Source organism: Cherax quadricarinatus, unplaced genomic scaffold (assembly GCF_038502225.1).
Source record: "Cherax quadricarinatus isolate ZL_2023a unplaced genomic scaffold, ASM3850222v1 Contig2368, whole genome shotgun sequence".
Classification (NCBI taxonomy): domain Eukaryota; kingdom Metazoa; phylum Arthropoda; class Malacostraca; order Decapoda; family Parastacidae; genus Cherax; species Cherax quadricarinatus.
Window position 1 is genome coordinate 191 of NW_027197394.1, and position 62,194 is coordinate 62,384.

General features: G+C 40.8%; 1 protein-coding gene across 1 annotated transcript; it reads left to right on the forward strand.

The window, feature by feature from the left end:
* Nucleotides 1-29,261: 29,261 nt before the first annotated feature.
* LOC138851838 (glucose dehydrogenase [FAD, quinone]-like) lies at nucleotides 29,262-60,654 on the forward strand (the record flags this gene model as incomplete). Its single annotated transcript, XM_070081335.1, has 12 exons — nucleotides 29,262-29,562; nucleotides 38,002-38,207; nucleotides 38,971-39,160; nucleotides 39,441-39,575; nucleotides 41,161-41,282; nucleotides 51,652-51,705; nucleotides 52,008-52,121; nucleotides 54,105-54,252; nucleotides 55,189-55,361; nucleotides 56,649-56,826; nucleotides 58,741-58,814; nucleotides 60,503-60,654. Coding segments are annotated over exons 1-12 (1,556 nt in total), but the record flags the coding sequence as incomplete, so codon positions are not given.
* Between the last annotated feature and the right edge of the window lie 1,540 nt (nucleotides 60,655-62,194).

Here is a 62,194-nt window from a genome sequence, read left to right on the forward strand (position 1 = left end):
CCTAACGAAAAAATATATTTCATTGTGTTTGTTTATTATTAAATCAATGTAAACCTATTTAAAATATATTTAGTTGGATTAGGCTAAATCAAATTGCGATAATAAGTTAAGGTAAATTTTCTATGGTTCTTTTGGTACAAAATTATAAATTTTTACATTAACATAAAAGCAAAAATATACATTTAAACGTACAAGAGAAAATTTTAGACGGGACCTAATGTTAAATGAGTTCTTCCTACTTGACCAGTTTTACCTATAGGGCAGCATACATACATATACATATTTTTTTATTTTTATTATCACACTGGCCGATTCCCACCAAGGCAGGGTGGCCCGAAAAAGAAAAACTTTCACCATCATTCACTCCATCACTGTCTTGCCAGAAGGGTGCTTTACACTACAGTTTTTAAACTGCAACATTAACACCCCTCCTTCATGTGTGTGTGTGTGTATATATATATATATGTCGTGCCGAATAGGCAGAACTTGCGATCTTGGCTTAAATAGCAACGCTCATCTTGCCATATAGGACAAGTGAAAATTTGTGTATGCAATAATTTCGCCAAAATCATTCCGAACCTAACGAAAAAAGTATATTTCACTGGGTTTGTTTAGTATTAAATTATTGTAAACAAATAAAAAATATATTTAGTTGGGTTAGGCTAAAATAAATTGTTCTTGTTATAATAAGGTTAGGTAAGTTTTCTAAGATTCTTTTGGTGCAAAATTAAAAATTTTTACATCAACATTAATGAAAAAAATATATCTTTAAACGTGTAAGAGAAAATTTTAGAAAGGACTTAATTTTAAATGAGTTCTTGCTAATTGACCAGTTTTACATATTCGGCACGACATATATATATATATATATATATATATATATATATATATATATATATATATATATATATATATATATATATATATATATGCAATAAGATCACAGTAAACAGGTGATTTCAAAATATGCAAAACAACCACTCTGAAAGAATAGAGAAATTCCAAGCGCTTTCGTGACTAATCACATTATCAATATATATATATATATATATATATATACATGCATGCATACTACAAAATACGTCCGTGCAACTGGTATATCCTAATATCACCCACAAAAGAAAAGTTTAGCGTGATCACGGAATATGATTGTAAACACAGATCATATTATATGAGCTAGCTGTGGACCAGCAATCATGAACGACACTTGCTGTGCACCACACTTGCTGTGCACTACACTTGCTGTGCACTACACTTGCTGTGCACCACACTTGTTGTGCGCAACGTGTAAAGTGGCGTGCCGTGGACTATATACAGAAAAATTCATCAATAGCCTGATCGTGATCCCATATTATAAGAGCTCGGCCGCTACCTTAAGCTGTTTTTTACCCAGAAGTTAGTAGCTACTGAAATATTGCACTTCAAAAAAATACCCAGTTCTCGTTTTAATATGTAAAACCAACATTTAGCATATTTTGTGCTGATTCGGGTAATATAAAACTACATAGTTTTTCTGTTTTAAAGACAATTATTTCTCAGATTTTATCTTTTTTTTTTCAATTTATTAAAACCACTTGTGTAATTTAGCATCTCGGGTATATACTAAGCCAAAAAAAAAGACCTAAAAGAATACGAACTTATGGGAAGAGAATATCCGAGACACGAAAGACAGCCAGAAATCTGACAAATATCAAATGGCAAACTGTATCAAGCTATTATAAAGCAATCAATCCTCGTATACAAATGTAACGTGACTCTGGATTGTAAAAACCTTGTGAAAGCATTATATGAACGTTGGTATTTTACTGTCGTCATTTCTGAACCGTCTAAGTGGTTCCATTATTTTTTTCTCCATGATTAAAAGTATTGTGTTTATATATTATTCACTATTTCTGTAAAGGTGTATTACAATTGCTTCAATTTTTAACAGGTAAATTCGAACTAATATTTATGGAATCTATATGGAGTTTATACGTAGAGGAGTGTAGGCTTTGATGGGGAAAAAAAGCAACATTTTAGTATGCTTCCCAGTAATCTAGAGTGATTCTCAGTATTCTTCAGTGATCCTCAATATTCTTCAGTGATTCTCAGTATTTTTCAGCGATTCTCAGTATTCTTCAGTGATCCTCAGTATTCTTCAGTGATTCTCAGTATTCTTCAGTGATCCTCAGTATTCTTCAGTGATTCTCAGTATTCTTCAGTGATCCTCAGTATTCTTCAGTGATTCTCAGTATTCTTCAGTGATCCTCAGTATTCTTCAGTGATTCTCAGTATTCTTCAGTGATCCTCAGTATTCTTCAGTGATTCTCAGTATTCTTCAGCGATTCTCAGTATTCTTCAGTGATTCTCAGTATTCTTCAGCGATTCTCAGTATTCTTCAGTGATTCTCAGTATTCTTCAGCGATTCTCAGTATTCTTCAGTGATTCTCAGTATTCTTCAGCGATTCTCAGTATTCTTCAGTGATTCTCAGTATTCTTCAGTGATTCTCAGTATTCTTCAGTGATTCTCAGTATTCTTCAGTGATTCTCAGTATTCTTCAGTGATTCTTAGTATTCTTGAGTGATCCTCAGTATTCTTGATTGATCCTCAGTATTCCTGAGTGATTCTTAGTGTTCTTGAGTGATCCTCAGTATTCCTGAGTGATTCTTAGTATTCTTGAGTGATTGTTAGCATTCTTGAGTGATTCTCGGTATTCTTGAGTGATTCTCAATATTGAGTGATTCTCAATATTGAGTGATTCTCAGTATTCTTGAGTGATTCTCAGTATTCTTGAGTGATTCTCAGTATTCTTGAGTGATTCTCAGTATTCTTGAGTCATTCTCAGTATTCTTGAGTCATTCTCAGTATTCTTGAGTCATTCTCAGTATTCTTGAGTCATTCTCAGTATTCTTGAGTCATTCTCAGTATTCTTGAGTCATTCTCAGTATTCTTGAGTCATTCTCAGTATTCTTGAGTCATTCTCAGTATTCTTGAGTCATTCTCAGTATTCTTGAGTCATTCTCAGTATTCTTGAGTGATTCTCAGTATTGAGTGATTCTCAGTATTGAGTGATTCTCAGTATTCTTGAGTGATTCTCAGTATTCTTGAGTGATTCTCAGTATTCTTTAGTGATTCTCAGAATTGTGTGATTCTCAGTATTGAGTGATTCTCAGTATTGAGTGATTCTCAGTATTGAGTGATTCTCAGTATTCTTGAGTGATTCTCAGTATTCTTGAGTGATTCTCAGTATTGAGTGATTCTCAGTATTCTTGAGTGATTCTCAGTATTCTTGAGTGATTCTCAGTATTCTTGAGTGATTCTCAGTATTCTTGAGTGATTCTCAGTATTCTTGAGTGATTCTCAGTATTCTTGAGTGATTCTCAGTATTCTTGAGAGATTCTAAGTATTCTTGAGTAATCCTTAGTATTTTAGATTATAATCAATGGGAGCACTAAACCCGTAGAATTATAGAGCGCCTGTGTGGGGGGGAGGGGGGGAAGGTATTCAGGCTTAATTCAGGAAACTGGAGGAGAGATGCAAATTCCCTTGATCAAGAGCCCCTCACCAATGTCAAGGGGTTAGAGTGATCCTCAGTATTCTGCAGTGATCCTCAGTATTTTGAAGTGATTCTCAGTGTTATAGAGTGATCCTCAGTATAATATAAACTCAGTATTCTTGAGTAATAATCAGCATTAATAATAATACAGTGGAACCTCAAATTTCGAACATATCGCTTATCGAACTCTTCGAAAATAGAACACTTTTTGAACCAACTTTGTCCCTATTATCGAACTCGCGCCTATTTTTGAACCACCGGGTACCGGACCTGCCCGTCAGCCTGCTCTGTTTGCGTCCCCACGCAGGCGCCTTGAGCCAGTCTCGTTTTGTTGATGCTTGAGTGAACACTAACCTGCGCTCTATTTCAAACATTTTACGATTATTTCATTGTGTTTAGTGCTTGTGGGACTGTGAAATAAGCTACAATGGGCCCAAGAAACTTGCTAGTGGTACCCCTGTGGTAAAGAAAGTAAGAAACGCCATAGATGTGAAGAAGGAAATAATACAGAAGTGGAATGATGTCCAAATGTTTGTGGAGAAGTACCACCCTGAGCAAGCTGAAACAAGCCATCTTTGCAACAAGTTCAGTGACAGAACCATGTCCCATTTTAGGGAAATCTTAGAGGCACCAGAAGCAGAGGACTGTGAACAGTTATTTTGTGAGACAGAGGTCCAGTGACTCTCAAGCTGGTCCTAATTGCATTAAAAGACAGAAGGGAAGTAACCCCAGAGAGGGCTTTGATACCTGAAGTCCTCATGGAGGGGGATTCTCCTTCCAAACACTAACCCCAACTCCCTATCTTCCAGATGCCATCACCAATCTTCAATAAAGGTAAGTAAAATGTTATTTTATATGTTTATTTAAATTTATTAATACATAATTGAACACTATATTTGTTGCGTGTATGTAAAACTATAATTAATCTCTATAAAATGTATTTTGTTTTTGTGAATATTTTTGGGTTTTTGGAACGGATTAATTTTATTTCCATTATTTTTATTGGGAAATATTGCTTCGCTTTTCAGACTTTTCGAATTTAGAACTCCTTGAACGGACTGAGTTCGATATTTGAGGTTCCACTGTATCTTTATTTAGTACAAGTACATGTACAAGGTATACAGTCCTAGTTGACATCAATGACATACTACTATATTGAAAGTCGCTTGCAGCAGATGGTCAAAAACTATTTTTTTTTTTTGGTTGGGGGGGGGTAAAGTTAAAGTGTTTGTCTTAAAAGAATAAACAAGAGCCGCTAATTGTATAAAATTACATATCCCCCCAGAATTTTTTTTTTTTTAAAAGAACATTAAATTAAAAAAAAATGAACGCAAAGCAACAATATATAAAAACGTCCTAATCTGAAATTTACCCTTAAAAATCTCAAAAAATGATGGTCCATCGTCCATGTTCTTCTCTATTTTGGAAAGTCGCTCGCTGTAACTTATTGAACAAGTTATAACAGAAATGTTTCCAGTTTAAAATTCTTAGAAATTTATTAAAAATTACAATACAGGCTGTAGGTTAAGCCGTGGGCAAACTTCAAATGCGTAAGAAAGCTTCAGTCCCACTGCTATGCGTCATGCGTGCATTCAGGTGAATGTAACGTCATTATCGGAAGCCTTGAACCTCAACCTTGCATTAACTCCAGTCCCTACAGTTGTCTGTTGCATATTCGTAACTCGTTCGTGCGTGCGTGCGTGTGCGTGTGTGTGTGTGTTAGCAAGGTAACATGTATGAAGGGATACAGAGAAACCGGTTAGGCGGACTTGGGTCCCGCAGGTGGGCAGAACAGTGGCTGCACTCTGTAGGAAAGGTGGGGATATTTGCGGTTTTCAACCGTAATATCGGCGACCTCTAGCAAGACGGTGATTTAATGAATGATGGTGAAAGTGTTTGCTTCTTTTTATGCATTACATCACCTCGGTTGGAGATGGCCGGTTTGTTGACCAAAAAAAAAAAAATCGTACCTATAAGTTGATGCACTGGTACGTGCCTGGCAATTAATATACTCATGACTATGCACTAAACCCACAAGGGTCATACAGCGCTGGCGTGCCTGGTCAGCTTTTTCAAACTGTCAATGGTATCCGAGACATTCTATTCAGCTGAGGAAATGGAGGCAGTGTAGATCATTCTGCTACTGCAAATTTTAGTGAATGTAAAAAAAAAAATTGCGCTAGAAATGCAGGCATTAATTAAACTGAAATATTTTTTATATAATGGAAAAAATATGCGCACAATTCCTTATCTCCAGAATATATCTTAAAAACTACAATTGATTTTTTTTAATGAAACAGGAAACATATCATTTAGTAAAACTGTGTACATCCGCAATGTGCTGCTGCCCTATTATGATAGATACGTTAGAGGGAACAAAAGTCAACTAAGTATCCCAGATACGTTAGAGGGAACAAAAGTCAACAAAGTATCCCAGATACGTTGGAGGGAGCAAAAGCCAACTATCTCAGATACGTTGGAGGGAACAAAAGCCAACTATCTCAGATACGTTGGAGGGAACAAAAGAAAACTAAGTATCCCAGATGCGTTGGAGGGAACAAAAGCCAACTAAGTATCCCAGATACGTTGGAGGGAACAAAAGCCAACTAAGTATCTCAGATACGTTAGAGGGAACAAAAGAAAACTAAGTATCCCAGATACGTTGGAGGGAACAAAAGCCCACTATCTCAGATACGTTGGATGGAACAAAAGAAAACTAAGTATCCCAGATGCGTTGGAGGGAACAAAAGCCAACTAAGTATCCCAGATACGTTGGAGGGAACAAAAGCCAACTAAGTATCCCAGATACGTTGGAGGGAACAAAAGCCAACTAAGTATCCCAGATACGTTGGAGGGAACAAAAGCCAACTAAGTATCCCAGATACGTTGGAGGGAACAAAAGCCAGCTAAGTATCCCAGTCACATTCCAGCACACAGGATGTGTTACTTAGTGCCAAAAATCATTCATCCTGAGCCTGGAAGACTTCAGAAAGGCAATGAGGATAACGTCCAATGGGTTACATAGTGGCAAAATCAGTTGTCTTATTATAGTTCTCTTTTTGTTTGTGAGTGTTGTCACATTTGTGAAGCTGTTCAGTGTTTTTGCCTAAAACTGTGGGTTCAGGGTTTCTTAAAGTTGTGGGTTCAATGTTTCTTACAAGAAAGTGTGGGTTCAATATTGTTTCCATAAATCTGTGGGTTCAATGTTTCTTGCTTGAAGCTGATTGTTCAGTGTTACTTGATGATGTTTGTTGAACATGATTCACGAAATCGTAATGACACGGTTGCAAATAAACGATACCACGGGTGGGGTTTGAACCCGCGGTCAGAGAATCTCAAAACTCCAGACCGTCGCGACGGTTTGTTGAATGTTGTGTACCTGGTGCTATTTGTTCAATGTTGCGTGCCTGATACTGTTTGTTCACAGTTTCCTGCCTGCTGTTTGTTTAGTGTGGCTTACTTGAGAAAACACAGTCAGTGCTGGTGTCATTCAGGCCTTGAGGATCATGACATACGAGTTTGTGGTCAGAAGTGACTGGAGAACTGTCTTGCATACAAACCTGCAGTATTTGGGTTAGGCTACAGTCGTCGCTGTGGACTGTTCTGTGGTCTTTGGTTTGGACTTGGCTGTGGTCTTTGCTTTGGGTTGTGCTGTGGTCTTGACTGTAGACTTGGCTGTGGTTTTGGATGTGTTATTAGTCGTGATCTTGGTTGTGATCTTGGCTGTGGGCTTGGCTGTTGTCTTCTCTGTGGTCTTGGCTGTGAGGCTTAAAAATATTTTGAATATATTATATAGCTGTAATATATTAGTACTGTTAACAGCCCGATGTTAAGAAGACTACAAATGGTAATGATAGTAAAGATTGCAACTACATGATTTAATGATTTGTGACTCATATTGCCTTTTATACAGCAAAATTAGATACACGAACAATATGCTGCTACCAAATACTGTGTGACAGTGACTCTGTAATAATGGTATACTATCGAAACGTGTCACTTGTTTGTCGTCTTCATTCGAGCATGGAGGTGACAAATACTGTAGACGACAGAAGCAGTGGAGAGGTAAAAATGAAGCGATGAGACTGCCAGCCTTAAAGAAGTATCTTTGAGATGGTCAGTCCCTAAGTTCTGAGAAGTGTTCAGCTCTACAATCCATGGTGGTTACAGGAATGAAAGCGACCGCATGCACATTTTAATTCCGGAAAGCACTGAATGCTTGCAAATTAATACGGAACATCTGACGTGATGCATCAGTCATTATCTGGAGAAAATCCAGAGACCTAACTGCATTATGCACTTCAGTTTTGAAGTTCTAACTAAACCTAATAAGCCTTCCCTCCAAGCCTCGTAGAAAGAATGCAAATTAAATGACTTTTCCAATTTCTCCCTTGTGAAGGCTTACTCAGCCCTGTAATAACTTCAGACAGTATTACCAAGGCTGGCTCCTCCTCAGGAAAATTAATGAATAGAAAAAGAAATAATAACAGAAACACTATTATATAGAAAATATAAAATATAAAACACTTAAATATGAAATATTGATCCTACATTAAAGAAAATGAAAAATGAAAAATATAAATAACTGAATTCAACGCTAATATAAGACTTGGGTGTCTGATGTTGGTGACACTGCTTGTTGAAATCGTAGCCGTTGCTGATGATTGGGGGGGGGGGGTCGCAGGTGTTGGTTACGACCCACTGGCTAGTTCTTCACAGAATAGCCGTGAGTATTCTATCCCGATGACAGGAAAGCAGGTTCTTTACCGCTGCAATGATGAGGGGTTACGTCCTGCAATTTCATACAGGTTCACAGGTAATTAAATCCATAAAGGGGAAGTCTCAGGACGTTAGTCCATCTCCATCAGTTCTACTCGTTGATTGGCAGGTGACCCTCTCTGTCATCCAAGCTGGAAAGATAGACAGGTTACCCACTGCTTAAGAAATCACTCTCCATGGTAAGTACAATACCTAAAAGATGTGGTGATTATTACAACAGTCAACTTAGAGCAAGACTGAAAGGACGAAGTTTATTATTGGTCAAAAGTGAAGCTTTCAACCAATAAATCCACTAGTAATACAAGGCAGGCATGTACTTACAGTAGTGCTGGGAGCTGTGAGTCTAGTGATTACTGTTTGGACCGGAGCCCCACACGTCACCTTTGGGGGAAGGGGGGGAGAAGGAGGGGAAGGGATAGCGGGAGCTAGACTGACCCTACCTTAACAAGCAGCCGGCAGTCAAACTATCACTTTCGGGGTGGGGGAAAAAAGGCTGGAATAGCGGGAGCTTGACTTACCCTACCTTAACAAGTAGCCGGCAATGAAACTATTGTTACTATATACTCCCTCGCTACTCCTATCTATTGAACTTTTCCCTCACACCCTCCCAAGATAGAGATTACCTCACTGATAACCAGTGGGAACAAAAGGTAGCCGAGTTCCTCAGTCATATTCCATCACACAAGTGAGCCCGGGGCCAGGTTGGTGGCGTTGCTGTCGCAAGACTATGACTGCCTTAAAAATATCAGAGCATGTTCCCTCTGACATCAGTTCGCTCTAGTTCTTGAAGAGTACAAATTACTGCGGTTATAATTATAACCTGAATTTTTAAAGAGATGGAGTTGTAAGCCAGTGAAAGGCTTCAAACAGATGACCAAAAGCTCCAGTGTAGGGTCATCACATGACTAAGACCCGCATAGGAAAACACTTGACCTGTTTCCTGACGAATCTTACCTAACCTAACCTGAAGTGTTTTTGCAAAGTAACCTTGAGATACCGTAACAGTAACTGTGACTACGCTACCGTCACAGCCATGTTGATCCTTTCATTCGTCACAGTAAGTTCGTCCTTTCTACCACTACACTAGTTTTGACCTTTCTACCCCTTACATTTGACCATTCTACCGTCACATTGTTTCACCTGTCTACCGTCACAACGTTTAACCTTTCTAACGTTACAATGTTTGACCTTTCTACCGTCAAAATGACCTTTCTAATGTTACATTAAGTTTGATCCAAAGATTTACAGTAATTCTGACATGTCTAACGTCAGAGTAACTGTGATGTGTACCGTTACAGTTACAAATGCATGTACCATCACAATCGTCATGGTAACTAAAATACGTCTACCGTAACAATTGTCACAGTAACAAATACGTTTACCGTCATGGTAACTAAAATACACATACCGTCACGGTAACTAAAATACGTATACCGTCACGGTAACTATAATACGTATGCCGTCGCGGTAACTAAAATATTTCTACCGTCACGGTAACTAAAATACGTATACCGTCATAATCATCACAGTAACTGTAAAGTGTCTTCATTAATTTTAACCTTCACAGTAACTTTCACAAGGTGACCGCAATATTAGCTTTAATACAGTCATCTCAGTAAATATTAACAATCTATTGTTAGAATAAGTCTTATCTATCTAGTGTCACAGCTACGATAACTTTAATCGTTGTGGGAACTCTGATCAATCTATTATGACAGTCACGATGACTCTTATCGTTAGAACAACTCTGATCTATCGTCAAAGCTATGATGACTCGTATCGCTGGGGCAGTTCTGATCAATCATAACAGCTAAAACGATCTATCTATCATCACCACAACTTTCAGCGAGTGAATTTACACCTCTATTACACCTACGAACGACAACATGTAACATTACACTTGCACAAGTTCTTACTGGATTCCAAAAAAGTAATGACCATATGGCTAGTGCCTATTGTGGCTTCAGAATGATAGTACTGCCTCCCGCACAAGACACAGGAATAGTGTTTTTGCCAGACCAGCAACTATCACAGAGTTAGCCAACGGTAAACCACCCTAGCGAAGGGATCGCAATGTGTATTAAGCGAGAGGTGAATGTTTTGACCGGAGGGTAGATGGCTCTGCTTGTTGCTGTCGTCATGGGAAGTGTGCCTGATACGTGTCTATTGTATGATGACCCGTTCAATGGAGCCGTTGGCATTTTGGCGGAGGCGCGGCCAGATGGCAACTGCATTACGGACGGCACGAAGCAAGAAGGCAACTGCAGTATGGAAGGCATCCAGCAAGAAGGCAACTGCAGTATGGAAGGCATCCAGCAAGAAGGCAACTGCAGTATGGAAGGCATCCAGCAAGAAGGCAACTGCAGTATGGAAGGCATCCAGCAAGAAGGCAACTGCAATATGTAAGGTATCCAGCAAGAAGGCAATTGCAGTATGGAAGGCATCCAGCAAAAGGCAACTGCAGTATGGAAGGCATCCAGCAAGAAGGCAACTGCACTATGGAAGGCATCCAGCAAGAAGGTAACTGCAGTATGGAAGGCATCCAGCAAGAAGGCAACTGCAGTATGTAAGGTATCCAGCAAGAAGGCAATTGCAGTATAGAAGGCATCCAGCAAAAGGCAACTGCAGTATAGAAGGCATCCAGCAAGAAGGCAACTGCAGTATGGAAGGCATCCAGCAAGAAGGCATCTGCAGCATGGAAAACACGAAGCCAAAAAAAAAAAAAAAAGTTGAACGGAAAGCGTGAGACACAAAAAAACAACGGCAATATGAAACACTTCATAATTACTACGTTTCTCTCATGGGAAAAATGTGATACTAAAGTACGAGTTACTGCTTGAATGTTACTCTGCGACATTTTGCTCTCACCTCATCCACCGATTGTCCGTGGAAATGCTATGCAAGTTTCATTACACCTGCTGTCTCTGTTCACCTAGTAGTAAGTAGGAATCATCGCTTATCTCTATAACCAACAATTTCAACCAGAACAATGGCTTCTATAACATAGCTGAACCACTCGCCAAGAAACTTCTTCATCGCTATCCCACATAAGAACATAGAACACTGCAGAAGGTCTACAACTTGTCCAATACCCCTGCCAAGCTACCCAAGACTCTATAACCCCACCCGGTAGATCAGATGCAGCATTCTCCACCTGACCTCAACATTCTGAACATGACTATAAATACTCTCGTACCTTCCAACCCCAGGTAGATCCGTGTGTGACTTGAAAAAGCCCACTGTGTGGGTGAAACGTTGTCAATAAAGGATCACATTATACTGCATTTGTGTTTATATTTCCAGTAAGTAGGTACCTGAAAGTTAGTCGACTGGTGTGGGTCGCATCCTGGGGGACAAGATTGGAGGAACCAGAATGGAAATAAGATACAGTCCTCGATGACGTACTGAATTCCTTAGGTCATCCTGGGCGGTTAACCATCCAGGTTAAAAACTCCAACGAATCTTATCTTAATCGGTGAAGATAAGATGCAATAAAAGACGATTTCTTTTTCCTCAGCTGCTAGTACTGTAGTCGGCTGCCCTGTCATCCGAGCCCAGTGGAGGCATCACAAAGATAAACGATAAATCAAACACCGCAGTAGGCCTACCGCGGTATTAGGATATATTTTAAGTAAACGTTTTCACACGAATGGATTCTTCGGGCCTGAAAAAAACCATTCGTGGCGAAAAGTTCCGTAAATAAAATATCCTAACACCGAACAAGTGCTCGATTTCACAATTGTCTGTATTTTATATCATCTCTTACCAACTAGGCTTACTGCAATGTACATACAAAACCCGGAGAAATCACACAGATATGGTGCACAATGAACTAGCAGCCGAAGCAGCTAGTTTGTGCAAGATCATATGGATACACAAAAGGCCTAGGTACTAGGCCCTAAAAGGGGTTTACAGGAGTATATTTGGATTTATATCTACAGTTCACTTATCTGTTACATTACAGTGGTTCCCAAACTGGGGGTAAATTACCCCCTGGGGATAATTTAACCATTTTTGGTGGGTAATGGAGGGGTGACAGAAAAAAAGTTATGAATTCTGAAAATCAAGAAAACAATGCGGTACCCGGTATGAGGATTATTGTTAACTTTGTCTTAGTATATAAAGTTGTAAAGTAAACCTATTATAAGTAATAAAGTTAAACCAAATAAGAATAAACATCAAAAACTAATATACAGTATTAGAAAAGAAGAAATATATAGCTAAGTGTGTGTAAACCCAAAAGTATTTTGACAAGTATGCTTCAGGACAAAAGTCACTCAGTAACCCAGATCGACCTGTCCAGTATGCGTCACTCACTTCCTGAGGCTGCCTCTATTTCACACTGTCAGTTTATCTGTGAGCATCAGCCGAGGTAGACATGAGCTGGTATGTATGTGTACTGCCCTGTGCAGTATATAGTTAGTATTTACCCACTGTTACTGTAAATTTGTAGCTATTATTAATTTTATATATAATGTATGTGTGGTTCTTACGTTTTCAATGGTTTTGCTAGGATTAGCAGAGTATGCGAGGCTGTATACGTTCACGTTTAGCCATATATCCCCTCAAGGAAGGTTCCTTGATGTTGGTGAGGGGCTCTTGATTTAGGGAATTGGATCTGTGCTCCAGTTCCCCGAATTAAGCCTAAATGCCTTCCACAACCCCCCCCCCCAGGCGCTGTATAATCCTCCGGGTTTAGCGCTTCCCCCTTGATTATAATAATAATAATTAGCCATATATATCAATAATAACATTTTGTGAAAGGGGTAACATGCTTTATGTGGCATGTTAAATTGGGTAACAAACTGAAAAAGTTTGGGAACCACTGTGTTACAAACAAATTTAGGAAATTTACTTAATATGTCTGGTATTTTATTTTCATTAATTAATAAGATATCTTGTACATGTGTGGTAGGTAGTAACGACAAGATAAAGAATTAAACACACGAGCAACATCTGGTCATCTTTACTGCAGACGTTCCGCCATCCAGTGGCTTTATCAATATAAACTCAGGGACATAATTGGAACACAATAGAACTATATACAAAGATATCTTGACATATCACATAGGTTATCATACTATCTCTATATTCAAGAAAAGGTTCATTGGGAACTAAAAGCAGCAATAACTCTAGCCAACCCATCCTTCATCAGGAATAACAAGCTGCCGGACGTGACTCTTCAGTCTATCTTCACCGACTTCCTCACTAGAGAAACATTCTCACCACACAGACCGACCGGTAAGCTAGCGGTCGTCCTGCTTTAGGTCGTCCTAGGGTCAAAGGTTCCTGATGGACGCATCAACAAATATTAAGAAGTCATAGTACGAGATTTCTCCACGACGAATCAGCTAAACAGTTAAAAACAGCAGCAGCAACATCTGCTTGAGTCACAGCTGCAACAACCACACACGACAATCAAAAAATCTCACAAAGAATCGCGCGTTTACGTAAGAAAACAAATGCAGATTTTATGCCAATAATTGCAGCCCCGTTGGCTTACTGTTTGCTGTAGAATACTGAAGTGGAAAATGTATCTTTAAGAAGAGAGGTACTCAGATGAGGGAGAGAGAATGAATGTACAACGTCAGTAGGGTAGGCCAAGGTGAACTACTCTTGTGCCACCTGGCGGCCTGTGATAAATATTAAGGGTGAGAAAGAAGCCGACAGTGAAGGACGGGATGAGGAAAAAGAGGAAAAGGGCGATTAAAATGGGTAAAATAAGTAAGATTACATGAAATAAGACAAATAATAGAGGTAATTTAATAAGGATGATTAAACTCATCTCTACCTTCCACACCCCTCAAGGAAGGTTCCTTGATGTTGGTGAGGGGCTCTTGATTTAGGGAATTGGATCTGTGCTCCAGTTCCCCGAATTAAGCCTGAATGCCTTCCACATCCCCCCCCCAGGCGCTGTATAATCCTCCGGGTTTAGCGCTTCCCCCTTGATTATAATAATAATAATCTACCTTCCACTTGTCTACGTAAATGAAGCTAAATATTATCAATAATTATTATATATTTATATTATCATTGTTTATATTATTAATATTGTTAATTATTATTATAATGACATCACATCAGTATAGTATAAAAATGATGATAGAGAAATTAAACAGCATTTGAAACAAGTAAAATTAATTCAGTATAAAATATAATCTAATTATTTTTTTTAAATTAGGATTTACTATTTTATAATAAATAATATATGTTTTTTTTAAATTAAAAACGTACCTATTAAAAGTGCTGTGTGAATAATACAATATAATATATATATATATATATATATATATATATATATATATATATATATATATATATATATATATAATATATATATATATAATATATATATATATATATATATATATATATAATATATATATATATATAATATATATATATATATATATATATATATATATATATATATATATATATATATATATATATATAATATATATATATATATGTATATATATATATATATATATGTATATATGTATATGTATATATATATATATATATATATGTATATGTATATATATATATATATATATGTATATATATATATATATATATATAAGAAGAAGAAGAAGAAGAAGAACATAAGAACATAAGAACGAAGGAACACTGCAGAAGGCCTACTGGCCCACGCGAGGCAGGTCCAAGTCTCCTACCGGCTTAAGCCAATGCACCCAACCTAGTCAGGTCAGGTCACATTGACTTAAGGGAGGAACACGGCAACCGACCTGTTAGCACAAGCTATCAGGTCTAACTCACACCCACCCACATCTACTCATGTATTTATCCAACCTATTTTTAAAGCTACACAACGTTCTGGCCTCTATAACGGTACTTGGGAGTTTGTTCCACTCATCCACAACTCTATTACCAAACCAGTACTTTCCTATATCCTTCCTGAATCTGAATTTTTCCAACTTAAAACCATTGCTGCGAGTCCTGTCTAGGCTAGATATTTTCAGCACACTATTTACATCCCCTTTATTTATTCCTGTCTTCCATTTATACACCTCAATCATATCCCCCCTAATTCTACGTCTTTCTAGAGAGTGCAGTTTCAGGGCCCTTAGTCTATCCTCATAGGGAAGGTTTCTGATACATGGGATCATCTTTGTCATCCTCCTTTGTACATTTTCCAGAGAATTTATATCCATTCTGTAATACGGTGACCAAAACTGTGCAGCATAATCTAAATGAGGCCTAACCAAGGATGTATAGAGTTGAAGAACAACCTGAGGACTCCTATTATTTATGCTTCTTGATATGAAGCCAAGGATTCTATTAGCTTTATTGCGAACACTTATGCACTGTTGTCTTGGTTTCAGATTACTGCTAACCAGAACTCCTAAATCTTTTTCGCAATCCGTAATATTAAGATCTACATTATTTAGTTTATATGTGGCATGGTTATTGTCCTGTCCAACATTTAGAACTTTGCATTTGTCTATATTAAACTGCATCTGCCACTTCTCCGACCACTGCATCAGTCTATTCAAATCTTCCTGGAGTGCTCGAATGTCCTCGTCAGAATGAATTCGACGGCCTATTTTGGTGTCATCGGCAAACTTGCCGATGTCGCTCTTTATGCCCTCATCTATGTCGTTTATGTAGATTGTGAACAGCAGGGGGCCCAACACTGACCCCTGTGGAACACCGCTCGTGACGCTTCCCCACTCTGATTTCTCCCCATTTATGCAAACTCTCTGCTGCCTATTTGTCAACCATGCCTCTATCCAGGAAAAAATTTCTCCTCCTATTCCATGTGCTTTAATTTTCCTCAATAGTCTCTGATGTGGGACCCTGTCAAAAGCCTTACTGAAGTCCATATACACAATATCATATTCATTACCATGATCTACCTCCTCAAATACCTTAGTGAAAAAAGTTAATAAATTCGTAAGGCAGGAACGCCCCTTTGTAAAACCATGCTGAGATTCGTTGATTAATTTATGCTTTTCAAGGTGGCTACGAACTGCCTCGGCAATTATTGATTCCATAAATTTTCCCACTATGGAGGTTAGGCTTATTGGTCTATAGTTCGAAGCTAAGGACCTGTCACCTGTTTTGAAAATAGGTATCACATTTGCCATTTTCCACTTATCTGGCACCATGCCAGTTTGTAGTGATATGTTGAAAAGATTAGCCAAAGGTGTGCTAAGCTCCTCTTTACATTCCTTTAGAACCCTTGCATACAGTTCATCAGGGCCTGGGGATTTGTTAGGTTTCAATTTATCTATTTGCCTAAGGACCATGTCACTTGTGACCCTAATAGTGCACAGTTTATTATCGTCCTGTTCTACATAATTTATCATTACTGGTATATCGCTGGTATCCTCCTGTGTAAAAACTGAGAGGAAGTATGTGTTAAAAATTCTACACATTTCCTTATCACTGTCAGTGAGCTGACCCGAGGAACTTTTGAGTGGGCCTATCTTGTCCCTGATCTTACTTCTGTATACCTGAAAGAATCCTTTTGGGTTAGTCTTCGATTCTCTTGCAACTTTAACCTCATAATCTCTTTTCGCTTTTCTAATTCCCTTTTTTATTTCTCTCTTTAACTGAATATATCGATTTCTTAATTGGCCCTCTCCTCTTTTGATTTGCCTATATATGCCTCTCTTTTGACCAATCAGATATTTTAATCTATTGTTCATCCATTTAGGATCATTTTTGTTTGATCTGATTTCCCTATTTGGAACATAATTTGACTGAGCAGCTAGAACTATGCCCTGGAAAGCATCATATCGGCAACCATCACCACCTACCTGACCCTTAGTCAGGTCATTCCAGTTCAGCCCACCTAAGTAATTTTTCAGTCCTATGAAATCAGCCAAGCGAAAGTCAGGGACGGAGACTTGATTGCCATTATTAGGGGAATTCCATAATATATTAAAACTGAGTGATTTGTGATCACTCTCCCCAAGCTCATCATTAACCTCAAGATTATTAATTAGTGTTTCCCTACTGGCAAGAACCAAGTCAAGGAGGTTATTTCCCCTAGTTGGCTCTGTCACAAACTGTTTTAAAAAACAATCCTGGATCGTATCAAGAAAGTCACCCGACTCTAAATTTCCTGTCAAATTGCTCCAGTCAATCTGTCTATAGTTGAAATCTCCCATTAGCACAACATTTTCGTATGTAGATGCCTTACGAATTTCGTCCCATAGAAGTTTACTGCACTCCCTATCAAGATTTGGGGCCCTGTAAATCACACCCAAAATTAGTTTTTCTCGGCCCTCGAGAAGCTGTAACCAAACAGATTCAGTGGCTGACGCTTCTAATTTAATATCTTGTCTTACACAACAATTTAAATTGTCTCTGACATACATCGCTACTCCACCACCTTTCCTGTTGACCCTGTCAGTGTGGAATAATTTATAGCCTTGTATGTGACATTCAGAGGGCATCTCTCTATCTTTCAGATTGAGCCAGGTCTCTGTTATAGCAATAATATCTATGTTTCCTGCACTTGCAATTAATCTTAGCTCATCTATCTTATTTCTAACACTCCTGCTATTAGTATAGTAAACCTTAAGGGAGCTAGTCCCTTGCTGCCCTCTGCTGCCCCCCTTTGTTAGCTGACCTGTTCTATTGTCTTTATTTATAACTTCATGCTGAATGCCTTTTATACATTTACTGTTTCCAACCCTAGTGTTGCAACCTGCTTGTTTCCCACACACACCCATACCTCTATCTTCCATCAGTTTAAAATCATAGGCATTTCACCAATGGCCTTCTCAATCGAGTCTGCAAGTGCTACCACCCCTGCCCCAGAGAGATGTACCCCATCCCTTGCATACATATCATGTTTGCCATAAAAGTTGTTCCAGTTGTCAATGAATGGGATTGCAAGTTCCTTGCAGTATCTGTCTAGCCAGCAATTTACACCAATTGCCCTAGACAACCATTCATTTCCTACTCCCCTTCTAGGCAAGATGCTACATATGATTGGGATCCCTCCCTTAGACTTAATGAAATCTATAGCTGACCTGTACTTATCTAGCAGCTCTTCTCTCCTACCCTTCCCAATATCATTTCCACCAGCACTGAGACAGATAATGGGCTTGTTCCCATTACCTGACATGATATTATCCAGCCTGTTGACAATGTCCCCAACACCAGCTCCAGGGAAGCACACTCTATCTCTCATCTTCTTATTCCTATTACAAAAAGCACGGTCAATATATCTTACCTGAGAGTCCCCAACCACAAGAATGCGCTTACCTTCATTAGCAGGGGCAGTAGTACCCTTACCTTCACTGGCCACTGAAGTACATTCATCCTGGAGAACAGAGAAGCGATTTCCTACCTTCAGATCTTCACTCTTAACTTTCCTTACTCTGATGCGCCTCCCATTACTGTGAACAACTCGCCACTTGCAGCAGGTGCTGGGCTGCACCTCACTGCTGGTAGCTGTTGCTACCTCCCCAACTACAGCCTCCTCACAGCGAGAGACAGACTGCACCTCACTGCTAGAAGTCTCATTCCCCACAACTCCAGCCACCTCACACTCTCTCCCAGACCCATTGAGGTGGACCTTCAGTCTCCTAATCTCCTCCTGGAGAAGCAAGACCTCCTCCTTCAACTCTCCAACCTCAGTTTTTAAAACACTGCAGAAGCAAGCCATGCTTTGTAACCGTCCACGCTAATCCCCAAAGCAGCTCAGGGTCTGTGACCTCACGTGACGACTGACCACATATATATATATATATATATATATATATATATAATATATATAATATATATATATATATAATATATATAATATATATATATAATATATATATAATATATATAATATATATATATATATATATATATATATATATATATATATAATTTGTGTGTGGTGACTGAGGAATGCCTCTCCCGATCTTCTTCAAACCTATAACGCTCTTGTACATTATTTAGAGGAAGTCTCTCCGGGATAGACTTCTTGAGTGTTGAGCTAAAACTCCTGGTCCTTTTTCAGCTGTTATTATTGATACATGGATGGGAAGCGCTAAACCTGTAGGTGTCAGAGCACTTAGAAGAATAGAAAGCATTTAGGTTTGATCCAGAGAAAGATAAGGTAGATCCAGTTCATAGTGTTATACTCCAGCCCCTGGACCTCTTTAGAGGGTTGAGCTATGGTTCCTAGACCTCGCAAGAGAGTTTAACTCCTCTGCCCCTGGAAGACTTGGAAGTTCAACCCCAATTTATATTGCATGGGTTGAGGAGGAAGAGGCTGGGGTTATGGGGTGCGGGGATACCTTATGGGGCGAGGGGATACGTTACGGGGTGCGGGGATACCTGGATACCTTATGGGGTGAGGGGATACCTTATGGGGTGAGGGGATACCTTATGGGGTGCAGGGATACCTTACGGGGTGCAGGGATACCTTACGGGGTGCGGGGATACCTTACGGGGTGCGGGGATACCTTACGGGGTGCAGGGATACCTTACGGGGTGCAGGGATACCTTACGGGGTGCAGGGATACCTTACGGGGTGCAGGGATACCTTACGGGGTGCAGGGATACCTTACGGGGTGCGGGGATACCTTACGGGGTGCGGGGATACCTTACGGGGTGCAGGGATACCTTACGGGGTGCAGGGATACCTTACGGGGTGCAGGGATACCTTACGGGGTGCAGGGATACCTTACGGGGTGCAGGGATACCTTACGGGGTGCAGGGATACCTTACGGGGTGCAGGGATACCTTACGGGGTGCAGGGATACCTTACGGGGTGCGGGGATACCTTACTTGAATCAGGCAACGACCGACATGTTTCTAGTTGTCAGTTCATTCACAAGGGGAGGGATGAACTTAATTTGAGTCAGTACATCCCCTGATGACTGAGGGGCACTCGCATTAGTTTCAAGGGACGGTAGCTTCACTACCTTAGATAAAGAGCCTTTCACTGTCATCAAGGTAAATCCCCTTGATGGTTAACCTTGCAAAAACAACTTATCAGGCGTTAGCTGGAACATTTATTAACAGAACTTGGCATTCTGTCAACGTTCGTACTCATGACTTGGCACAATGTGTACCTGAGTACGAAATGACAGTTAATGAGCCAGTCTTTGTTTTTTCATCTGGCAGGTTTCCACTCATTCTAAATTCAAGGGCCCTTGAGAGCGGGACCTTGATGTTGAAGACTTGAAGATTGAGACACTTATGCAGCATATGGAAATCTTTATTCAGGAAACGTTTCGCCACACAGTGGCTTCATCAGTCCAATACAAAGAGGAAGGCGTAAGGAGAGGAGGAGAATGAGGTAATCAGTCCCTCAACCTGGAGTCGATGTGTTCAGTCCATCAATCTTGTAGAACATTCTACAAGATTGATGGACTGAACACATCGACTCCAGGTTGAGGGACTGATTACCTCATTCTCCTCCTCTCCTTACGCCTTCCTCTTTGTATTGGACTGTTGAAGCCACTGTGTGGCGAAACGTTTCCTGAATAAAGATTTCCATATGCTGCATAAGTGTCTCAATCTTCAACTTGTCGGTTTTTCAAACCATTCATCACATGTTGAAGACTTGTTTATTCGAAGGACTGACGCGGCCCTTTTCTACCTTGGAAGGGAAGCATAATAAATAACTATTGTTACTATTACTGTTATCACTATTATTATTATTATTATTATTATTATTATTGTAAGAAGAAGAAAAAGAAGAATTGTTAATGATAAAATAGTAAAATTTGAATAGGGGTAATTGTTACGAGATAGTTATAGATGTTATTGTTATAAGAGATTGTTATAGATTATTATAGATTGTTATAGAAGATTGTTAAGGTTGATTTCGAGGTGATTGTTGTATTTAGCTAATACAGGTAATCACTACTGTTAACAGCTGTAACTCTTACAAATAATTGTAACTAATTGTTAATGTGGGATACACCTTTTATCCTATTTAAAAAAAAATTGGAAAATCAATTTACTTTATAACATCTGTGAGTGTAAACAAAATGTACCTGTGAGCCACAGTATGTGGCTGAGTCAGTGAGCAGGGCGTGAGAGCAACTGTATGTGGCTGAGTCAGTGAGCAGGGCGTGAGAGCCACAGTATGTGGCTGAGTCAGTGAGCAGGGCGTGAGAGCCACAGTATGTGGCTGAGTCAGTGAGGAGGGCGTGAGAGCCACAGTATGTGGCTGAGTCAGTGAGCAGGGCGTGAGAGCCACAGTATGTGGCTGAGTCAGTGAGCAGGGCGTGAGAGCCACAGTATGTGGCTGAGTCAGTGAGCAGGGCGTGAGAGCCACAGTATGTGGCTGAGTCAGTGAGCAGGGCGTGAGAGCAACTGTAAGATCACCTCGGGGCGTATGAGAAGTCAAAAAGTTCAACGTATGTTGTCTCGAGTAGAAATATTTGATTTGGCATCATGTTGCCTGGTAATGAACTAACTTACTCCGACTACGTCAGCATGGCTGGCCCTGAATGAGGTTGCAAAAGGGAAATGTATTCTGGTAAGCTTAGGCATGAGGGTCTGGGCATCTGGGAGATTGTTTAACGAGGCACAAACATGCATTGGTTGATTCTGATTCAGAGGCTGCTTCGCTTCGACTCTCATCTCTCGAGGTTGATTCTCGCTGTGGGTAGTGTGTAAATAACCCCAGTTGTAGGGTATTTTCTAGTCATCTAGTGTTCGTCCTTATAAAAATGCTCCTTTTCCAATGTAATTTGGTTCAAATGAAGTGTATGTCTGAGTAACTGAGGATTTCCTTTTGTATATAATGTGACTCCCACTCCACAGATGCTATGTAACACTTACAGGTTTAATTCTTTCCCGGTTTAGAAATCAAACAATTCTAGTAGGAACATTAAAATGGTATAAAATACCGACAGATTGTTAGGTAAGACACATATGCAACAGTTAGGTATCTTTATTTCGAAACGTTTCGCCTACACAGTAGGCTTCTTCAGTCGAGTACAGAAAAGTTGATAGAAGCAGAAGATACTTGAAGACGATGTAATCAGTCCATCACCCTTAAAGTTTTGAGGTGGTCAGTCTCCAGACTGAGGGACTGACCACCTCAAAACTTTAAGGGTGATGGACTGATTACATCGTCTTCAAGTATCTTCTGCTTCTATCAACTTTTCTGTACTCGACTGAAGAAGCCTACTGTGTAGGCGAAACGTTTCGAAATAAAGATACCTAACTGTTGCATATGTGTCTTACCAAACAATTCTAGTAGGCATCAGACTGATGCATTGCATAAGATGCATCGGTCTCTGTAGACGTAAATTTTGTTGAATTTTGCACAATAACTGGAGAATGCATCTTCTGATCGCCTTCAAATTTTTAGTGCTTATGTATTTTCCTTAAAGGAAATTTTGCCTTGATTTTAGGTTGCACAAGTTTTAATGTGGTGCCTTTAACCTAACTGAAGAATATCTCTTCCGGTCAGAAATGAAGTTCAATTTACAAGTTCTTTTATGTACCATAACTTTTGTGTATACTTAAATATCCTGAATGTGTATCCATCAGATAAGACAAATTACAGATATAATTCCGGATTTACTCCTATTAACCCTTTTGGGGCATAGTTCCTAGGCCTTTTATGTTGCGCTACCGTCTACGTGATAGATATGAGGTGCACAAACTAGCCACTACCATCCACAAGGTGGATATTAGTTGCACAATAAACTAGCAACTCTGATTAGTAAATGTTTCTATCTCTTCTCATTCTTCCTCTCATTTTTTTTCTCATTTCTTTTTCTACGTGTTTGTGTTACAAGCTCTGGCTGCAAACGTTTGGTACAGCGTTTTTCCACAAGTACTTAATGAAAGTATGCTGTACGACTCTAGCGGGTCTAGCTTTTCTTTTTTGTAATAATAATAATAATAATAATAATAATAATAATAATAATAATAATTCATGGTGTTGAAAAAATAATTCACAGAGTAGACTGGATCTTGAACCCATGGCAAATGAATCTTAAAACTTGCAAGATGGTGTTGGCTTCCGGGGAAGGCTGTACAAGACTTACAATCTTACCTCGGCAAAAGTATGTCAAGATCCCTGGCTTCGTGTGTGTGAGGTCGACTTGTTCAGTGTGGTGGTGACCGCTGCTGAGTAGTGTTCTGCTTATGTTATGCAGTGTTCTGCCTGTGTTATTTGTTATGTTGTGCCATGTTATGTCTTGAAAGCTTAAAAAAAATAGAAATATACTGAGCCCCTACAGGAGAGCCTGGTGAAACGCCTTTTTGTTTTGGCTGTTGAAAGTGACAAAGTAGGGAACGTGACAAAGTAGGGAAAGTGACAGAAATTAGGGAAAGTGAGAACGCTGTATCAAGAGGACAACTTACAAAATATTGTCTAACGGACTTCCATTGAAACGTGAATAACAGAACGTTTAGTATCAGTTTTCGCCAAAGAACTTCCAGTACATCATAAATTTTTAGAGGACTTTCTGTGATAATTTTTCAAGAGGATGTAAAGAAAAACGTTCATTTATCGCGCAGGGAAATGCTAGTGGAAGCTCAGTGGACGTTTCTAAAGATGTAAAGTTAAACGTTCAATATAGGACGTGCATGGGAGACGCTAGAGAACGTTCATTGAAAGCCTCCCAAAAGTATATCTAGTAAAACGTTCATTCCGGAACGTGCGGTGAAACGTTCATTAAAGGTCACCTCCCAGGGAAACACTGACGATGTTGAGTGTGGGCGGGTTACTGAGCAAAGCCGTGTTACCACTGCTGCGCCTACTGCTGGCCGGGGTGGTGATGCAGGTTGGCCACCATGACGGAACATACCACTTCACCACAACAACAGACATAAAATACGACTTCATCGTTGGTAAGATTCAGCAACGAAAAAGAGGGGTAACAGGTTTAAGGTCACATGTATACATATCCACCTGCCCAGGATCGTACCCGCGTTCTTCGACTGTGAGCCGAAAACGCTACCATTAAGCTACGAGACAGTTTTGTTATAGTTAACTTGTGTTTAGTGAACTGAAGTTGAATTTCCAGGTTAACCTGGAAATTCAACTTCGACTGCTGTCATTACTGCCTAAAATTATCCAAATTTAATTTTAAATAAATACTGAGTTTTAAGCTTCAGCTCCTGGGCCCTTCTCCGTTTGAAAGAAAATGAGGAGATTGAAGTGATCAGTCCCTCAACCTGGAATCGATGTTTCCATTCCATCTTGGACTGAAGAAGTCACTGGCTGGCGAAACATTTCCGTAATAAAGATTCCAAAATGCTGCACAAGTGTCTCATTCTTCAACTTGACAGTTTTCAAAAATCATTTTCATAATATATACGTTGGGCGAACTGACGTGTTCCTGAGCTGTCATAACTTACCTTGAAGCTATGGACTGTTGTAGCTTCCGATTTATAACTGACTGTCCTCTCCACTTCTTACCTGTTCTTACGCACTAAGTGTTTACTAATATTTCTGCGTCACTAATATTTCTGGGTCAGTTTCAGTATGTCTGTCCTCTTTCACAAATTAAAAAATCAGAGCATTACGTTTTCTCACATTTGAAATTGGCATGTCTGTCTACTTTATCTATTTATGGAAAGTAATTTCCATGTCAAGATTATGTCTCCCCCTTTTCACCTTTCTTCTAGTAACGTAACCTCCAGTTCTCATAAACTTACTTCATATATATATATATATATATATATATATGTATATAATATATATATAATATATATAATATATATATATATATATATATATATATATATATATAAACAACACTGCACTAGCCAAGGAGTCGAACCCATGCTGTTTTGACTCCTTGGCTAGTAAAGTGTTATTGATCAATACCACTTGTTCTGTGGGTGCAATAATATGAATATATATATATATATATATATATATATATATATATATATATATATATATATATATATATATATACAACTATTCAAAATATTCATATAAATATATGACTTCAAATTATTAACTCGGAACGCAATTCAATGAACTCAAGAAAGTCGAGCAGTGTGGCTCATTTCCATTGAGTTCTGTTGCTCCACACACAACAGTAACTACGTCGTGAAATGTGATCTATAATATTTTGCCAGGTGGACCGGTATGCCAGTGGAAGACCCCAGTCATATGTCAGCTACCTTCTAATAGTTGGGCTTCATGTGACTTAGAATCGCCTGCCAAATTATAATAATAATAATAATAATAATAATAATAATAATAATAATAATATTTATACAAGTACATGTACAAGGTATACAGGTCCAGCTGACATCAGTGACATACTACTGTATAGGAAGACGCTTATTATGCTGAGCATTTCGTGCAAATTAGGTCAGTGTTGGCCCAGGATGCGACCCACACCAGTCGACTAACACCCAGGTACCCATTTTATACTGATGGGTGAACAGGGACAGCAGGTGTCTTATGGAAACACGTCCCTCATGTTTTCCAGCCGTACCGGAGATTCGAACTCCGGACCTCAGTGTGTGAGCCGAGTGCGCTGGCGATCGAGCTACGAGACAAGAAATACGTGTCCTGTTTCGTCATGACTAAAACACTACCATCTCCTCCTTTGATCCATATTTTACAGGGTGTCACCCACAACACTCGATTAGCACTCAGGTACTCTTGGTTAAGTAAATTTATTTAGGTACAGGTACGCATAAGTACAATTATCATACATAGTTTAACATGTGTTACTTATCTAGGATGATCCTAAAAAAAATCCAGACAAAAGCGACTTATTTCCATTGTGGGTGGTAGTCAAAAGATTACCGAGGTACATAATGGGTCCAGGGACTGGGCCCCGAAGTTTTGATAGCTGAACAAATTACAAAGGTAATGAACTCCAGGTAGACCTGGTCACAATCATGACCAAGTTACAAAGGTAATGAACTCCAGGTAGACCTGGTCATGACAAGTTACAAAGGTAATGACTCCAGGTAGACCTGGTGACCAAGTTACAAAGGTAATGAACTCCAGGTAGACCTGGTCACAATCATGACCAAGTTACAAAGGTAATGAACTCCAGGTAGACCTGGTCACAATCATGACCAAGTTACAAAGGTAATGAACTCCAGGTAGACCTGGTCACAATCGTGACCAAGTTACAAAGGTAATGAATCATCTACACGTCTACATATAGTTACAGTCATGAACATATTACAAAGTAATAACCAAGTTACACGTCCACACCGGACACAAATGTAATGAGTTATAAGCGCAAATATTAATTGGGTCACACACACACACACACACACACACACACACACACACACACACACACACACACACACACACACGATCGCGCACACAGGAGCACACACACCATTGGGTTCTTATTTTCATTAGGGTTGGGCCTCGGTGAAAATAAGTCGCTGACTTTTTTGGGTTATCCTTGGTATTTTACACGTAAGTTACTATGTATGATAATGGTAATCACCGAAAAGTACTTAATTGAGCTTGTGGGTAATTTTACCTTAACTTCGGCTAAATAAACTTACTCTCTCCTCATGCTTGTAGAAGGTACCTATCTAGTTCCTTATTTTCACACCTAACGATGCTATGTGACTGACCAAGCAACACACACACGTAGTTCTTATACATTGTGTTAATTGCATTAACTCAGACTAAATCGCAATCAGCTCACACAATGAGGTCCGGGGATGGATCCAAGGTAAGGGTGAAAACGTTAGAACGTGTTCCCATAAGACACCTGCTGTCACTGTACACCCATCGGTAAAATAGGTACCTGGGTGTTAGTCGACTGGTGTGGGTCGCAACCTGGGAAAAACTGACCTAATTTGCCCGAAATGCTTTGCATAACAAGGGGTTTTCTGTATAGTAGTATGTCATTGATGTCAGCTAGGACTATATACCTTGTACATGTGCTTGTAAAAATAAAGATATCTGAATAAACTTACTAACTTACTTATACCATTATTATCATTATAAATTTGAAAACGTTCCCCCGCTAAAGAATAATTTTCTTTGATAGCCTAGATAAAAAGAAAACGTGAAATATTTTATGTAGAACTGATTTTTTTAAACTATCAAACTCGATGTCTTTTTTTTCCTTTGAAAAGATAATAGTTTTTTTATTTTTCATCCGTCATCTCGATATGTCTTGTATACTTTTTTCCTGTATTTTTGTTCTCAATTCTTTTCCTTAGTCCTTTTAACCCTTCCGTATATCATATTAAATTTTTATCCTGGGAAGTTTAGGTTGACATTTAGATTTATATTCTTAAGATAAGATAAGATTTCGTTCGGATTTTTAACCCCGGAGGGTTAGCCACCCAGGATAACCCAAGAAAGTCAGTGCGTCATCGAGGAATGTCTAACTTATTTCCATTGGGGTCCTTAATCTTGTCCCCCAGGATGCGACCCACACCAGTCGACTAACACCCAGGTACCTATTTGCTGCTAGGTGAACAGGATAACAGGTGTAAGGAAACGTGTCGAAATGTTTCCACCCGCCGGGAATCGAACCCGGGCCCTCCGTGTGTGAAGCGGGAGCTTTAGCCACCAGGCCACCGGGCCATTGATGACATTGAGGTGTGCATGCAGAAAGCATACACACCTAGGTATGCAGAGCATTTCGGGCAGTAGTAAGTTTATTCAGATACAGGTATACATAAATACAGTTACACAAATCATACGTAGCAGTATATATGTAGATTAAATAACAAAGAGGCATAACACCGTGACTGGAACAAAACAAGTAGTGTTAAGCTTGAAGACGCCTATCGTGTTCTTTATGTCATGTTAGAGAACACAGTCACCCTAGTGACAGGTCGTCTGCTAAAACTGTCTGCCTTCTGGTAGACAGTTTTAGCATACATAACAGCATGTGTGTATAGAACCTAGGACAATTTAAAAAGTCGCCATCTTGTTGAATCCTCCCTTATACACAAATTCTTTGTATGAATATTAGTCGTGGTTTTGTCTCTGTACACGCCTTCCTTTCCCATTACATTGTCAAATGCTCCAAACTTCAGAACACACGTGACTCAACCTGATTCATTTTTCTCCTCCTGTCTCTACCTCTTGTCCGTTCCTGTTTTTCCTTTCTCTTGTTTTGAGTTTCCTGTCTTCTACCTTCGGTGTTCTGTCCTTCACTTCTTTCCTCCCCTGTGGTTTTTGGTCTTACCCCTTTGTGGGCCCATAGCTCTCCTGTAGTGCTCCTCTTTCCAGGCCTTTGACTGACCCACTACTTCTTCCTTTCCTATTACCGTAAGCCACTGCCTTCACTTTTCTATTCTTGTCCCACCAACCACTACTTTATATTACCACTGCTACTTCTACTACTACTTCTGCCACCAGCCTTACCACTACCACTACTCTTCCCACCTCTCTTGTTCCGTCTCTTCCAGCTGGCCTATATATACTGGCTCCATCTCTCTTTTTTGTTAGTGTTACTTTGTAAATGGTCCAAGTCTAAGCGAAACATCGTCGTAAGCTTCTCTCTTCTTTGTGCGGGTTATTTGTGTATGTGTCATTACCATAGATAACGCAAAATAGTCAGAGTGACTTATTTCCAATGGGGTTTATCTTGTGTAAACCTCAAAATTTGAAACAGCCATGTAATTCAACTATGTGAAAAGAAATTTCAATAGAGAGAGATATACGCACTAGGAATATGATAAACTCGGTGGTATTCGATACCGACCATATGACGAATTAGACAAGTGAAACATCTAGGTATCTTTACCTGTAGACGTTTCGCCATCCATAGGCTGGATAATTCCAATCACCCATAGATGTAATTAGGTCTAAGGTCTTGCCTAGAAGGGAAGTGGGCAATGAATGGATGTCTAGGGCAATTGGTGTAAATTACTGGCTAAACAGGTCACATGGACATACTAGAAATATATATAGCAAATTGTGGAAGATAAGAGATAAGGTAATCAGTCCCTCAGGCTCAGGTGATAAGCACCGTTGTCTAAAAGAATCTGAACCACAAAAAGAGTAATGCTTATATACTGAAGTCAAGTGAGGTGCAGCAGACGAAGGCATTGTCACTGGTAGGAGGAACTGTCCGAGAGTTGGGACCAAGTAGGTTGTGCTGATGTTCTCTGTTTCATGATTCCTTGATACAGAGGACATCACCACAAGCCTACCAGTGGCAATGCCTTCTGAGGGACATCCGGACTCCAGCATACAAGCGCCAATCTTCTTACCTGTGCTTCAGAGTCAAGACAACAGTGCGCATCACCTGCATCTAGGCTGAGGAACTGATAACCTCACCTTCCACCTTCTGTTGATAAAGCCACTGGATAATGTTTACAAGTAAAGATACCCAGATGTTGCACATGTGTCTGATTCATCAATTTGCACATAGGAGGCCTGGTCACGGACCGGGCCGCGGGGGCGTTGACCCCCGGAACTCTCTCCAGGTAAACTCCATGTAATATGTTACTATGTATGATAATTGTACTTATTTGTACCTTTACCTAAATAAACTTAATTACATACTAATCCTTCAATATCTCTGTGTATAAACACCGAAATGTGTATATCTCTCAGACACTAGGATGTATACACTGAGAGTAGATTAATTCAGTAAGTTAGGATTTTGCCGAGGACAAGATAATAAGATTTATTCGGATTTTTAACCTGGATGGTTAGCCACACAGGATAACCCAAGAAAGTCATTGTGGTCCTTTAATTTTGTCCCCCAGGATGCAACCCACACTAGTCTGCTAACACCTGGGTACCTACTTACTACTAGGTTAACATGGACAACAAATATAAGGAAACGTGCCCAACGTTTCTACTCGGCCGGGGATTTAATCATACACAATCAGTGTGAGGCGAGAGCGTTGCTGAGCCACGGGGTCTGCCTTATTTCCACTGTGAGCCTTTAATCCTCTCACTCAGGATATAACTCACACATGGGTACCTACTATTTACTAGGTGAATTAGGGCAGCAGATGTAAGCAAACGTGGCCTACGTTTTCAGTCGTGCCGGGTATCGAATCCCCGTTCCTCAGCGTGTGAACCGAGTCGGCAACGAATTAAGATACGAGACAGTTATGTGAATGAAGGTGATGGTGGAACTTTCCCCTGATGATAATTGCAGATCAAGAGATGAGCTTTCAAGCACAGGATGACATGACAGTTAGATTAACTGATGGGTAATGCGATCCATTGTTGTTTTTATAAAGGAGTGGATAACCTTGCATACGTGCATAAGTGGTTGCCTAGTCACTAAGCGGGTCGCTATCTACTCAAGACCCGCTCAGCTGGTATTTCGTGATTCCTGACGCTGGTCGTCACCTAGCCCAGTCCCCCCTCAGCTGATATTTTCATGATTCCTGACGCTGGTCGTCACTTACCCAAGACCCCACTCAGCTGATATTTTCATGATTCCTGACGCTGGTCGTCACCTAGCCCAGTCCTCCCTCAGCTGATATTTTCATGATTCCTGACGCTGGTCGTCACTTACCCAAGACCCCACTCAGCTGCATGATTCTGACGCTGGTCGTCACCTAGACTCAGCTGATATTTTCATGATTCTGACGCTGTCGTCACTTTCGTGATTCCTGACGCTGGTCGTCACACTAGCCCTGAGTACCCAAGACCCCACTCAGCTGATATTTTCATGATTCCTGACGCTGGTCGTCACTTACCCAAGACCCCACTCAGCTGATATTTTCATGATTCCTGACGCTGGTCGTCACTTACCCAAGACCCCACTCAGCTGATATTTTCATGATTCCTGACGCTGGTCGTCACTTACCCAAGACCCCACTCAGCTAATATTTTCATGATTCCTGACGCTGGTCGTCACTTACCCAAGACCCCACTCAGCTGATATTTTCATGATTCCTGACGCTGGTCGTCACCTAGCCACGACCCACGTCAGGAGGCATTTCCACGTTTCCTGACGAGCGAAATATAGCTACCATGTGTTATTACACCCTTGTCCACGTTAAACACACATCATTAAAATTAGAAGTGAAAGCCAATCCAGAAGTCAGATTCAATTACAGGTTGCCTTATCAACCAGGCTTTTGCTGTCTCCCTCAGGCCTTCATAGGTATCACAGCCTGGCTGATCTGGCACTTGTTGCAGAAATCAGTTCAATTTCTTCTTGAAAATTAACAAGTCAACTTGAAGTCAGCATATACAGCATACATAAACAATATGTTTGATAAAAGGACACAAGTGCAACTAATGTGACATTTTATTGTGGCAACGTTTCGCTCTCCACAATAAAATGTCACATTAGTTACACTTGTGTCCTTTTACCTAACATATTGTCGGTAATTGTACCAGTATTAATAACGACGTAAACATGAATGTGGTCTCCCTAAACACACAAATTTTGGTTATATTAAGTTGGGTGGAGAGGACGAGGCAACACATGCTCCTGCGAACCTTTAAGGTTTTTCCCTGTAATTAATGTATGTGGACAAAAACGTTAACAGTAATGCAGAGCAACACACAAATAACCAACAGTCAGGAGAGAGGAGCTTACGACGACGTTTCGGTCAGACTTGGACCATTTACATAGTCCCATAGTGTGACTTTGTAAATGGCCCAAGCCTGACCGAAACAACGTCCTAAGCTCCTCTCTCTGTGCGGGTTATGTGCAGTGTTCCAGTCACGGTATTATTCCTTTTTGTTCTTCACCAATGCAGAACATTGGTTGTACTATGTATGGTGACGCTCTCAACACCAGAAATTAAACAGAACACCACCAATAACGGTATTTTAATTCATTTCTCTCATCATGACCGCAAGACCAAACATGGATAATTCATAGGCTCTTCCTTTCGTTCGCTAACGATTTCTGACGACGAATTTCTGGCAGAATTACATCGAGAATGGTTTTGCAGCTCTCAGGTTCTTTCACGCGTCTTCAGCGTCTGCTAATTCACTCCAGCATACGTTTTCCTCTCCTGTAAATACCATCCCATTTTTCTAGTAATTTAATAATGATCTGATACGAAATATAATATTATCAGACAATACAGTGGGATCAAATCATCCATGTCCTAAATGAAAATCTGGGAAGATGTCCTAAACAACACGGATCCGAATCTTTGCCTAGAAAGAATTATCTCTGTGGCAAATGAGGTATGTTCAAGACATATTTCTTTAGTAAAAAAGAAAAGATGTAAATTAGAAAGAGAGAGACGCCCTGAATACAGGCGAAGGCGAAGAATCACAGAGCTGCTGAAAGGGGCCAGTATATCTGGAATACGAAAGAAGCCACTGGTCACAGAAATAGCAAATATCGAACTTAAGCTTAAGGAATCATGCAGGAGACAAGAAACACAGGAAGAACTTAAAGCCATAAATGAAATTGAAAGAAACCCAAAATTCTTCTTTTATGTTTAATCTAGGGGAAAAAACAGCAACCAGTATTGGACCCCTGCTTAGACGAGATGGGACTTGCATAGATGACAGTAAAGAAATGAGTGAGATACTGAAGTCCCAATATGACTCGGCGTTTTTTGAATCGTTAATCAGACTAAAGGTCGACAATCTAAATTATTTTTTTATGGCCGAGACTCAAAATTTGGTTCATTCAAACATTTCTGATATCCTAATACCACAAGACTCTGAAAAAGCAATAAATGACATACCCATGGCCTCTGCCCAAGGCCCAGACTAGTGGAACTCAGTGTTCATCAACTGCAAGAAGCCTCTTTCACGTGCCTTAAGTATTCTATGGAGAGGGAGCATGGACACAGGGGAACATCCCACAGTCGCTAAAAACAAGAGACATAGCCTGACTCCTCAAAGAAGGAACTAAAGCAATTGCAAAGAATTATAGACCGATAGCACTTACGTCCCACATCATAAAAGTTTTTGAAAGGCTTCTAAGAAACAAGATCGCCACCCAATTAGATGCCCATCAGTTGCACAACTCAAGGCAGCATGGGTTTAGAGCAGGTTGCTCCTGCCTATCCCAACTATGACATGGTCTTGGATGCTCTGGAGGACAAACAAAATACAGAAGTAGCATACACAAACTTTGCGAAAGCATAGTGTAATAATATACAAAATGCGTAATAGTAAACAGAGTAAAATCAGAGGCGGCTACAGTGAAAAGGTACAAGGTACAGTACTGAGTACTCGCTCCCATCCTGTTCCTCATATCTGACACAGACAGAGATGTAAACCACAGCACCGTATCTTCCTTTGCGGATGACACCCGAGTTTGCATGAGCATCTTCTGTCGAAGACATTGCAAGTCTCCAAACGGACATGAACCAAATTTTTAAATAGGCTGCAGAAAACAATGTGAAGCTCAACGAAGACAAATTTTAATTTCTCCACTATGGAAAACTCGATGAAATTAAAACTGTATCAGAGTACAAAACAAATTCCAACCACTCAATAGAGCGAAAAATTAATGTGAAGGACCTGGGAGTGATAATGTCAGAGGATCTCACTTTCAAAGAAAGCAATGTATCTATCACATCTGCTAGGAAAATGATAGAATGAATATTGAGAACCTTCAAAACTAGGGATGCCAAGCCACTGATGATGCTCTTCAAATCGCTTGTTCTCTCTAGGCTGGAATATTGCTGTACACTAATGGCCCCTTTCAAGGCAGGCGAAATTGCAGACCTGGAGATTATACATAGAACTTTCACGGAACGTATATGTACAATGAAACACCTAAATTACTAAGGGCAATTGAAGTCCCTCGACTTGTACTCCCTGGAATGCAGGCGAGAAAGATGCATGATACAATAAGCTTGGAAAGTCCTAGAGGGACTGGTCCCAAATCTGCACTTGAAAATCACTCCATACGAAAGCAGGAGAAGCAAGTTACCCCCCCCCCCCATGAAAAGCAGGGGCGCCACGAGTACGCTAAGAGAGAACACTAAGTGTTAGAAGTTCAAGACTGTTCAACTGCTTTGCAGCATACAAAAAGAGGATTGCCCGGTGGCCTGGTGGCTATAGCTCCCGCTTCACACACGGAGGGCCCGGGTTCGATTCCCGGCGGGTGGAAACATTCGACACGTTTCCTTACACCTGTTGTCCTGTTCACCTAGCAGCAAATAGGTACCTGGGTGTTAGTCGACTGGTGTGGGTCGCATCCTGGGGGACAAGATTAAGGACCCCAATGGAAATAAGTTAGACAGTCCTCGATGACGCACTGACTTTCTTGGGTTATCCTGGGTGGCTAACCCTCCGGGGTTAAAAATCCGAACGAAATCTTATCTTATCTTATCTTACTAGCTGTCTTCAAGAGGGAGCTGCACAGGCCTCTAAAGTCAGTACCTGGCCAGTTGGGCTGTGGTTCGTAAGTCGGTTTACTTGCGGCCAGCAGTAACAGCCTCCTGGTGGGAGGCCGTGACCCGGTCTCCCACCAGGAGGCCGGGTCACGAACCTGGCCGCGAGGGCGGTTGACCCCCGAAACCTTCTCCAGGTATGTATGGTATCCCTCCTGCATGACCAAAAGTACTAGAGGATGGAGAGAGAGCTTTCTGTCTTTTTAACTTTGACGCCTATACCTAGATAATACACGATAGTCCTTAATACTGGTAGATGTAGATAGTTCTCGGCAGACAGCCTCGATGTGGAGCTCCAAATCCTCTCTCTGTATTTCCTATATACTCCTAGGGAGTGCCCAGCGTCGACCGTAGTCTCGTTCTTCCCAGAGGACAGGTAGTTGTAAAATCATGAAGATCTCAACAGACCTCACCGACACCAAAACACCACTGCTGCAGTGGTCTAAAGTATTTCATGAGGGAGATGCAGCAAGACATACCTGGGGAAGACGGATGGATGATGCCAACATAGCGTTCATCATTTGCCTCAGGCTACCTTCCTCCTTAAGGGTTGCAGGAGAGGTCATAGGGTAATGGGAAAGGTTCAGGGGTGACGTAAGAGGTGAGGTGAAAGGTGAGATATGAGGCGAGGATTCATTGCAATCATGTTATGATTACTTGAGTCAAGGAGGTAAGGTTGGGGAATGGTGCAAGAGATGGGTAGCATTATTCTAAGACGGTGTATCTGTCTCTTACCCACGAGATGTCTACACCTGGATAACACGTAAAAGCAGTAATAACGGTCTCTCCTACACCGCATCATAAATTACCAAATGACGGCTGGTTGAGTTACTATGTATAATAATCCCGGGAATGTGCAACGTCACGCCGGAGTGGGAGAAAGAAGACAGCAGGTCTGTCTGGAGATTAATAGGAGGATCAAGCCTACCCACCTGGAGGGTGTTCCATGGGTCAACACCCCCGCAACTCAGTCCTTGACCAGGCCTCTCGGTGGATCAGGGTCTGATCAACCAGGCTGTTACTATTGGCCTCACATAATACAAAGTGAGAACCACAGCCCGAGGCGTCAGGTACCGACTTCATGTATCTGTCCAGCTCCCTCTTGAAGGCAGCCAGGGGTCTATTGGTAATTCCCCTTACGATATATCACTGACATTTTCTGTTAACTTGACAGAAAGCCCCTGGTTATCCTGAGCATTTTCTCCATACTTAAAATTATCTTATAACTACAGACATTCATAAGATTAAATTTTCGACTTGAATGCTAAAGTTTACATTCTCTGTCATTAAACAGCCCTTGTGGCTTAGCGCTTCCTTTTGATTATAATAATAATAATCTGTCATTAACAATTTGGATTATGATTACTGTGGCATTTCTAATTTTTTTGTAAGACAAATTATTATAAAAGTTTGAAGTGATTGTCCTTATGTTAAAATGAAAATGATGATAATAAACATTATGAATGTTAATATGATTCGGATAGGTAGTAATAATAAATTAGATTTTAGCATAGACTATGTAAAATTTAGGGCAAATGAAGGAGATTTTTAATTTTTTTTTTAAGCAGGTGGCGGATAGGGAAGTTTTCTGCATATTTCTACTTTTTATTCTCTCGGAATTCTTAAATAAGTTGAGTCCAAGACGTGGCAGGTCAGAAATTTAATAACAATATATAATAAAATACAAAAATTAAACTTTTCTATGTTACAATATATCATATTTTCTGTTATATATTTAAACCATATATTTAGAAGTGATCGAGAGACGTTTATTACAGGACAGTGAATGACCATTTAACAGAGGAATGTGCATAACCATTTAACATAGATGAATGTGTATAACCATTTAACAGAGGAATGTGTATAACCATTTAACATAGCTGAATGTGTATAACCATTCAGCTATGTTGAATGGCTATATACAAAGAGGTACTTCTCTTCTGTATTGTGTCTGTTTTGTTGTAGTTCTCTAGGAAGAGACAGAGTGCTGAGTTAAAGTTCGTACTGCGTAAGTGTGTCTCTCTCCTCCTTTCCTCACCCTCTCTCTCTCTCTCTTTCTCTCTCTGTCCATGACATTCTGACACATGAAGCTTTCCATCGCCACCTCCAGTAACTTGGCGCCCCACGTTTCTGGTCTTCCATGCGGCTTCAGACATTCCCAGTCTATTTCCTTATGGTTGATGTCTCCCATGGTCACTAGTTTTGCATTGTCTGTGGGGGCTTTTCTGGTCACTTTTGTTATCGTGTTTACCATCACTCTTATCATCTTATTCCTGTCTTGGTCTCCTGCTGTTTAATGGTGGGTTGTACATAACCTTGGGTCCCCCAGTTCTGAGTCTCCTCACTATGTACCGTAGTTAATTTAGTATCTTTATTGTGCACCCCATACCCATCCTATATGTACCGTATTCGTCTCGTCTGTCCCCTCTTATCTCGTATACCTGAAGGGGGTTTCGGGGGTCAAGGCCCCCGCGGCCCGGTCTGAGACCACGCCTCGTGGTGGATCAGGGTCTGGTCAACCAGGCTGATTATCATGTATTCCACTTTTGTTTAATCAGTCCCTTTTAATTATTTCATATCCTGCTGGAAAGGTCGCATTTGTCACCTGCGAGAGTTTTGTCTCCGTTAGTGCTATGATATCTAGAAATACCTCTATTATTTGCTCTTTCCATTCATCACTCTTGTTATTACATCTGCATTCGTATCACATTTTGTTCCCATTCTGTTATCGTGCTCTGGGTTTCAAGTTCCTGTTCCTCTAACATTTGCTCACATAACTTGGGAATAGGCGAGGGAATAGAGGAGGTGGGGAAATGGGAGGGTGTGGGTGTAGCGAATGTAAGAATGAGAGCTAGTTGTGGGAATGGTTCATGTGAAAGGGAATGAGGTTGGGTGGGGAGCAGAGTGAAAGTTGGGGTTGTGCCTTAAGACGAGGGAGGTTGTGAGAGTCCAACACTACTAGGAGTTAAGAATGAGGGTCTAAAGGGGAAGGATACAGTTTGTTTTGAGTTATTGTGTTTGAGTGGGAAGGGGATTGCTGTGGCTTGAGAGACTTTCTGATCTTTGCGCACTCCAAGCATCTAAAACGCATCTACAATACATCTACAGTACATTTACAATGCATCTATGATGTATTAACATCTACACTACATAGTTGGACTAAGTGTAGTTTGTCATGGACCTTAGCCTAACCATATGTATATTCAGTATGTACGTGTGTGTGTGTGTGTGTGTGTGTGTGTGTGTGTGTGTGTGTGTGTGTGTGTGTGTGTGTGTGTGTGTGTGTGTGTGTGTGTGTGTGTGTATACTCTGGTTCTTCAACGTCAGCTTCCTTTTTACAGAACATGTTTTGAAAGTTTAAGTAACTAGTGCTTTATTACTCATTATTTTACTAAGGTTTTATAAATAACTTTAATTATATTTCAGCCACACTTTAATATGAGTTAATAGTTTGCCTTGTGTGGTACAGTGGGCGGAGGGACAGCAGGCAGCGTTGTGGCATCTCGTCTGTCAGAGGTGAGACAGTGGAAAGTGCTACTGCTTGAGGCTGGAGGTCCTCCTCCACCTGAGAGCCACGTTCCTGCCTTTTCCCTCACTTTCTACCTCCCCGGTAGCTACACTTGGCCTTACTACATCACTCCGCAGAAACACTCGCACAAGAGCTACGTAGGGAGGGTAAGTACAGATATCAAAGTTTACTATTAGTTAGGTACTGGGATAACGCGAGAAGTATAGACAGGTCACCTAGGACTAGTTAGGTACCTGGGTGTAGTGAAGAACGAGTCGACGACACACTTAACAGACCCAGTCTTTTGTATCAGACAATATTCATGCCTTTAAGTATATAGGACTTGATAAATACTGTATAAATACTTGTTGTCCTTAACAAGACTTATAACCTAATCTGTGTAAAATGTCTTCTAATAAAAATAGCTGACCCATCCACCTGACTTTTACATGCCCAGGTACATGGGTTCTCGCCTGCTGTTGCGGGTAGCATCATTGGCAAGACTAGACTTACGGGCAAGTCTTCTTACAACTGGTGTCCCTGTTCACCTAGCTGCATCTAGGCACTTGGGTTATTATTAGTGCCACCATTAAGTTATCCTAGAACAAAAACCTTAAAACATATTTTTTCTTGCTTACATGTACACCAGCTAGTGTCATTATCCCAAGTTGGTTACTCTGATTTACAAATCGGGGAATATAACTGATTCATACACAGTTTTACTAGATACGTTACAAAAATGAAAAATTGATGAATGTATCCTCTACATTACTGCTTGTCAACTCTTGTAGTAAGCATCAATATTTACTACCAGATCTATTTGACTAACCCGAGTTAAAATGCACATTAATTTTACTGCCACAGAGATAAATATGAATAACAGCAGATATTAGCACCTTCTAATAGTTAAAATAATAAATGTACCATCAGAGTGAGAGGTTGCTGCAAGGTCGAATGCTGGGAGGGTCGTCATCAGTGGGGGGTCTACTGTACATGCGAGGCAGCAGGAACGACTATGACCAGTGGGCAGTCCTAGGGAACCCTGGCTGGGACTACCTCTCAGTCTTACCCTACTTCAGGAAGTCTGAAAACTATCAGGGAGAGGAGAAGGGCTACAGTGGTGAGATTTCAATCAGTGTTAGTAACCGCATGTCAAAGACTCCTGTTGATAGTGTGTGTGTGTGTGTGTGTGTGTGTGTGTGTGTGTGTGTGTGTGTGTGTGTGTGTGTGTGTGTGTGTGTGTGTGTGTGTTATTTTTAAGGTCATTTTCTGTATGTCTGCCTCTCCCTGTCTGTCTCTATCTGACTGTGTGTCTGTCTCTCATAATTCCACATATGTCCCTCTTATAAATGTGCTTAAACAATTTTGCAAATTTTTTAATATTTTTGTATGAATTCCAGAACTGTACCACGGCCGAGAAGGACCCATGGCTGTGACTCCGACAAGGAAGCTGTCAAGGATGACCAAGGCTTTCCTGCAAGCTGGCCAAGAACTTGGCTACAAAATCATCGATCCCAATGGGCATGAGCAAATTGGTAAAATATAATGGCCTGACTGGCAGAAGGAATAATGAGACCCACGACACTGATTAACAGTCACACAGTGCATACACTGCAGGACCGAGGTTCTAGGACCGATAGGGATCCATTAGAAATACACAAATAACCCGCACATAGAAGAGAGGAGCTTACGACAACGTTTCGGTCGGACTTGAACCATTTACAAATTCACACTAACGAAAAGGAGAGCAGGATGGGTTATTTGTGTATTGTTCCAGTCACGATATTGTGCCTTTTTTTTTTATCCATTAGAAATGTCCTCAGGTGCAAACAATTGCGTCCTTAACTCAGTACTTTCGCTTCATGATGAATGAGACACACACATGCAATACCTGAATACCCTTACTGAGAGGAGAGTCGACTACCAGGGTCTTTATAGAGAACGAGATTTATAAAGCCGTGACTGGAGACACGTCTCTCCAATAAAGACAACTAGGTGTTGCCCATGTGTCTCATCAGTCAGCTTGGGGTAATATAAAGGTGCTCAGAATTCCCAGCCAATAACTACGTAAACATTCACCTACACGGTGAATTAGTCAGCTGAATAACAAATCAGATTAAGCATTTTTATAAATCGTTACCAACAGGTGTTAAAATATCAACTGATTTTTGACATACACCAAACAATTTTCTTTTGAAAATTCCAACACTTGCTTTATAATTAATATACACATGAATTAGCAATAACTTAGAAAAAAAAAAGGTGTCTAAATTTTAGATTCTAGCAACTTTGTCATATATAATTAACGAATATAGAGGACATATTACCATATATATAAATGCTTTACAGAAGTTTTCAATATTATAGATAAGACAAAAGTCACTATAAGTCTGATGAGAGCGTGTGTGGTGGTGGGGGGAGGGGGGGAGGGGGGAGGGGAGGGGGAGGGGAGGAGGGGAGGAGGAGTTTGAGCCACTGGTCAAGGTAAACGGCTGACTACAGAAATGAAGGTCAAGACGGTTAGGTCGACTTAGAAGGCTGACCTTGTGGTGTAAGAGGAAGGTACCTGAGACCTGCAATATTTTTAATCATTGTTAATTATTATTATTATTATTATTATTATTTATATTTATAATTTCATTATTTTGTATTTCATATTTTCATTATTATAATTTGTATATCCTAATTATATTTAGGGAGAGCGATAAACCGTAGAGGGTCACACAGCACGCGAGGGACTGGGAGGCAATGAGCTTCAATCCAAGGAAGGGGAGCACAAGTCTAATTCCTTGGATCAAGAGCCACCTTACCAGCATCCCTCCTCCTTGTGGGGGGAATGACGTGACTTGATGCTGCTAAAGGGCTCTTGATCCATGAAATTAGAGCCACTCTCCCTTTCCTCCGATTAAACTTGAGTGTCCTCCATGACCCCTGTGGGCTTAGTGCTACTCCAGCAATAATAATAATTATATAAATAAATAAAATATATATATATATATATATATATATATATATATATATATATATATATATATATATATATATATATATATATATATATGACTACGTGGTTTGTCGAGTGGCAAAATTGCGAAATTTCTTTTCATGCATCAATTTCAGGTTTTGCACCGGCGGATTATACAGTTTTTAATGGCATCAGAGGGTCCACAGCAGAAAACTTCTTACGCCCGGCAGCGTCGCGGCCTAACCTTCACATAGTTCACAGCGCCACAGTGCACAAGGTAGCAGTTGTCGTACTTTTGACAGTCCTGGACGGGACAAATTTCACTATTCTTGTCGCCCTTGGTGCTGGCAAGGGGCTCTTGATTCAGGGAATTGGAGCCATCCCCTCCTTCCCTTTCCTTGGATCAAGCTTGACTATTTCCCGGCAATAAAGACAGTGTCAGAGACGTTTCGGGACTAAGATGATTGGTAAAGTAACTTTTTTCCTCAATCTTTGTGTTATCATACGTGTACCTCCATGATCATCACTCAAGACACGTCGTATGACTCTTAATGGCTACAGTGTGTGCAACGGACAAGTGTAGTAGTAGCAGCAGTAACATACACAGCAAGGGTGGGTGTGAGTTGGACCTAACTAGCTTGTGCTACTAGGTCGGAAGCTGTGTTCCTCCCTTAAGTGACGTGTCTGACCTGACTAGGTTAGTGAGATCAGACGGTCAGTGAGCTTAAGGTCACTAAGTCAGTGAGCTTAAGCCGGTGGGAGAATTGGACCTGCCTCGCATGGGCCAGTAGGCCTGTTGCAGTGTCCCTTCTTTATGTTCTTAAGAGGCACTCCTAGGCTTCCCCAGCACTCGGGCTTAATGTCCAAAGGTGAGACTCCAAAAGGATCCTGTAGTGCTTGCTGACTCTGCATTTCCTGACATTGTTCGCTGCTATGCAGCTGCCACACCCACCGAGCCCCGTGGGGGCGGGGAATGGGGCTAGGCTTGGTGACAGCTGGTCCCAGAAGACGAGGAGACACTTGTACTTCCTCCAATGGCAGACATTTTCCAAGAGGTGGCCCGGGCCGGGACACCTCTTGGGAAAGTCCCGGGCCGGGGACACCTCTTGGGAAAGGCCCGGGCCGGGGACACCTCTTTTGAAAGGCCCGGGCCGGGGACACCTCTTGGGAAAGGCCCGGGCCGGGGACACCTCTTGGGAAAGGCCCGGGCCGGGGACACCTCTTGGGAAAGGCCCGGGCCGGGCGATTATACCGGCGAATTCTACAACCGAACACCTTATTGACTTCATTCTGGGGAATCCATCTAGCACTGACTTTCAACCGCATGATAATATTGATAAAGGCAAGTGTCTTAGAGGAGGGATATATTAGATGTATATTAGAAGAGGGTATATATTAGGGGATATATTAGGGGATATATTAGGGAATATATTAGGGGATATATTAGGGGATATATTTGAGGGATATATTGGAGGGATATATTAGGGGATATATTATTTCTGTCTCATAAACACGCTAGATAACAGGGATATCTTGCTACTCCTACTTACACTTGTGTCACACTTCACAGACACGCACATGCATATATATAAACATACATCTAGGTTTTTCTACTTTTTCTAAATAGCTCTTGTTCTTCTTTATTTCTTCTATTGTCCATGGGGAAGTGGAAAAGAATCTTTCCTCCTTAACCCATGCGTGTCGTATGAGGCGACTAAAATGCCGGGAGCAATGGGCTAGTAACCCCTTCTCCTGTAGACATTTACTAAAAAAGAGAAGAAGAAAAACTTTATAAAACTGGGATGCTTGAATGTGCGTGGATGTAGTGCGGATGACAAGAAACAGATGATTGCTGATGTTATGAATGAAAAGAAGTTGGATGTCCTGGCCCTAAGCGAAACAAAGCTGAAGGGGTTAGGGAGTTTCGGTGGGGGGAAATAAATGGGATTAAATCTGGAGTATCTGAGAGAGTTAGAGCAAAGGAAGGGGTAGCAGTAACGTTGAAGGATCAGTTATGGAAGGAGAAAAAGAGAATATGAATGTGTAAATTCAAGAATTATGTGGATTAAAGTAAAGGTTGGATGTGAAAAGTGGGTCATAATAAGCGTGTATGCACCTGGAAAAGAGAGGAATGTAGAGGAGAGAGAGAGATTTTGAGAGATGTTAAGTGAATGTATAGGAGCCTTTGAACCAAGTGAGAGAGTCATTGTGGTAGGGGATCTGAATGCTAAAGTAGGAGAAACTTTTAGAGAGGGTGTGGTAGGTAAGTTTGGGGTGCCAGGTGTAAATGATAATGGGAGCCCTTTGATTGAACTTTGTATAGAAAGGGGTTTATAGGTAATACATATTTTAAGAAAAAGAGGATAAATAAGTATACAAGATATGATGTAGGGCGAAATGACAGTTTGTTGGATTATGTATTGGTAGATAAAAGACTGTTGAGTAGACTTGAGGATGTACATGTTTATAGAGGGGCCACAGATATATCAGATCACTTTCTAGTTGTAGCTACACTGAGAGTAAAAGGTAGATGGGATACAAGGAGAATAGAAGCATCAGTGAAGAGAGAGGTGAAGGTTTATAAACTAAAAGAGGAGGCAGTTAGGATTTTAGATTTAGATTTTGCCACCGAAGTGGCTAGTTTATTGTGCACCCCATATCCATCCTGTGGACGGTAGCGCGAGAGCATATGGATACACAAAAGGCCTAGGAACTAGGCCCCAAAGGGTTAACAGGAATACATATGGATTTATATCTACCTATCTATAGTTCACTTATCTGTTGCAAGCAAATTTAGGAAATTTGCTTAGTATATCTGGTATCTTATTTTCATTAATAAGATATCTTGACATGTCACATAGGTTATTATACTGTCTGTCTCTGTATTCCTCAGTAAGTGGACAATTAAGCACAGTGTTCAAGACAGTGACAATATGCCTGATCACATAATTTACATTTAGTTTGATCATCTGTGTGTCTCCCAAACTGCCAGAAGTACTTGTAACCAAGCCTAAGCCTGGCCACTACAACATCAGTCAGTCTGTTCACATTGCAAGTTGCTCCATAAACACACTTATCTACGTTCATGTTATTATAGTGGGTTATAGATCTACTCAGGCTTCTAACTGCATTCCTATAACAATCATTTTCATTATTTCTCTCCTAATGTTGTTCCTAATGCTAGACACAGACATACCAAAGTTATATTCTACATTCTCCTTCTAGGTACTCTTCGTGGCTAACATATCAACTTTATCACGAAGGAGTAATCCGATGTGTGTTGGGATCCATAGCAATTGTACATTAATTCATTTGTCCCTAATTTTTGAGTATCTATACCTGGCTTCTCCATTGAGCATGTTGTTGCAATCATTATATGAGTCAAGAGCCTTCAATGGTGACAGAGTCAGTAATGATGATAGAGTCAAGCTCAGTGTCATAGGTTAGCTTTAGCGCCATTAGGATTGCAAACAAGGAAGAGGAGCGATTGGTGGAATGATGATGTAAAGAGAGCAGTAAGGGAGAAAAAGTTAGCATATGAGAAGTTTTTACAAAGTAGAAGTGATGCAAGGAGGGAAGAGTATATGGAGAAAAAGAGAGAGGTTAAGAGAGTGGTGAAGCAATGTAAAAAGAGAGCAAATGAGAGAGTGGGTGAGATGTTATCAACAAATTTTGTTGAAAATAAGAAAAAGTTTTGGAGTGAGATTTACAAGTTAAGGAAGTCCGGCCTGCCGGTTTCCCTGAACCCCTTCATAAATGTTACTTTGCTCACACTCCAACAGCACGTCAAATATTAAAAACCATTTATCTCCATTCACTCCTATCAAACACGCTCACGCATGCCTGCTGGAAGTCCAAGCCCCTCGCACACAAAACCTCCTTTACCCCCTCCCTCCAACCTTTCCTAGGCCGACCCCTACCCCGCCTTCCTTCCACTACAGACTGATACACTCTTGAAGTCACTCTGTTTCGCTCCATTCTCTCTACATGTCCGAACCACCTCAACAACCCTTCCTCAGCCCTCTGGACAACAGTTTTGGTAATCCCGCACCTCCTCCTAACTTCCAAACTACGAATTCTCTGCATTATATTCACACCACACATTGCCCTCAGACATGACATCTCCACTGCCTCCAGCCTTCTCCTCGCTGCAACATTCATCACCCATGCTTCACACCCATATAAGAGCGTTGGTAAAACTATACTCTCATACATTCCCCTCTTTGCCTCCAAGGACAAAGTTCTTTGTCTCCACAGACTCCTAAGTGCACCACTCACCCTTTTCCCCTCATCAATTCTATGATTCACCTCATCTTTCATAGACCCATCCGCTGACACGTCCACTCTCAAATATCAGAATACATTCACCTCCTCCATACTCTCTCCCTCCAATCTGATATCCAATGTTTCATCACCTAATTTTTTTATCCTCATAACCTTGCTCTTTCCTGTATTCACTTTTAATTTTCTTCTTTTGCACACCCTACCAAATTCATCCACCAATCTCTGCAACTTCTCTTCAGAATCTCCCAAGAGCACAGTGTCATCAGCAAAGAGCAACTGTGACAACTCCCACTTTATGTGTGATTCTTTATCTTTTAACTCCACGCCTTTTGCCAAGACCCTCGCATTTACTTCTCTTACAACCCCATCTATAAATATATTAAACAACCACGGTGACATCACACATCCTTGTCTAAGGCCTACTTTTACTGGGAAATAATTTCCCTCTTTCCTACATACTCTAACTTGAGCCTCACTGTCCTCGTAAAAACTCTTCACTGCTTTCAGTAACCTACCTCCTACACCATACACCTGCAACATCTGCCACATTGCCCCCCTATCCACCCTGTCATACGCCTTTTCCAAATCCATAAATGCCACAAAGACCTCTTTAGCCTTATCTAAATACTGTTCACTTATATGTTTCACTGTAAACACCTGGTCCACACACCCCCTACCTTTTCTAAAGCCTCCTTGTTCATCTGCTATCCTATTCTCCGTCTTACTCTTAATTCTTTCAATAATAACTCTACCATACACTTTACAAGGTATACTCAACAGACTTATCCCCCTATAATTTTTGCACTCTCTTTTTTCCCCTTTGCCTTTATACAAAGGAACTATGCATGCTCTTTGCCAATCCCTAGGTACCTTACCCTCTTCCATACATTTATTAAATAATTGCACCAACCACTCCAAAACTATATCCCCACCTGCTTTTAACATTTCTATCTTTATCCCATCAATCCCGGCTGCCTTACCCCCTTTCATTTTACCTACTGCCTCACGAACTTCCCCCACACTCACAACTGGCTCTTCCTCACTCCTACAAGATGTTATTCCTCCTTGCCCTATACACGAAATCACAGCTTCCCTATCTTCATCAACATTTAATAATTTCTCAAAATATTCCCTCCATCTTCCCAATACCTCTAACTCTCCATTTAATAACTCTCCTCTTCTAGTTTTAACTGACAAATCCATTTGTTCTCTAGGCTTCTTTAACTTGTTAATCTCACTCCAAAACTTTTTCTTATTTTCAACAAAATTTGTTGGTAACATCTCACCCACTCTCTCATTTGCTCTCTCTTTACATTGCTTCACCACTCTCTTAACCTCTCTCTTTTTCTCCATATACTCTTCCCTCCTTGCATCACTTCTACTTTGTAAAAACTTCTCATATGCTAACTTTTTCTCCCTTACTGCTCTCTTTACATCATCATTCCATCAATCGCTCCTCTTCCCTCCCGCACCCACTTTCCTGTAACCACAAACTTCTGCTGAACACTAACACTACATTTTTAAACCTACCCCATACCTCTTCGACCCCATTGCCTATACTCTCATTAGCCCATCTATCCTCCAATATCTGTTTATATCTTATCCTAACTGCCTCCTCTTTTAGTTTATAAACCTTCACCTCTCTCTTCCCTGATGCTTCTATTCTCCTTGTACCCCATCTACCTTTTACTCTCAGTGTAGCTACAACTAGAAAGTGATCTGATATATCTGTGGCCCCTCTATAAACATGTACATCCTGAAGTCTACTCAACAGTCTTTTATCTACCAATACATAATCCAACAAACTACCGTCATTTCGCCCTACATCATATCTTGTATACTTATTTATCCTCTTTTTCTTAAAATATGTATTACCTATAACTGAACCCCTTTCTATACAAAGTGCAATCAAAGGGCTCCCATTATCATTTACACCTGGCACCTCAAACTTACCTACCACAACCTCTCTAAAAGTTTCTCCTACTTTAGCATTCAGATCCCCTACCACAATTACTCTCTCACTTGGTTCAAACGCTCCTATACATTCACTTAACATCTCCCAAAATCTCTCTCTCTCCTCTACATTCCTCTCTTCTCCAGGTGCATACACGCTTATTATGACCCACTTTTCACATCCAACCTTCACTTTAATCCACATAATTCTTGAATTTACACATTCATATTCTCTTTTCTCCTTCCATAACTGATCCTTCAACATTACTGCTACCCCTTCCTTTGCTCTAACTCTCTCAGATACTCCAGATTTAATCCCATTTATTTTCCCCCACCGAAACTCCCCTACCCCCTTCAGCTTTGTTTCGCTTAGGGTAGGACATCCAACTTCTTTTCATTCATAACATCAGCAATCATCTGTTTCTTGTCATCCGCACTACATCCACGCACATTCAAGCATCCCAGTTTTATAAAGTTTTTCTTCTTCTATTTTTTAGTAAATGTCTACAGGAGAAGGGGTTACTAGCCCATTGCTCCCGGCATTTTAGTCGCCTCATACGACACGCATGGCTTACGGAGGAAAGATTCTTTTCCACTTCCCCATATATATATATATATATATATATATATATATATATATATATATATATATATATATATATATATAGGTAGTAGGTTGGTAGACAGCAACCACCCAGGGAGATACTACCGTCCTGCCAAGTGAGTGTAAAACGAAGCCTGTGATTGTTTTACATGATGGTAGGATTGCTGATGTCTTTTGTCTGTCTCATAAATATGCAAGATTACAGGCATGTCTTGCTACTTCTACTTACACTTAGGTCACACTACACATACATGTACACATTTATTTATACACACTCATCTGAGTTTTCTTTGATTTTATCTTAATAGTTCTTGGTCTTATTAATTTTCCTTTTATATCCATGGGGAAGTGGAATAAGAATCTTTCCTCCGTAAGCCATGCGTGTTGTAAAAGTCAACTAAAATGCCGGGAACAATGGGCTAGTAACCCCTTTTCCTGTAAAGATTACTAAAAAGAATAAGAAGAAGAAAATTGTCAAAGTGGGAAGTCTGAATGTGCGTGGATGTTGTGCAGATAAGAAAGAGATGATTGTGGATGTTATGAATGAGAAGAAGCTGGATGTCCTGGCTTTAAGTGAAACAAAGCTGAAGGGGGTGGGAGAGTTTCAGTGGAGAGGAATAAATGGGATTAGGTCAGGGGTTTCAAATAGAGTTAGAGCTAAAGAAGGAGTAGCAATAATGTTGAAGGATAAGCTATGGCAGGAAAAGAGGGACTATAAATGTATTAATTCAAGGATTATGTGGAGTAAAATAAAGATTGGATGTGAAAAGTGGGTTATAGTAAGTGTGTATGCACCTGGAGAAGGAAGAAGTGTAGAGGAGAGAGAGAGATTTTGGGAAATGTTGAGTGAATGCGTGGGGAGTTTTGAATCAAGTGTGAGAGTAATGGTGGTTGGGGATTTCAATGCTAAAGTGGGTAAAAATGTTATGGAAGGAGTAGTAGGTAAATTTGGGGTGCCAGGGGTAAATGTAAATGGGGAGCCTTTAATTGAGCTATGTGTAGAAAAAAAATTTGGTAATAAGTAATACATATTTTATGAAAAAGAGGATAAATAAATATACAAGGTATGATGTAGCACGTAATGAAAGTAGTTTATTGGATTATGTATTGGTGGATAAAAGGTTGATGGGTAGGCTCCAGGATGTACATGTTTATAGAGGGGCAACTGATATATCGGATCATTATTTAGTTGTAGCTACAGTTAGAGTAAGAGGTAGATGGGAAAAGAGGAAGGTGGCAACAACAAGTAAGAGGGAGGTGAAAGTGTTTAAACTAAGGGAGGAGGAAGTTCGGGTGAGATATAAGCGACTATTGGCAGAAAGGTGGGCTAATGCAAAGATGAGTAGTGGGGGGATTGAAGAGGGTTGGAATAGTTTTAAAAATGCAGTATTAGAATGTGGGGCAGAAGTTTGTGGTTATAGGAGGGTGGGGGCAGGAGGAAAGAGGAGTGATTGGTAGAATGATGAAGTAAAGGGTGTGATAAAAGAGAAAAAGGTAGCTTATGAGAGGTTTTTACAAAGCAGAAGTGTTATAAGAAGAGCAGAGTATATGGAGAGTAAAAGAAAGGTAAAGAGAGTGGTGAGAGAGTGCAAAAGGAGAGCAGATGATAGAGTGGGAGAGGCACTGTCAAGAAATTTTAATGAAAATAAGAAAAAAATTTGGAGTGAGTTAAACAAGTTAAGAAAGCCTAGGGAAAATATGGATTTGTCAGTTAAAAAACAGAGTAGGGGAGTTAGTAGATGGGGAGATGGAGGTATTAGGTAGATGGCGAGAATATTTTGAGGAACTTTTAAATGTTAAGGAAGAAACAGAGGCAGTAATTTCATGCACTGGTCAGGGAGGTATACCATCTTTTAGGAGTGAAGAAGAGCAGAATGTAAGTGTGGGGGAGGTACGTGAGGCATTACGTAAAATGAAAGGGGGTAAAGCAGCTGGAACTGATGGGATCATGACAGAAATGTTAAAAGCAGGGGGGGATATAGTGTTGGAGTGGTTGGTACTTTTGTTTAATAAATGTATGAAAGAGGGGAAGGTACCTAGGGATTGGCAGAGAGCATGTATAGTCCCTTTATATAAAGGGAAAGGGGACAAAAGAGACTGTAAAAATTATAGAGGAATAAGCTTACTGAGTATACCAGGAAAAGTGTACGGTAGGGTTACAATTGAAAGAATTAGAGGTAAGACAGAATGTAGGATTGCGGATGAGCAAGGAGGTTTTAGAGTGGGTAGGGGATGTGTAGATCAGGTGTTTACATTGAAGCATATATGTGAACAGTATTTAGATAAAGATAGGGAAGTTTTTATTGCATTTATGGATTTAGAAAAGGCATATGATAGAGTGGATAGAGGAGCAATGTGGCAGATGTTGCAAGTATATGGAATAGGTGGTAAGTTATTAAATGCTGTAAAGAGTTTTTATGAGGATAGTGAGGCTCAGGTTAGGGTGTGTAGAAGAGAGGGAGAATACTTCCCGGTAAAAGTAGGTCTTAGACAGGGATGTGTAATGTCACCATGGTTGTTTAATATATTTATAGATGGGGTTGTAAAGGAAGTAAATGCTAGGGTGTTTGGGAGAGGGGTGGGATTAAATTATGGGGAATCAAATTCAAAATGGGAATTGACACAGTTACTTTTTGCTGATGATACTGTGCTTATGGGAGATTCTAAAGAAAAATTGCAAAGGTTAGTGGATGAGTTTGGGAATGTGTGTAAAGGTAGAAAGTTGAAAGTGAACATAGAAAAGAGTAAGGTGATGAGGGTGTCAAATGATTTAGATAAAGAAAAATTGGATATCAAATTGGGGAGGAGGAGTATGGAAGAAGTGAATGTTTTCAGATACTTGGGAGTTGACGTGTCGGCGGATGGATTTATGAAGGATGAGGTTAATCATAGAATTGATGAGGGAAAAAAGGTGAGTGGTGCGTTGAGGTATATGTGGAGTCAAAAAACGTTATCTATGGAGGCAAAGAAGGGAATGTATGAAAGTATAGTAGTACCAACACTCTTATATGGGTGTGAAGCTTGGGTGGTAAATGCAGCAGCGAGGAGACGGTTGGAGGCAGTGGAGATGTCCTGTTTAAGGGCAATGTGTGGTGTAAATATTATGCAGAAAATTCGGAGTGTGGAAATTAGGAGAAGGTGTGGAGTTAATAAAAGTATTAGTCAGAGGGCAGAAGAGGGGCTGTTGAGGTGGTTTGGTCATTTAGAGAGAATGGATCAAAGTAGAATGACATGGAAAGCATATAAATCTATAGGGGAAGGAAGGCGGGGTAGGGGTCGTCCTCGAAAGGGTTGGAGAGAGGGGGTAAAGGAGGTTTTGTGGGTAAGGGGCTTGGACTTCCAGCAAGCGTGCGTGAGCGTGTTAGATAGGAGTGAATGGAGACGAATGGTACTTGGGACCTGACGATCTGTTGGAGTGTGAGCAGGGTAATATTTAGTGAAGGGATTCAGGGAAACCGGTTATTTTCATATAGTCGGACTTGTGTCCTGGAAATGGGAAGTACAATGCCTGCACTTTAAAGGAGGGGTTTGGGATATTGGCAGTTTGGAGGGATGTGTTGTGTATCTTTATATGTGTATGCTTCTAGACTGTTGTATTCTGAGCACCTCTGCAAAAACAGTGATAATGTGCGAGTGTGGTGAAAGTGTTGAATGATGATGAAAGTATTTTCTTTTTGGGGATTTTCTTTCTTTTTTGGGTCACCCTGCCTCGGTGGGAGACGGCCGACTTGTTGAGAAAAAAAATATATATATATATATATATATATATATATATATATATATATATTTTGTTGCTATATTTCAGATAGTGTTGAACAAGAAGAGAGCAGTTGGTGTACAGTTCATACATCGTGGGAAGGTGAGTGGACTAACTCTGTCGAACAATCAGAGTGAACATTTGTTTATGCAATAAATCTTCTAATATTAGCCTGAACCTAACGCATAATTATACACTGTCGATCTTACTGAAAATTAGTCTCTGTTACTTACGTTTTTCTTCAAATATAATCAGCAGTAAGCTACTGGATCCTGAGCAGAATTGAGAAGGTATGTGCATTTATACGCACGAAGATGTAAGTGTAAACTCACGAAAATGCTCAGGCTTTTCTATGATTTTTGTGCAGTTGATTCATTTATATATTTTTTGTTTATCTTCGTTAGCTGAAGAAGGCGTGGGCGGTACGGGAAGTGGTTGTGTCTGCCGGAGCTCTCTCCTCCCCCAAGATCCTTATGCTGTCTGGTTTGGGTCCTGCACAACACCTGCAGGAACATGGGGTGAGTGGTGTGGGTCCAGTACAACACCTGCTGGAACATGGGATGAGTGGTGTGGGTCCAGCACAACACCTGCTGGAATATGGGATGAGTGGTGTGGGTCCAGTACAACACCTGCTGTTACATGGGGTGAGTGGTGTGGGTCCAGTACAACACCTGCTGGAACATGGGATGAGTGGTGTGGGTCCAGTACAACACCTGCTGTAACATGGGATGAGTGGTGTGGGTCCAGTACAACACCTGCTGGAACATGGGATGAGTGGTGAGAGTCCAGCACAACACCTGCAGGAACATAGGATGAGTGGTGTGGGTCCAGTACAACACCTGCTGTAACATGGGGTGAGTGGTGTGGGTCCAGTACAACACCTGCTGTAACATGGGGTGAGTGGTGTGGGTCCAGTACAACACCTGCTGGAACATGGGATGAGTGGTGTGGGTCCAGTACAACACCTGCTGTAACATGGGGTGAGTGGTGTGGGTCCAGTACAACACCTGCTGTAACATGGGGTGAGTGGTGTGGGTCCAGTACAACACCTGCTGTAACATGGGGTGAGTGGTGTGGGTCCAGTACAACACCTGCTGGAACATGGGATGAGTGGTGTGGGTCCAGTACAACACCTGCTGTAACATGGGGTGAGTGGTGTGGGTCCAGTACAACACCTGCTGTAACATGGGGTGAGTGGTGTGGGTCCAGTACAACACCTGCTGTAACATGGGGTGAGTGGTGTGGGTCCAGTACAACACCTGCTGTAACATGGGGTGAGTGGTGTGGGTCCAGTACAACACCTGCTGTAACATGGGGTGAGTGGTGTGGGTCCAGTACAACACCTGCTGTAACATGGGGTGAGTGGTGTGGGTCCAGTACAACACCTGCTGGAACATGGGATGAGTGGTGTGGGTCCAGTACAACACCTGCTGGAACATGGGATGAGTGGTGTGGGTCCAGCACAACACCTGCAGGAACATAGGATGAGTGGTGTGGGTCCAGTACAACACCTGCTGGAACATGGGATGAGTGGTGTGGGTCCAGTACAACACCTGCTGGAACATGGGATGAGTGGTGTGGGTCCAGCACAACACCTGCAGGAACATGGGATGAGTGGTGTGGGTCCAGTACAACACCTGCTGGAACATGGGATGAGTGGTGTGGGTCCAGTACAACACCTGCTGGAACATGGGATGAGTGGTGTGGGTCCAGTACAACACCTGCTGTAACATGGGGTGAGTGGTGTGGGTCCAGTACAACACCTGCTGTAACATGGGGTGAGTGGTGTGGGTTCAGTACAACACCTGCTGGAACATGGGGTGAGTGGTGTGGGTCCAGTACAACACCTGCTGTAACATGGGGTGAGTGGTGTGGGTCCAGTACAACACCTGCTGGAACATTGGGGCGAGTGTTGTAGGTCCTGAAGAAAACCTGCAGGAAGAGAGGTAAAAGATGAGAGTCTTTAACAACACCTGCAGAAACATGGGTGCAGGAGACGAACAAGACCACTAATTGTTCATCTATTTCACGTCCGACAATTTCCAGACGGAACTCTAGCCGATGTTTCGATGCCTTAAGAACCATTAACTCGCGACTTAATGATGGTTCTGGACGGACCGGAACCTCGTCTAAGGTTTACCCTTCAAACTGTGGATTTGCTGTAATTTGTTGCAGTCACGTTATTGTAGATTTGCTTTGAACTGTTCCAGCCTCGGTATTGTACATATGTATTGAATTGTTCCAACCACAGCATTGTAGGTTATTTATGAATTGTTCCAGCCATGGTAAATTTATGAATTGTTCCAGCCATGGTAGGTTTATGAATTGTTCCAGCCATGGTGGATTTATGTTTGCATTGCTGTATCCAGTGACTGTAATGTTTTAACTGGTTAAAATTGCTACAAGCCTGTAGATAGCATCAGCTAATGTATTTCTTTTAATTATTTAAAGTTGCTGTAGACAACACGAAGTTTCCGAGTGAAAGTCTGGATCACTTGCAGGTGCCGGTTGTGCTGGATCTGCCAGGCGTAGGCACGAACTTGCAGGATCACTTCAACATTCAAGGACTCACATGGACCGTACCTCAGGGAGTCCTCAACCCACCCAACAACCTGGTTGCCCTCCATCAGTATCTCAACAACAGGACAGGTCCGTCTTTCCTACCATGCCAGGTCTTTCCTATCATGCCAGGTCCTTTTCTCCTGCCATGCCAGGTCTCTCCTACCATGCTAGATCTGTCTCCCCTACCCATATCATCTACCACGATAGGTACATCTCTCCTACCATATAACAGGTGCTGTTTCTGGTACGTGTCTCCTACCATGCTTTCTACAGTTTCCCGTAGTCGTGAAGATTCTTCACCACTACGGTGCTCTTCACACCAACTCCAAGGCTGAGGGACTGATTACCTCATCTTTTGTATATAGTTCTTAACTTCCAGTTATGTCCTTTAATTTGCGTTGATAAAGACACTGGATGGCGAAACGTATACAATAATTATGTTAATGTCCAGGGTTTATTACCTGGACCTCAGCAATGAGAGTCGCTACTCTCACCGCTGGGCAACGGCGACGTATACAATAAAGATACCCAAATAATCACTGTTTAAAACATGTTAAACAGTCACCCATTTGACTGTCATAGCAACAGTGATATACTGCTGTTAAGAGGCAGCTGCGCCACATTTAGCTGAATCTTCTACACTGTGGAACTGGACAGAGACCTCGCTGACCACAAACAACAGACTTTAATGAGAAATATTCAAGTCGTTGAAATGTGCACGTTAATACACGCTCGTAACCTGATATGAAATCTTTGCTACTGTGAACTCACTATACGAAGGCCGTACTTGGACAACGAATTATCACATGAGGATAATATATGCATTTGTGTAAGCCCCGTGTCAAATTTTGAATGTCAATTATATTTTTATTCCCACCACTTACACTAAAATAAAAAAAGTCTGAGAAATTAAATAAAATATTTTAACAACGAAAAATATGTCTGTAAAATGAAAACAAAAAAAGTCTGGATTTGCATTTCCTAATCACTGATCTCTTTAACAGTCTTCTGTATTCCCATCAGGACCTTTCTCGGAGCCACTAGGGGAGAAGACCAGCGCCTGGGTGACCGTCACTCCTGAGGGTGTGACGCAGGAAGACCCCAACTGGCCCAATGTTCAGTGCCATATCCTTACACCGCCGATATCATTCGACTTGGGGTTCCTTACCCCAGAGTTGACCAGTCTGGAATATAATGTGAGTAACCTTTCACATGCTAACGTTCTCTCCATGTTAATACTGGGTGTTGGGTGAATTATTCTGTGAGGGATGGTTGGTATATTATCCTCCCAGGGGTGGTTGGTGTATTATCCTGCGAAGTGTGGTTGTTGTATTAACTTGTGAGAGATGGTGTATTATCCTCCAAAGGGTGTTTTGTATATTAACCCGTGCGATCGCTGTTGGTGTATTATCCTGTTAAAGCGTCGTCATGAATTATACTATGCAAAGCGTCGTTAATACATTGTCCGGTAAGACAGAGAGTAAATAGCGGTCTGTTGTATTTTCACTTCAGTCTACAGGGCTATTGCCAAATAAAATACAAAGGCTACTAGCATCAGTTTAAACAACTGGCTCAACCCAGCATTAAGAGAAGGCCTCTAACGTTTGCTTTGGTACTTCTTTAAGATCTTGGATATAAAAGGAAATCAAACGAGCGTACTGGCTGTGACTGGAGGAGAAAACCAGAGGTGTAATGGACTGCAAGATATCGAGACGAACTGAAGTTGGAGTAGTGTCGTAAAAGGGAAACCAAAGGGAATTCTTCACTTCGTTTAGATACCAAAACATTAGAAAACACTGTAAAAGTCCCCAGTGAAAATAAGTTACAATGAATTACTTATTTAATTAATTCAGTGAGAAATTTGGGACATGTCCCACACAATTACATCGTGAACCTTTTGGCCAGGAAGCCTCGCCATTATGGCACAGATTTCAACGATTTTAAGATAAATGTACTTGATATAACACTGTTTTAAGCCTGCAGCATCAGGTCACACAATCATTGCACAACCCAATCTCCTGAGGTGATGATTTTCATAAATACGTTTTTAAGCATATTTCTGGATATATGCGAATATAGGTAAAAAGTATACTCTGAAGGAGTGAAGGGATATCCCGGTTCTGAGGATCATTCGAATTATGATGTCTGTGTTCTAGCAAGACAGCTATTGAATGAGTGATTATGAATGTGTTTCCTTTAACTGGCTCACCTTACCTTGGTAGGAGACGGCTGGTGAATAATATAATAATAATAATAATAATAATAATAATAATAATAATAATAATAATAATAATAATAATAATAAATTCTTGTAAACCTTACATAATTTAATATAGTCTTACTTCTAATTCATTATGTAATCTTATTATAGTTTTATATTAAAGTGTTATGAACCTGAAGGAGTGAGGCTCGATCCTCCGTCCACTTATAGCATCCCGGTCTGTGACCAGCCAGGCTGTTGGTAACTGTCCCTCTGTTTGCAGAGCTACGTGGAATACTTCAGACCTGTGTTTGGCAAAGAAGGTTTCACTATGGCATGCCATATTATGAGACCGAAAAGTCGAGGCACTGTTACTCTCAGGTCCAACGACCCTCAGCGACCTCCACTCATTGACCCGAATTATCTGAGTCACCCTGATGACTTGGCCACCCTTGTCAGTGGTAAGTAGACACCCTGATGACCTGACTGTCCTCGTCAGTGGTATTTACCCTAAAGACCTGACCATCCTCAATCAGAGGTAAGTAGTTACCTGATGACCAACCTCGTCATTGGTAATTAGTCACCCTAGTTACTTGACCACCTTCATCAGTGTTAAGTAGTCACCCTATATAAACGGTTTACAAAACTGACAATTTGAACAACGAGCCTTTTGTGTAACATCTGGGTATCTTCATTGTGGAAACGTTTCGCTAGCCAGTGGCTTCATCAGTCCACTACAGTGAAGAACGGTTTAAGATGAAAAGGAATTTGAGGTAATCAGTCTCTCAGCCAGATGAGTTCAATCAATTTTGGTAAAAGTACAGCACATGAACGGAGAAGTGAATGCAGGGAAGTGAAGCGAAGCAGTTGAAGGCCGAGTCACCAGTGAAAAACTCCACTAGTGGACGTAGGTCATGACTGTAGGTTAGTCAAACATCGGAGAATTCCATAAATCAAGATCCATAATGGTGCTGTCTGAGAGGTGAATAATTGGTTTATAGCACTTGTGTAATGTATATCTGTCATTCACAGCATCATCTTTGGATCTCGATCCAAGGACTTCTTCAGTACTTGCCTACCCTATAGACTTACTTCCACTAGTGGATTTTTGCACCGGTGACGCCGCCTACAACTGCTGCACCTCACCTCTCTGCAGTTTATAAACTTCTTCTCCGAGTATACATACTTTTCTCAAAACTGATGGACGGAATATATCTCCAGACTGAAGGACTGATTACCTCAAACCCCTCCTCATCTTCAACCACTGTTCTCTATATTTGGACTGATAAAACCAATAGCTGGTGAAACGTTTCCACAGTAAAGATATTTAAAAGTTCCACAGGTGGTCACCCTGGTGAACCGAACACCCTCCTGAGTGTAAAAATCTCCAGTCAAGGGGGGAGCCTTGATGCTGGTGAAGGGCTCTTGACCTAGGAAACTTGAGTTACCCTCCCATCCCCCTGACGCTGGACGACCCCTACGGGCTTGTCGCTTCCGAGTGAATAATCCTCATCTTTCTAATAAAAATTTAATGCAGACGTTTAAGCCTTATAATCAACGTCGAGGGCTAAACCCTTAGGGTTCTTAGAAGAACTGGTAAATAAGAATCAAGTTTGGTCCAAGGAAAGGGAGGGAAGCTCCAATTCCTCACCTCAAGAACCCCTTACGAGCAACAAGGTTCCTCTCTCCCCTTAAAGGGAATGAAGGTAATTAATAATGTATATTCATTAATGGATTCAAGGGAAACCTGTTAGCTGGACTTGAGTCCTGTAGGTCAGCAGTAAGATAAGATTTGTTAGGATTTTTAGCCTGGGGGAGGGTTAACCACCCAGAATAACCAAAAAAGTCAGTGCGTCTTCGAGGATTGTCTTATTTCCATTGTGGTCCATCAATCTTGTTCCCCAGGATGTGACCCACATCAGTCAACACCCAGGCACCTACTTACTGCTAGGTGAAAAGGGACAAGCAAGTGTATCGAAACATGCCCAGTGTTCCTACTCGGCTGGGGATTGAACTACGGACATTTAGTGTGACACCAAAGAGCGTTTTGCCTACAGAGCCACTAGAGGCTGCACTCTGATGGAGGGGTGAGGAAATAGTTGTGCGCTGAGTCATCTCTATTGCGATGTTTACGCATGTCTGGCTACACAACTATTTACTGAATGACTAATGTTTCTTATTGGGGGGAGGGGGTCATCCTTCCTTGGAGGCTGCTGGTCTGAGATCGGACCGTGGTGGCTGTGACCTCGTGAAGCGACTCCAGGTAAACACACACGGCTATTGAATGATAGTTAATACATCCACTTTTTTGTGTGTTACCGTTTCTTGGTGAAAGACGGCTGGTGTGGTAAATGAAAAGATGTTTTTCTCAACAGCTGTGCGATTTCTACTGAAAGTGGGCAACACAACAGCCTTGGCACGCGGTCTTAGTGCTGAGTTCCACGACAAGGTAAAACTTATTGCTTTCGTTTTTTTGGGTCTGTGTACGTAAGTGCATACACAGCAATACACCTAGTTTTACTTAACCAACTGTACTTGAATAGCTTTTACCTCTCCAATATTGTCAATAAGTGCTCTAACAGTCACTACAAACATGTACTATAACTCGGTCATATTCAACATAACTTGCATCACTGCGCAATTGTAACAGACGATTTCAAGTCCAACACTTATAATTAATCGTTCAAAGAATTCCCCTGCTTTAAATGGTCAGACAAACCCAGTTTTCCTGTTACTTGTTGATCTACCAATGTAGGAGGGATGACTAAGGCCACGTTCGTTGACTGGACAGAGCATTACTTTATTCCTGTGGTCAAAATGCCTAGAAACAACCTTCTATTTACAGTTCTTCTCTCTTAATAATTTCTGTAATCATCCTTAAATCTTGCAGTCTTTGATCCCATATGTAAAAGTTTTGTTTAAATCTCTTAAATACAGCACTTTCGATACAGTCATTGGATCAAGAAGTTTGTAAGAGATTAAGTGTCACTGCATATCCAAGATAATGGAAAGATACATCGCAGCAACATTTCACAGATTTAATAGAAGACACACACGTACAAATGTGTAAGTGGATGTAGTCCCTGTTCAACCAGAAATGTCTGCTGGGGTAAACTGTGGCCAGCCGCGAATGTTTTCTCTGGTTTTCCATTCGTGCAGTGAGGTCTAGGAGACTGTGTATCTAGTATAGACTGAGATGTGAAAGTTTTGGTGTGTACGAAGAAGACATAGTTGAACTCGTAGAAAAAGATGATAAATAATCGACTGTAGAAGAAATGCTCTAGGAGCTCAATTCTCGGAGGAAGAACAATAAGATAAACAGTTAACACTGCTGGAGTTTCGCTTCTATCTTTATAATATTCACTAGACTGATAAAATTCACCATTTTTAAAGTATTGGAGGGGCCCCGTTTATACAGCACGTTTGGTTCTGGGTTACTACTGTAAAGCTAACATCGCTGTAGCGTGAATCATAGCCTTTTTCTCACTTTGATATGCAGATAAAAGCCTGAGAACATGTTTACACTATCATATATCAGTGCGAAATATAGCTAATCCTAAAAATTCATATACAGTACACATATGTGGTGAATATATTTGTTGGAAGTCTGAATAAATGAAGAATGGGTATAACTGAAAACCGCTGGATTAGCGAAACGCTGTAAAGCAAAACGCTGTAAAGTGAAACATTGTAAAGCTTGGGGGATGGCTCCTGTATTAGGATATTTTTAAATATTGTTTCGTATTTTTTGGATGATTTCCTACATATAACTTTTCGTATTAGAAATTTTTCAAAACACTGCACTGTGAGAGGATTTTACTCTATTATATTTAAAATATCTAAAATTATATGGACATTGTTACCGGAACTATGGATGCATTAACACCAAAAATCATGATAACTCACTCAATTCAAATGTCTCACTTTAATTAACTTTCTGTTTACTGCAACTGTTCAACTCACATTTCCATTCTCATGTTCGTGGGCAAATGCAATATTAATATATTCATTTACCTTGTATTATGATGGAAGTTGATGTTTGAAAGGGGTGGAAACGAGAGACTTTCACAATTAATTTTCACAGCAATGATAGTTGTAAATATATTAATTATAATGATATTTCTGTTTTGGCTATAGCCTCTGCCAGGCTGTGAGACGGAGACATACGACAGTGACGCCTACTGGGCCTGCTACGTGAGCCATCTGGCCGCCAGCTACCTACATCCAGCTGGCACCTGCAAGATGGGTCCTCCTACTGATCCCTTCAGCGTGCTCGACCATCAGCTCAAGTAGGTGAAGACCCCTCAGTGAGGGATGCCCTTTTGCCTCTGAGAAGTTCTCGATGCAAGTAGCTGGAGGCATCCCTCTCCTTGGATCAAACCTGATTGCCTCTCACACGAGTTCAGTGCGTCCCTAGGAATATATGAAGATGAATTGCATCCATGTATGCTTAAAAACAATGTTGAAATTGCTATTTTTAATACAGGGACTTGAGGCTGTGTGTGTGTGTGTGTGTGTGTGTGTGTGTGTGTGTGTGTGTGTGTGTGTGTATGTGTATGTGTGTGTGCTCACCTATTTATGGTTGCATGGGTCGAGTCATAGCTCCTGGTCTCGTGTGTGTGTGTTGGGAAAGGATGGGCAGGTATACGTAGGGAAAGGCTGTAATAGCTCCATATGGGTAGCTGTATGGATGGTAGTTGTGTCGTGGTAGCTGTATGGGTGGTAGTTGCGTGGGGGTAGTTGTATGGGTGGTAGCTGCGTGGGGGTAGCTGTATGGGTGGTACTTGCATGGGGGTAGCTGAATGGGTGGTACTTGTCTGGGGGTAGCTGAATGGGTGGAAGCCGGGTGGGGGTAGTTATGTGGACGGTATACATGTGGGAAGAGTGAGTGTACATTAACCATGACTATTAAAGGCATAAAACAACGTACATTAACCATCAGTATCAAAGGCATGCAACAATATATATATATATATATATATATATATATATATATATATATATATATATATATATATATATATAAAACAATGTATATATGTCGGGAAGGGTCCTTAAGTGAAGTACAGGTGGTAAATAACAATGACTGAGACGGTAACCTGGTATATTGAGAACAGGTAGTGGGAAACCCAGCCTGCAGTCTTGTCCTGTCTGCCTGAGGGTATGTGATTCACTGACCAACCCTCACTGTGAGGCATCTAGCAGAGCTTAACTCTGCTGACCTGACAATATTTGAAGTCCGTGGCATCACGGCTAACGTACGTTGAATTATGCTGACAGCTCGGCGACGCTTACATATGGCATCCTGATATGCAGATAATTAGATAGACAACAGACTTGTCAGGTTCTGGGCTGATATTATACAATACTAGATATGTTATACACAATAACGTACGGTATACGTAATATAATATTTAGGACACTTAAATTTAAGTGAATCTAACTGCAATTGATTGGAATTCATTATGATAATTTACAAAAAATGGTGGATCATAGTAGAATAAATAAAAAAAAATAGAACTAAACAATAGAGAATTAGATCGATCGATTGTTTACTTGATCTGTGGATTCTGAGGAAATTTATTTACAAAGTGTTTATCAGAAAAGGCAAACTTGGTGCACACAATTCTTTTACTGTTAAATCTCAGAACTCGGAGAAAACGTGAGCATCTATAAGAACATAAGAACATAAGAAAGGAGGAACACTGCAGGAGGCCTGCTAGCCCATACTAGGCAGGTCCTTTACAATTCATCCCACTAACAAAACATTTGCCCAACCCAATTTTCAATGCCACCCAAGAAATAAGCTCTGATGTGAAAGTCCCACTC